This window comes from Eulemur rufifrons, chromosome 7 (genome assembly GCF_041146395.1).
Source record: "Eulemur rufifrons isolate Redbay chromosome 7, OSU_ERuf_1, whole genome shotgun sequence".
Taxonomy (NCBI): domain Eukaryota; kingdom Metazoa; phylum Chordata; class Mammalia; order Primates; family Lemuridae; genus Eulemur; species Eulemur rufifrons.
This window is the reverse complement of record NC_090989.1, coordinates 199122290-199194378: the sequence shown is the minus strand read 5'-3', so window position 1 is coordinate 199194378 and position 72089 is coordinate 199122290. Positions and strand designations below refer to the sequence as shown.

Here is a 72089-nt window from a genome sequence, read left to right as displayed (position 1 = left end):
GCCAGGGACTTCAGGCAGGAAAGGATTAGACTTCTTTTTGCTCCTCCTCTCCACCAAGTGTCCACCGTTGACAAAGGAAAGAGGCAGCACAAGGGAGTGTGAAGAGCCGGGCCTGCCTCTCGGGTGAGCCCCTGCGTTCTGGTGGCAGTGGACACACTATGGAGTGTGGCAGGCCACGCCGCTCACACGCCTGCCCATCTGTCTGCCCCCAACACATCTGGCCCTGTGCAGGACTTCAACAGGTGCATCAACCCTGGTGTTGGGCTGACTTGTCAGATTGCCTCCATAGCTAATATTGCTCAAAAAATACTTTCAAAAAACCCCACAGAGCCACAAATGTACGTGACTAACATTGTTTCTGGTCCCTCATGCTGTCACCTGTGTTCTGACATCTGCTCCAGCCAACAAAACATTTCAAAGCAACACTAACACGACACAAGCCAGATATGCACAGAGCACGCGTAAACAAGAGTTTGCATTCCATCTCCAAAGTGGATTCTGGAAGGTTCCTCAGTGAAATCGGTTCTTCGTGGCAGTAGACTGAATTTTGACGGAAGGACATCCTGGTGAAATCCCTCAAGAGTGACAAGAAGGGAGCTCTCAGCCCCAGCCTGGTGACCTGAGTCCACCTCCCTGCATGTCCCCACCCTCTGCGGGTGGTGCCGCTCCCCCAGCACAGCAGATTTAGTCCCCAGCGAAACTTGCCTTCAGCAGATTTCAGGTAAGGAACATTGGGAGTGAAAATAAACTGCACAAGCGTGTCATACTCCACTTAGCTGCTTTGCTTTTTGTATTCTTGGTTCTTGGTTTTGGCTTTTTGCACTTTCTGGTTTGCCGGCCACCTGTCTGGGTTCTGCCTTTCTCACTGGCCTAAACCCCCTCAAGATTGAGACCTTCCCATTCTCTGGGCAGAATCAGACCTTCAGCATCAAGATAGACCACGCCGGGCCAAAGTACATCCTGGGGTTTTTGGTCACCTGTAGGCCTTACAGTGCAGATCTGCCCACTTGGCCGTGCTGTCTCCTGCAGCACATCTCTGCCAGGCCACCCAGCTCTGCCAGCACTTGGAGCCTCTGTCCACACATTCCTGCCATTCCTCTCTGCTTTCGTGCCTGGGCTTTTCAACGAGAGCATCCATTCGTCATGACCTCCTCCTTAGAATCTTCTGGCTCCCACTAGTTATTTTCCTAAAAGAAAAGCCTTTAGTTTTTCATGACTGAAGCCCTGCTGCTGGTCACCAGCTTTTACCCAGAGCACCAGACACACCCACCCATGAGAGCAGAGGCCGGCTCTGGGGACTCACCCGCTTCTGACACATCGATGCCCTGCCATGCAGGGCTCTGGGCCAAGCTCCCGGCCACCGACTGGAAGCAGAACACGACCCGGGAACTTGTTAGAAACACAAAGTCTAAGGCACCAGCCCAAATCGACAGAATCACAAAACTCATCCCTCCCTTTCCTTTCCAGAATTCATGTCTTACGTCAAGATCCTTGAACAGGTTTATTGAGGTGCAATTTACATATGTGCCATAAAATCACCTATTCAACTCATTTTAGTAAATTCAGAGTTGCGCAACCACCACCACCATCCAATCTTAAGCATTTTGCCCGCATCCCAAAACGGTTCCTTGTGCCCACTGCCAGCCACCCCCACGTGGAGCCTGAGCCCCCTGCTAACCTCCTTCCTACCCAATCTCCTCGTCCAGGACATCTCACGCAAGTGGAAGCCTACCCTATGTGGTATTCCCACCTGGCTCATCTAATTTTGTGTGTCTGAAGCTCATCTGTGTTGTAGGATTAGTGCTTCATCCCTTTTCAGATCTGAGCAGTTTTCCACTGTGTGGATATACCATATTGTTTTAATCCATTCACTGGTTTAAGGAAATTTGGGTTAGTTCCTGTTTGGGACTATAAAGAGACATACAAAGATCTATATGAAGCTGTGTGATGTGGCTACAAATATTAGGTTACAAGTTTTCTGCATTTTGTTCAATTCTCATATGAATACTCCTAGGAAATCTCAGGTCACATGCTAAATTTATGTGCAACTTAACTTCTTTAAAGCAATGTCTATTCAAATCCTTTGCCCATTTTTTACTTGCGTTACATGTCTTCTTACTGAAGGTTTCTTTATATATTCTGGATATAAATCCTTTACCAAGTCTGTGACATTTTTCATTTCCTTAATGGTGGCTTATGATACACAAGTTTTAAATTTTGATGAAGTCCAATTTATCAATTTTAAAGATTGTGCTTTTAGGTGTCATATGTGAGAAATCTTTGCCTAGCTTAGAGTCATAAAGATTCTTGCCTATGTTTTCTTTGAAGTTTTAGCTCTTACCTCTCACGTTTAGGTCTACAGTTCAATTTTGAGTTAATTTTTGTGGAAGATGTGTTCTAAATTCATCTTTCTTCATGTGGATATCCAATTCTTCCAGCCTCATTTGTTGAAAGGGCAATCTTTTCCCCATTGAGATGCCTTGGCATCTCCAAGCAAAATGTATTGACCATGAATGTAACAGTTAATTTCAGAACCCTCAAATCTTCAGTTGATACACACACACACACACACACACACACACACTTATACCAAGTACCTCACTCTCTTGATTACTACAGCTTTATAGTAAAATTTGCAAGCAGGAAGTTCTCCGAATTTGTTTTAATTCTACAAGATACTTTTAGCTATCCTGAGTCCTTTGCATTTCCATAAAAATGTTAGGATCAACTTGCTCATTCCTGAAAAAAGCCTGTTGAGATTTTGATAGGGATTGCCATCTCACTAATGAGTCTTCCAACCCATGAGCATGGAATGTCACTCCATTTACTTGGATCTTTAATTTCTCTCAGCAATATTTTGTACTTTTCAATGTACAAATCTTACACTTCTGCTACATTTATTCCTAAGTATTTTGACCCTTTGATGCTATCGTGGACGGCATTGTTTCATTTTCACAGCTTACTGCTATATTACATACAGAAATACACAACTGATTTTTGTATATAGATCTTGTATCTTGCAACCTTGCTGAATTCATTAGCTCTGCTGTGTATGCACCCACTTAGGATTTTCTACATATGAAATTATGTCATCTGCAAATACAGACAATTTTATTTCTTCCTTTCTAATCTTGATGTTTTTTTCTTGCTTGATTGCCCTGGATGGAACCTGCAGTACAAGGTTGAATACAAGTGGTGAGTGCCCTGATTTATTCCCGATCTTAGGGGTAAAGACTGTTCTCTTATTAAGTTTAAGTCCAGGTGAGGTGGCTCATGCCTATAATCTTAGCACTCTGGGAGGCCGAGGCAGGAAGACTGCTTGAGGTAGGAGTTCAACACCAGCCTGAGTAAGAGTGAGACCCCGGTCTCTATAAAAAATAGAAAAAAAAAATTAGCTAGGCAACTAAAAATAGAAACAAATTAGCCAGGTGTGGTGGTGTGCACCTGTAGTTCCAGCTACTCGGGAGGCTAGGGCAGAAGGATTGCCTGAGCCCAGGAGTGTGAGGTTGCTGTGAGCTAGGCTGGTGACACGGCACTCTAGCCGGGCAACAGTGTGAGACTCTGAAAAAGTGTAATATTACCCATAAATTTTTTGTGGATATCTTTTATAAGGTTAAAAAAACTCTTTTCTATCACAGGTTTTTTCAGAGTTTTTACCATGAATGATTGTTAGATTTTGTCAATTTTCTTTCCCCATCTTTTGGGATGACTTGTGCCTTTCGTCCTCTCATCTATTAATATGGTTAAATACATTAATTGGTTTTCTCATATTAACTTGATCATGTACCTAAACCTTTCTGCATGCCACTAGATTTGTTCATGGCTTCTGTAACTGTATTCATGAGAGATACTCGTGTGTAGTCTTCTTGTGATATCTTTGTTTGGCTTCGATACCAGAGTAATACTGGCTTCATAGAACTCATTGCTCAGTGTTCCCTCCTCTCCTATTTCTGAGTCTGTGGAAGATCGGTATTATTTCCTCTTTCAATTTTTGGGAGCATTCATCAGTAAAGCTGTCTGGGCTTTACTTTGTGTGAAGTAAATAATAACTATTACTGGCTGTTATTAATAGTTCAAATTCTTTACTTGTTATAAGTCTCTTTAATGATAATTTATTACAGTTTTTGTAGACGTCAAACTCCTTTCCAAGAAGGTAATAAGGAATTTAATATAAAACATAAGTTGTTAATTAACCAAATCAAGCTTTGTATCTCAGATTCTGAAAAGTAATATTTGAGCATATTAAGCTCTATCTGTGCTGTAATTCAGAAACAAAGCCCAGTAATCAGACTAACGTGAGTGCTTGGGGAAGTATGCTCAGTATTAAACCACTGCACACACAGGCCCATGCCCCATTCAGATGGTTTGCAGACTGAGTGAGGTCCCACCTATTAACATGAACCCCATGAAACACAAAGCTGATGCAGCTGTTCAGAGAAACCCCAAGCACGTGACAAATGAATTGGGATTAAATACTATTAACACTACAGATGCTCCTCAACTTAAGATGGGGTTATGTCCCAGCAAACCCATCATAAATTGAAAACATCTTAAGTCAGAAATATATTTAATACATTCAACCTACTGAACATCATAGCTTAGCTAGCCTATCCTGCCTTAAGCGTGCTCAGAACACTTATAGCAGCTTATAGTTGGGCAAAGTCCTCTAACACAAAGCCTATTTTTATAGTACAGCATTGAACAGCTCATGTAATTTACTGAACACTATATTGAAAGTGAAAACCAGAATAATTCTATAGGAACTGGAAGTACATGCATGTCACTTTCACACCATCACAAAGTTGAAAAATCATAAGCGGAACCATCTACACTTTGTTCCTGTGACATGTGGAGGTTCAGAAAAACTCCAAGTGCACGTGACAAATGAATTGTGACAAGATACTACTATTCTGTTCCTATAACAGAGTGGTTGCTTCTTGTAATAAATAATAGGTATCTCTCAAAGTTATAAAATGACATCAATCCAGGTTCCAAAATTAAGTTAATGTAAGAGAGGATGACAGGTCATCCTGCAGGTAAGATTCCTTTTGTGTACAAAGTATTTTCTTGTCCTACAGGGTTTTCTTTTCATTTTGTTTTGTATCTTTTTAGGACTAGAATGGAGGTAATCTAAAAGTGACTGAGAGCTTCATTTCTGATGAAGCTACCAACATCATTTGGGTACTGAGGCCTGAAGAACAGTCCTGTCTAATGGCCACAGGCAGACAAGGGTCACCTGGCTGGGGTTAGAGGTAGAACTAACATAGCCTGGCTCAAGAATGGGCAAAACACAGTACATTTGGTCTTCCACACTCAAGGATTCAACAGAGGATTGAAAATATTCTAAATAAATAAATAACAACACAACAATAAAAAAATACAAAGTACAGTGTAACAAATATTTACATAGCATTTACATTGTATTGGGTATTATAAGTGATCTAGAGATTATTTAAAGTATACAGGAGGATGTGCATAGATTATATGCAAATACTACTCCCATTTTAAATCAGGGATTTAAGCATCCGTGGATTTCCATATCCGAGGGAGTCCTAGAACCCAAGGGACAACTGTAATACCACATGCTGATATTCTCAGCAACCTGGAAGACACATTCACAGAATTCCAAACTCAAAAACTTTAAATCATTTCCACAGTTCCAAAGTCTTTTAAAAATATTATTCTTATATTGACATAAAACTTGATCTGCAGGTTTAAAACAGGAAGATTCAGGCCAAGGTCATTAGAAACATAAAAGCAGTTTCTCCTCATTCCTGAGATACAGCCTTGCAAATATTAACAAATAAAAAACTTCGTAACTTTTAACTAAGCCTAAGAATTAAGATGGTAGTTCGTAATCTCCAAAATTATTTAAGGGTGGTGGGAAGTGCTTAAGTTGCAGTTTCAGTCTGTGAAGCCGAGGAATCAGCACTCCCAACAACCCTTACCCAGATGACACAGCTGACTCCCGCAGGCATGCAGAAGCACTGGCCTGAGATGGGTTAGCAGTGTAAAATCAAACTCGACCTGGGTTGAGGATGCCTCTGTACAAGAGTTCTTAGGTAATGAGCTGCAACCAGCTCAGTATGCAAACTAACTGAAAGCATAACTTAGGAGTACAGTCATATGCCACATAACAATGTTTTAGTCAACAGCAGGACGCATTTATGATGATAGTACCATAAGATTATAATAGCATATTTTTACTGCACCTTATCTGTTTAAATATGTTTAGCTACACAAATACTTATCATTGCGTTACAATTGCCTACAGTATTCAGTACAGTGACATGCCGCACAGGTTTGCAGCCTGGGAGCGACAGGCTATACCATATACCCTGGGTGTGCAGTAGGCTGTACAGTGTAAGTACATGCTATGATGTTCATGTGACGAAACTGCCTAACAATGAAGTCAGCTAACACCACCCTTCTCAGAACGTATCCCCATTGTCAAGCGAAGCATGACTGTGTACTTTTGTAACAAACAGAAGAGTCTCAGACAACCACAGCAGCCGCACTGCAGTCAATCACAGAAGGCCAACTGTTCAAACCATGTTCAAAGAGGCAAGCATCCAGCTGTCTCTGTACCTCACTTCCGTTTTCTGTGCCTCATTTTCGTTTTCTGTCCATAAATGCTGTCTGACCACGCAGCAGATGGAGTTCTTTGAACCTGGTTCGGAGGGCTGCCCAATTCTAGAATCATGAATAGAAACCAATTAAGATCTTCAAACCAAATATGTTTTAATTTTGTCTTTAAAAGCAGTAACAATTTCTCATTCTTACTAATCACTCAAAGACCAACCATCTCTGATGAGTTACAAGATTAATGCGCAATGAATTCCTATCTATTGGATCCTTAATTCCTTTCTGCCCAAGAGGAGCAAATAATTTAATGGCAAGTAAGAAGCACAATGTTAGACACTGACAGAAAAAAGCACAGAAAACACAACCTTCTAAGGATCTAAGGTAGCAAATGAATTTTCTGGAGGGGCTTATTTGGGCTAACGACCTTTAAAAAAACTGTTAACTGTTGATAGGACAAGGGAAATAAAGGTAGGAGAAGACTAGGGAATAATTTGCATAAGAGCAAATGGTCATGCCAGCCAATAATTTGTTAAGTTTCATAGTGCCTAATGAGTCGCTGACTCTGACAGGCAACCTGGGGTGGCCAACAACTCTTTGCCTTGCAATCCCCACCTGAGGGGTGGTGATAAAAAGCAGGCAATTAGACCTTGACTCGTCTTCCCTGCCATCATTCATTTTGTTAAAAAGAATTCCCATGCTAAACAATAAAAATGGGCCAACCCCCAAGGCTATAAATCCAGCCTGGTCATTTAGGATTTGGATTTGGCTCTTCTGTCTATAAACCTGTGATGCCCTTTTCTTCACGGTCCTCCTGACATCCATGACAGGAGCGAAACTGCAGACAGGAGCTCTCGTCTTCCCGTTTCCTACTGGCTGAGCACTGTTCCTCCTCCCAGAAAGCAGTCTGAGGAGTGGCCAGGCAGCAAGGGCCTCAGGGCAGGTGGATGTCCTGACTTCCTGAGGTGTCATCTCAGCATCCAGCTGGTCAAGAGCTGCACTTCTTCACCAGGGACTACAATCCTCATTGGTCAGCAGGCCTGGGCTGCTCCTAGGATTTTATGGAGGCCTCTAGAGGTGACGACACCAACATCCAGGCGGCCTGTAACACCAATCATGACATTATGGGAAATGCTGTGCTTAACAACTCTACAGTCGGCCAGAGAACCCCAGTGGAGGAGACCTGGGGGCCTCTCGACCAGCACAACTGCAAGTGCCTCCTAACTCCTACACAAGTTTCTGCTTTCAGCGCCTGACAGCCTGACAAGGAGACAGATACAAAGACTGACTCTGCTAAAGTTGAGATGATTTTGCTTAGGGTGTTTCTTCTAACGCTTCAAGGTACCTTACACACTATATGAATTAACTACTTTTTTAAATAATGTACTGTCATACATTTCCCTTTTGGGGGAATTTTCTTCTTAAGTTCACTCAAATCGAAAACACTTTCAAAATACTGCTCTAGGTAGTACCTCCTAAACAATGACCTAGAACTTAACAGTCTGAAAAAATACTTCATGACGCAGGATTCTTAAAACCTTGCCTTTAAAGATCATAAAAAATAAAGCACAAAATTATATTAAGATGAACCTTAACAAGGATCCTTAATAAAGGTATGGCAATTTTGCTTTAATATAGAGACATTATGATTTTCACAAAGTACAAAGGAATTTGATATTATGATTAGTTATAAAAGGAATTTTTTTCTTAGAAAAATTAACAATTAGCCTCAGAATAAATCAGGTGATTATTTAAGGCTTCTCAGATCAACTCTGGAAAAATTTCTAATTCACTCTCATTTAAGGCTAAATCAGCATATCAACTATTAGGGCAAACCTAGCACTCTTTCCAAAATGTAAAGAAAACATTAAAACACCCTGGTTCACAAAAGGCCTATTTAAGTTACAAAATATGTAAACTTTTTTGAAATCCATTCAATCTTACAATATCCCCATCAGAAAGATAAAGCTGGTATTTTTTCAAGGGAGGCAGAGAGTGGTTGATTCACCCGCTTCCCTTTGAGGCAGCGTCCAGCTAAAATCATGTCGGCATCTCATTCCCCTGCTCTAGTTTGACACCATAACTAGAGCTATTTTTAAAGGATAGGAAAACATCACATGTGAGATTTGATTTTAGGAAATGTTAAATTATAGAGACAAAGAAACTAGTAAAGTTTTTGGATTTTTCTGATGGTAATGGGAAGTAACGTGAAACTTCACCTTTCAATTCACGGTAAAACTATAGGAAGAGCGTGTGCGCATAAAACCTAAGTAGCATGCCGGACCAGCCAAGGTCTTGACCACAGTGAAATGCATCTGTGTTATTCCTGGGCAAAAGCCCCCTTTCTGTAGAAGATGGTGCACAAACAGCCTTGGTGGATTCCAAAGCATTAACATTCTGCCCGCTAATGGTCAGCTGGGAGGATTATGACTGTAAAGTGAGAATATGCTGCAATTTGTATTTTACTTTTCCTTTTCTCTTTCAAAAGCTATACACAATACTGCTCTTTAGTTTCACAAAGAATTAAAATGCCTATGTAGCATTTTAGACCTGAGCTCCTCAACAGAGCATCAGTGAAGAACACAGAATAAACGCCTTCTTCAGCTTGATGTTTCTAGTCCCAAGTCCCCATGTCACTGTTGGCTTTAAGACACCCACAAGGAAAGTACCTTAGCTGAACTAGTAAGCCATGGAAAGCTTGTGACATACTAACACTTAGAATAGACACTAATGATTTATACACAAGAGCTGGTTAGTAATCCAAATTAGCTTCCTAGTTTTATAGGCAATACGAATTGTCACTGATTCTGACAAACTCTGCGAAACCAAATTAATCTTTTTAAAGTGCTTTAAAAAATAGGAAATCATATTATTCTGGATAGTATGAAGAAATTAAAAGTTCAGGGATTTTAAGACGAAAATCATGCACAAGGAAAAACAATGAGGCACAAAGATGTTTTAAAATAGAGAACAAAACCCAGACTCTAAAATTCCTGCCCAAGACTAATGCTTACCAGACTTTGTTAATTTATCTGCAAAGTCCAACTGCAAGCCAACACAGCACCTCACCTCTCACATCCTCCAAATCAGAACATATAACTACATTTACTGGCAAATTTTAATAACGTAACAGTAGCTACAAATTTTAGGATCCATTTATGCTAACTCCCTCTCTGAAGATACCATATCAATATACACGTACCTGGGAAGAAAAAGGAATCTGCAACATGACAGTTTAAATGAGAAGAACTTTCAAGAAGGACAAAATAACCATTTATTATCCACTTTGCTCCACAGAAAATTTTAGGTGGCTTATGAAATTATTTGCATATACCTGCATTTTAAAAATATACTAGAAAAAAATGTACATTTTTGCTACTACCTAAATAGCATTAAAGCTGAATTAGGCTCCCACTGACCTGTTTATAAGTAATGATAAAGACTTGGAAGATATCATCACTTGAAACTCTGCTCTAAAGAAGTTTCATTAAACCTTCACCTCCAGTTACCTTTTCTAAACTGGAGATCTAGAACATCCCCTAAATTGCTAACTCTTCAGGAAGGCAGCCTACTAACTTCACTTTCTCAGAGGGACTAAAATATTCTTCATGCCATGCTCCTGCTGCCATCCATGCCCTGTCACATTACAAAGCTCCATGGGGAAGAACACGGGTCTTGTTACAATGACCCACCAGTCTTTAGAAATCACGCTCTCAAAATCTTCATAGTATAGATATTTGAGCATACGTTAAAATAGAATGAGATTCTGTAACAATCTGTAAAGCAGCTAGCTTTACTTACAAAGAATATGAAGACCAATGTTATAAATCCATACCGGAAATTTAATTAGTGGTGGGATGTCAAAAAATTCAAAGTGAATTTTAATACCTGCAAATTTTTCCTCTAGAAATATAATCAACTTTCAAAACTTCTCCAAAGACCATTTCAAATTATATTACAAACAAAAACTGTAATACATAGTGTATAATACATAGAGACAAGGACAATGATGGTTACATTCCTGTCATACTCAACAGATAAACTTCATTGGGCCTGTCTTTTTTTTGAGACAGAGTTTCACTCTCGCCCTGGGTAGAGTACAGTGGTGTCATCATAGCTTGCTGCAACCTCAAACTCCTGGGCTCAAGCAATCACCCTGCCTCAGTCTCCTGAGTAGCTGAGACTACAGGCATGTGCCACCATGCCCAGCTAATTTTTTCTGTTTTTTGTAGAGATGAGGTCTTGCTCTTGCTTAGGCTGGTTTCCAACTCCTGGCCTCAAACAATCCTCCCACCTCAGCCTCCCAGAGTACTGGGATTACAGGTGAGCCATCACGCCTGGCCCCGTAACAGTTCTTTTTAAAATGCTACTTCCCTCTTGCAGGAATACTTTTTGAAAGCGAACCTGCCATTTAAATCACTACTCATCTGGCCATGAGCTTACACTGCCAACTCAAACACCATGTTTTACAAAAGTACTAAGAAGGAATTTAGTGTTCATGAATACTATGACAATGTGAAAACAAACATAAAACACAGATGTGTGCCTATATTCATAGAAGTCGGATTTATAGTCTACTTCTCAGGCATAATAAAGTAGAAAGTGTGAAACATGCTACTGAACTTTCAAAACTTTTTATTACAATTTTTATGTATACTGCAAGATGGTAGAGTTAAAAAAAAAAAAACCATAAAAACTGAAATCTACCTGACATCTTATGACAAGTGAAATTGCCTATGCAGAACTGAGAGTGCGATCTCAAACATCAAAAATATCAAAGCAAAGCATGGTAAGGCCTTAAACTGCTATCTTTATAAGGACTTCCTGCCCCACGCAGGCCCATGCCCTGTGTCAGGTGTGGGTTTACATTATGCTCATGTGCTCCACCTCACTGGAAACTCATGAGAAGGGCAGAAAGCTCCCCATTTTACAGATGAGGAAAACAAGCTAAACAATTTTCTGAGACTGCACCACCAACAGTAATGGGTGACCTAGATCTAGAACTCGGCTGTTTGGCTCTCCTTTCAGTGTTCTTCTTACTACACTAAGTCGTACACATCCACATCCCACCCCTATTTTTTTTTTTTTTTAAAGAGACAGGGAGGGTCTCACTCTGTTGTCCAGGCTAGAGTGCAATGGTGCAATCAAACTCCTAGGCTCAAGTGATCCTCCTGCCTCAGCCTCCTGAGTAGCTGGGACTACAGGCTTGTGCCACCACACCTGGCCCTATCCTTCCCTTTTATGTCAACGTGGTGTATTAGTATTATTAATAAAAATAATTAGTTTCTGCCAAAAATAACACCCTGACACGATTTCTTGTCCTTTTTAAGGTTAGCAGTAAGAAAATCCGACTAAATTTTAAGACGGCTATTGGCTGAATTCATATATTGGGGTCCTAAGCCCCAGTATCTCAGAATGTGACTGTATTTGGACATAGGGCCATTAAAGATGAGATTAAGGTAGTACGTGTCTGTTAGGGCAGGCCCTAACCCAATCTGGCTGGCGTCCTTATAAGAAGAGCAGATTAGGACACAGATATACACAGAGAGATAAACATATGAAGTGAAGACACAGTGAGAAGACCTCTCTCACAGTGAGGAGAGAGAGGCCTCAGGAGAAACCAACAGTGCTGACACTTTGATCTTAAGGCTTCCAGTCTCTAGAACTGAGAAAATAAATGACTGTTCTTTAAGCCACTGAGTCTGTGGTGCTTTGTTATGACAGCATGAGCTGGCTAATATAGACAGTATGTAAGGTACCATCACAGAAACACTCTTGTCTATCACATGTATTTGTTTAATCAGACCATGACCTTTTCAAAAAATACAATTACTAATCTAAAAAGGCCAGTGATGATGGCTGAGACACTTCTGTATTTTTTACCAATGTGTTTTAATAAATTAATGGCTATCTGGGTAACAGGACATGATTTTTACCCACAGACAGCTATTAGTTTTGTGTGCATTGATCCCTACCCCCTGATCTCTCCCAATGATCTCTAACCCCTTGCAGGTTCCTCAGAGGCAAAGATTCCAGTTCTGGTATGATGCAGATTGTGGTTATCACCTCAAACACGTTTTTATTTTTTATTTATTTTTTGGTACAGAGTCTTGCTCTGTTGCCTGAGTTAGAGTGCCATTGCATCAGCCCAGCTCACAGCAACCTCAAAGTCCTGGGCTCAAGCGGTACTTCTGCCTCACTTCTGCCTCAGCCTCCTAAGTAGCTGGGACTACAGGCATATGCCACCACGCTCAGCTATTTTTTTTTTTCTATTTTTTAATAGAGATGGGGTCTCGCTCTTGCTCAGGCTGGTCTTGAACTCCTGACCTCAAGCAATCCTCCTGCTTCAGCCTCCCAGAGTGCTAGGATTACAGGCGTGAGCCACCACGCACGACCTCAAACATGTTTTTAAAGTCTTTAGCATAATGTTCTCTCCTACAGGACTGTTCTGAAAATGACCCTAATTTTATCCTTCCTCATATCCATCAGATTTAGATCAAGAAAGAATCTAGCGGTTAGAACTACTTTAATCGAGTGATTAAAACTACTTTACACAAGTATTACAGGAAAGCTTATTTTGTTAAAATCAAGTCCCTAGTAAATAACACACAGAATAAGCATAGTACATGATAAATTAACAACTTCAGGAAAAGCGCTTCTGTTGATGTTACCTAGCAGTTGGCAGGGATCACTTTCCTACTGAGAATGGCAGACTGACACATGCGTGCAGAGTGTACGGGCAAAAGGTAAGACAGTGGAAAGCAGCTATCCGATTGCCTACAAAGCCGTAGGGAGACAAGTCTGAAGCAAAAGGATTTAAAGCTATTTTCATAATCTATACTTGAAGACAATTCAGAATGCCACAATTCAACCCTGAGTTGCTGACAACTCTTACGTTAACATCAAGGCTTTTAAAAGGCCTTCTGTTCTTTCACATCATAATCTGCTTCAGCAATTCCAACATGAAAACAGAGAATTTTAAAATTATATATAATTTGCCTATCCTATAAAGGATTTCAGGTACTTCACACGGCACATAAAGCTTTTAATTTTCCCCCCAGAAAGCATAAATTGAAAGTAACAAGAAAGAAGGACGATGACAAAGTAGAGCCAGGAGTAAGCCTACTCACCTACTGTAACAGCCAACGTAAAAAAAGAAATGCACGGAAAGGCCCCACACTGCAGTGTCACCACGTCACAGCTGGCAGGGACCGACACATCACCTGGTCCAGTGCCCTCACTTAAAAATTAAGCAGAAAGAATGCCAATGTCATTTTTAGGCAAACTTGTGTGCCAAGGCAATATCCAAAACTGCCTGCTACTTGGTTTACCAAAACCAGTCACAGCCAATACAAGGGCAGACAGAGAATATCTAGAAACAGCAGGAGAAATACATTAAAGACTCACCTAATTCTCTGAAACTCTGCAGCCTAAAAACTTACGATTAATTATATGACACAGAACAAACCAATTACTATAAAAATTAGGTATAAGATTGTGGACTCTGAGCAAAAGAAATACAGGTTTTATAAAGAGAATGATTTCATGGCATACTTAAAGTGTCCTTAAAACATAAAGCATCTATATTCTTGTGATGAAAAATTATTAAAATTTCTTCAACATACTTTCTCTCCAAAATAAAAGATATCATCTATTTTTCAAGTAAAAAAATAGCTTTGAATTCTAATTCTCAATATACAAATACAGATACACAGCTGTATTCTAGTGACTAATGTAAAACCTTTTATTTGGCAATTTGGAAATAAGGAAACAGTTTTTAGGTATCAGCTTATGAAATAAGGTTACAAAAAATTATTCACAGAAAATATTACCCTATAGATTACTTAAATCACTCCACTGAAGTAATGTAATTCTGAGGCACTAGAAGAGCAGCTCAGAGCCTGGTCACAAAGTCGAGGTCTCAGTCCTCATGGCCTCTGTAATCCTGGGCGAGATACTCAACGCCTGCCCCTTCTTCATATGTGAAACAGGGCAAAGAGTGGTACCTTCCTCACAGGACTGTTAAGAGCAAAATGAAATTCCATGTAGAACATGCTTACTTGTTAAGCATTTACAAATGCTTTATTAGTGTCAAATGCTTTTTATCATCACAGAGCTTAAATGTACCAAGAGAAGAAAAAATGAAAAGGGCCATCTCTCTACTTCTTCAAGAGTGATGATTGCTTTCAACAGGGGGCTAATTCACTAGTATACCAAGACTAGTCATCAAAGTCCAACCTTTGAACTAAACTTGTTTTGTTATTTTTGGGGGGAAAATATTTACTGAGCTGTACCTTTGATAGATACCACAGACAGATAATGACCAATCTACCTTCAGCAAAGAAGGTTAGAAAATTTAGACTAACTTGAGCATTTGTGCTTCCCAATGGCTCATTTCCTCCCCAAATTGCACCTTTCTTCCACCAGAGCCAAAGGAGACCCTGCCCTCAAGTCCAACTCAGTCACTTACATGGTCTCCAGCACATCCGCCCCACCAACACAAGCCTTAGAAGCCAGGTGTCCCAAAGCCCAAGTTTGTGTTCATTCCTCACCAAATATCAACCACTCTCCTAAATGCAGAGAAAAGGTAATCTTTCCTATCCTACACTTAAACATGAGATCCTTTGGCCAAAGTGAATTGGGAAACATTTTTTTCAGAAGCATCTCAATAAAGCATGTCATAAACTCTACTTTTCGCCTCAATGATTTAAATTTACCAAGGAAGCTAAAACATAGAACACACATAGGTGTTAATATTACCTTCATTTCTTTATCCTTCACACTGAGAAATAGAGATTTTTCACTATAGAATCTCATTGATTGGAATTTAAGTATGAATAAAAAGCATTGTAAGAAATATTCAAAGCAAGAATAGATGTGAAAGTATAAAATACACATTATTTAATTCTATTTAAAACAATCCTTTTAAGTTTAAAATCTTATGATAAATTAAAATTTCTCATTAATATCAAATCACAAACTTTAACATTTAATATATGTGGGATATTGAACTGTCCCCTCTCCCTTCAGTTACTACTGAACGTTATCAAATAAAAATTCTATTCCTTTCTGTTTCTATGCGTATCTGACATTTACATGTGGTAAAAAAGGTTACTTGGCTTAAAAACTTTTCAGAAGCAAGTTTAACACATCACATTTTGCTCAGGAGCACAAAATCTACAGTCAGGAGTTGCACATAAAGGGTTTATTTTAAATGTTTTAAGGATAGGATAGAGTTACATCATAATTATAAAAATTACTTACAGAATTAACAGATTTATATTGTGTATACTTCTAAATGCAGAGAACAGGGAACTGTCTACACATTGTATAAAATAAAATTAAAATTAAAAATGAATTCAGGCTCAAAAGATGAGGTCATTTACCTAATTTTAAAATGTGAACACGAAGACCTCTGAACTATACACATTCATTCAAACTGCACTAATGATGGAAAACACAAAGAGCGCAGCATTTCCAAGGAACCACAGACATTTCGACCATAATTTTGTTGTAATAGTTGTTCCTGTTTTGTCTTTGGAGAACTTTCATTTTTTTAAGACAATCAGCTTAAGAGTGTTTTCAGGCACTACAATTTGTGACAATCGGAACAGTCTTCTAATGGGTCTACAGTGTTCAGATTCAAGCCCAATGCACTTCGCGGTTTGGCACATAAAACGATAATAGAAATGAAATCTGGTTTAGAACTGTGATTTTTTTAAAGAAAGCACAGTCCCTTCAAATGCTGCATGACATTTACAACTGGAAAATCACCTTCTGTTGGCACTACATTTGCTTCACCAGTGCATTTTTATCCTACAACCACTAAAACAGCACAGTAAGCAAATATACAGGAAACTGAAAGCAAATAAAAATAAAGAGAAAAAAAAAAAACCCAAAAAACCTAAATATCATTAACATGCAATTTTTGTTAGTTACATTGAACATTCTACTTAGAATACAGCATGCAAAAAGGATGGTCTGCTTTTAAGATTTTTCTCTGAAGTTTTACGTGGCAGCCTGACATCACACACACGCACGCACACACAATACAATACTAGAGCAGGTAAATGAGAAAGGCCGATAAATTTTATACACAGATTCATGTCTCATGTTGTCACAAGTCCCATGATAATTTTGGAAATTAATGTTGAATTCCTAGAACAAGGAACCAACATTCAGATACCAGAAAAATGCAAGCAATGCATGCAGATCTGAAACATGAGCCTAAAATGAAGCCCAAGATACATGGGCTTGGGAGCAGAATTAGTCACAGAGTCATTAAGTATGGCATAAGCCACCAAAAGAAAAAAAAAAAAGACAGAATGGGGAAAAAGATGGAAAAAAAAACCAACAAAAAAAACCTTCCCCTTCCCTCAGCCCTAAAGGCAATAAATGGAACAACGATTAACGTCATCATCATCGACATCACCATCATCATGATGTTGCATTCATCTAGAGACTGGGAGATTGTGTGGTATATTAATGTTGCTTGCAGAAAAACCACAATGCAAGTCATTAGGTAACGCTAGAAATGTTTCAATTGACTCAATCCTCAGAATAGATCAAAATGAACTTTATTTTTCAGCCCAAAGTCACTATGCCAAGTTCTGCACAGTCTGTGCATGCTGGACACACTCACAAACTCCTGTACTGTAAATGTCAGTCTGGGCTCCGGGAGCCAGGCTCAGCTTTGAGATTTACATGCAGGGACTCTTTAAGAGTCAACAGGAAAACACAGCAGATCTGCAGAACAACACCTGTTCACATACACAAGAAGCACCTATGTTTTGGGTATCACACTGCTTTCACAAGCTTGGCCCTGGCTGCCCACAGTGAAGCACTGGGCACAGGGCAACAGCAGCTACGGACAGAAAACTGAGGCACTGTGTTTACATGGTGAGTGGCCGTTACCATCCAACAGCACAAGGCACAAGCCCTCATGAGGGCTAAAATGGACATCAAGCAAATCATGCGCAGTGAGGCCTGGAAAGTACGTGATTTCTAGTGTCAAGAACAGCCACAACAGAGGTCACTTGGACCTCTGACCCAAACCTCCGGCATTTCATTGACAGCATGCACGTTTAGGCTCTACCCAAACCACAGGTAAGATTTCCAATCTTCCCAAGAGACTAGTTTCACATACGGCCTTTCTCCTGGCTGTCAAACCACCAGGCTTCCTCCAAAACAAAGTGAGAGCAGCTGCTTTGCTGATCAACCAATCACATTTGGAGTTCTAATTCAGTTTAAAACAACCTTGCAGGAATAAACCATGAAAGGACTCTGTGGATAAGGGCTGCTATTACTTACACCCACAAGTAAACACAAACGACTGGACCTTCTAGGGTAACGCACCACTGACATGCAAACCCCGAGGGGCCGCTGAGTGGAATGAATCCACATCAACAGCACACCTGGAGCAAGGACATACGTACACCACCACAAAAGATGTCAAGAGATCAAGCTGTTATTTTTCTAGACATTCTCTGTGGGGAAAAACGGGGGATAGGGGGTTGTTTCTGACTGTAATCATATATCAGTAATAAAAATTAAAACGTCCCAAAGAACTTGTTAGAAGGCAACAATGCCACTCTTAAAACTTACATTTCTGATATAAAAGCACTGTGTTCTTCCAGGAACTTACCACAAACACACACTGATGTACTGTTGCCTTTTTAAATCCATATACTAAAATCCAGATTACTGATTTGTACAAATAACGGACCAAATGTGCTGTCCAAAATACACACCTACATTACACTATGTGGACCAAGGACCTGGGCTTTACTAAAAAGTATTTATGATTTAAGAGTAAACAAAAAAAATCATATAAACACTTATTCTATTTTACGGAATAAAGTGTTGTCCTAAAAAAAACAAATTACAAAGCTTAGAATTAAAGGCAGCCTTTTACCCAGATTTCTTACCAGATTGCAAAATTCTAATGCGGATCATCAACTGTTCACAAATAATTCACATTTGGATTTATGGTTTAAAGCCTCCAGATAGAAAAGGTGCTCTAAACTTCTGACTTTCAAAACAAGCTGAACATTCTTATGTGCTTCCTGTGCCCAAATTTTAATTTTAAATAAAGAGCAATAATATCATAAATAGGACTGATTTGGGTCAAGCACTCCTGTTAAACTGGAGAAAATTATGTCACCCCCATTCCAATCCACAAAGAAAGGACTGCCAATGGCGTGTGTACGTGTGTATATAATATATATACATACACACACATATAGGTAGATATAGATACATATATCTCAAAAAAAGGCAGTAACAAAAATACCAAACTATGCTTGCATTGTGGCAGCAGAATAAGAGTGTTAGAGTGAAGGGGAACATGGTTAAGATCTATTACAGTTTTAAATGACTATGATACTAGCTTAACTTTTACCAAACTTGCCTGTAACTCCCCTCCAAACAGACAGACTTCTTTTAAGAGGAAGGAGTTCTCCTTACACAAAATGCTTTGTGTTCACATCAATCTGTACTATTCAGAACAAAACCAGTTCTGCTGGCAGAGATTGTGGGTTCGCAGGGACATTTAAGCTTTCATTAAACTGGAAAGCAATCAAGTCTTTATGTCTACAAATTATACATTTAATAGTTCCACAAATTTGGCAGAGTTCATGATGACATCTAGGATGTTTTCACCAAATCGTAGACATAAATATGGAAATCATCATCAAACTTGATGAAATAGACGGAGGGCTTGGCTTCTACTTGATGAATGACCATGCCAGTCCTTTTCGAGCCATCTTCTTTGGCATATTCCACTTGTTTGCCTACCAGGCTGTCCACAACTTCTCCTGGTTCCCTTTCTGCTGGAGGTGAATCATCTATATTTAAAGAGGGAAAAAAAGGAAGAAGAATTTATAATCAATTTTTAGATACACATCAACTTGCATGTTTATTTTCATGATAATTTTTTAAAAATTTTACTACTCTGAATTCATCATTATTATCTAGACCAGTGGTCAGCAAACTTTTCTTAAAGGGTCAGACAGTAAAAAGTTCAGGCTTGAGGGTCGTATGGTTGCTGTCCCAACTTCTCAATTCTACCACTGTAGGATTAAAGCAGCCACAGATGATAAATAAAAGAACGAATGTGGCTGTGATCCAATAAAATTTTATTCACAAAAATAATTTGCTGACTCAGACTAGATATATAAAAAATATTGAAAATCATAACCAAAAATTCCTTTAGATCATTTTTAATTTGTAGCTACAATTAGCTAAAAATAAGTTAGAGTGACACCTCAACAGAATTTCAAAGCAGACAATTCCTACAGGGATTACCGAGGACATGGTACATATTTAAATGCCTAAGTATTATTGGTTTTACTCTGTGAATCCTTAAAGCCTGTTCCCCTTCAACTGCACTGCATTCCACATCATCTTTCTAACCCAGTTCCAAAATAAAAGAAATTGCTGGGTGAGGTAGCTCACACCTGTAATCCTGGCAAGGTGGGAGGGATCACTTGAGGTCAGGAGTTCAAGACCAACCTGAGCAAGAGTGAGACCCCGTCTCTACAAAAAACCAGAAAAATTAGCGGGGCACAGTGGCGCACCTGTAGTCCCAGCTACTCAGAAGGCTGAGCCAGGACAATAGCTTAAGCCCAGGAATTCAGGGTTGCAGTGAGCCATGATGAGGCCACTGCACTCCAGACTGGGTGACAGAACAAGACCCCGTCTCAAAAAAAAAAAAAAAAAAAAAACCTATACATGAGCTAAAACTATGAAACTCTTAATATAGGGGTTTGTAAATCTTCATGACCTAGCATATAGCAAAACATTCTGAAATGTGACACAAAAAGCATTAAGCAACAAAAGAAAAACCATAAATTGAACTTCAAAGTTAAAAACTTTTGTACCTCAAAGAACATGGGAGAATGTATTTGCAACACGTATCTGATAAGTGACTTAATTAACTAAGTTAGTTAAGAAACTAACTCTCATAATCCAATAATAAAAGACAATTTAAAAATGGGCAGGAGATCTGAAAAGACATTTCACCAAAAAAAAAAAAAAAAAAAACATCAACAGCCAGTAAGTATAAGAAAAGATGCTTGACGTCATTACTCAACAGAGAAATGGAAATAGAAACCGCAACGACGTACCACTTCATATTCACTATGATGGCTAGAATCAAAACAGTTAACAGTAAGGACTGCTGAGGATACAGAGAAATAAGAACCCTCACACACTGCTGCTGGGAATGTAAAATGGTGCAGCCATTTTGAAAGTTAGTCCGGCAGTTCCCCCAAATGATTAAACAGAGTTACCATCATGACCCAGCAATTTCACTCCTAGGTATATACCGAAGAAAAATAAGAACACAGTTCACAAAGACACTTGTACACAAATGTTTACAGGAACACTACTCATAACCAAAAGGTGGAGACAACCCAAATGTCCATTAACGAATGAATAAACAAAATGTGGTATATACAACAATGGAATCATATTTGGCCATTAAAAGGAACAAAGTACTAACACATGATACAACACAGATAAAATATGAAAACATGCTAAGTGAAAAGAAGCTAGTCACAAGGGACCTCACACTATATAATCCATTTACAGGAAAGTCTACAAAAAGGAAATCTACACAGAAAGTAAGTAATTCCTTGCATAGTGATGGGAAGAAGGGGGCTTGGGAGATAATGGACTGATAGCTAAAAGATATGAGGTTTCCTTTTGAGGCAATTTAAATGCTCTAAAATTGACTGTGCTGAGGACTGCATGTATTTGTGTATATATCACAATGAAGCTGTCTTTTTCGAACAAACAAACAAAAAACACCCAGACTTGATGAAATTAGCTCCGGTCATACCCTTTTCTACCTTCCTCACATGAACAGACTACTTGTGGAAATAGTTAAATGGTCTCTATAAACATTGACCCTTTGATCTGTTTGGTACTGAAAGGTTCCCCAACTAACAGTTTTCTGAAATCAGTGGTTTAAAGTAAAGTTCAAATATTTACAGATAAAATAACTGATGCCCGAGATCAGTTTCAAAATAATTCAGCTGGGGGACAAGTAGATAAAAAAAAAGACTGATAATGAGATAATCACTGTTAAAAGCTGAGTGAAAGGTACACAGGGATTTATTTTACTAGTCCCCATATCTTCACCTATTTTTAAATAAAAAGCAATAAATAATACATAGTAGTATTAATAAAGTAATTATAAAATAACCTTTGTTTTGTTATAGAAGCCAAGCAGAACTGATTAACATTTTCTTATCTAAAATTTGTAAGAGGATGAAAAATTTCACAGCCTATATTTGTGCATGACTAAAATAATAATCACATGCCCCAAAATAAAAATGCATCTGGGCCGGGCATGGTGGCTCACGCCTGTAATCCTAGCACTCTGAGAGGCCAAGGCAGAGGATCGCTCTTGGTCAGGAGTTCAAGACCAGCCTGAGCAACAGCGAGACCCTGTCTCTACTAAAAGTAGAAAGAAATTAGCTAGACAACTAAAAATATATATAGAAAAAAATTAGCTGGGCATGGTGGCACATGCCTGTAGTCCCAGCTACTCGGGAGGCTGAGGCAGAAGGATTGCTTGAGCCCAGGAGTTTGAGGTTGCTGTGAGCCAGGCTAACACCACAGCACTCTAACCTGGGCAACAAAGTGAGACTCTGTCTCAAAAAGAAAAAAATAAATAAAATGCATCTGCAAACTAGTTAATCAAATATCTTGTTCTAAAATCCAAACTTCATTTGAATGATAAAAAATAAAAGTTGCCAATATATACTTACTAGAATCAGGCATAATGCGAAGGTCGCCTTCCTTGTAATCATCTAAGAGCTGGTACATGTACAAGACAGGGTCTTTCTCGTAGGTAATGTAAAACCACGTGTTCATGACAGGTGCACGTGCTAAGACCATTCCCCTCCACTCATCTTTAGAGCCATCCTCTGTCTCAAACATATGTTCCACCGCTTTACCAATCATTGTGTCTGCCAAGTGTGCATCACTGATTCGAGATGTGGCTGGGGATTTAAAAGGAAAAAAAGGTTGACAAAGTGTTTCATTGAATATCTGTTATGAAGACTGAACTCGCTAAAGGAGACTACCTGAAATTTTGTCCATGCAATATATTAGCAAGCATCAAAATCTGAGAGGGCTTTAAGAAGTACAAAAACCGAACACAAACTCCTAGGCTCCAGCCCACAGTTGGATTCAATAGGAAGTATTTTGTCCAAGTCAATTTAACTGAGAGAATCTGGTTTTTTTCTTTTCATTTTTCTACACTCATCTGTTCTTGGTACTGTACCCAAATCAGAACTTCTAATTTTTCATTCAAGGTAGGTATAAAGTGTTTTTTGTTATTGTTTATATAACAGTTATTTTAAACTTCTGAGATAATTTCAGACTTACAGAAGAGTAGTTGCAAAAATAGAATTGCCATAAACGGTTGACCTTGCCTCCGTTTATAGTAACATCTTACATAACCAAAGAACATTTATTAAACTTAGAAATTAACCTATTCAAGACATATTTGGTTTTTTAAAAATTGATGTTTATTTTGCATCAACCTCATTTCCACTTTCTGTTAAGGCACAGGTGTTCACTCTTGCCCCTACCACCTACTCTCCACTGCAGCCAGTCGTCAGTGTGATGCTTGTATTGGACTGTGTTATTTAAAATGTTCCCATGCTTTCCCTTCATAATCTGAAAACCAACCCAACTGCTCACACGGATCACAGGCCCTAAGCCATCCTGCCTCTGCCTTCAGGCTCTGCCATCTTCCTCCTCACTGCCTACGCCTCAGCTACTCTGCTCCTCTCCCATTCCGTGTATGCTCTCCTCCACCCGTAACGCTTTTCCCTCTCCCTTTAGGGGCCTGGCTCCTGCTACAGCATGTTTCCTTTTGGGGGCTCTCCATGACCACCCAGGCAAAAGTAGCTCCACCAATCCTGGTCACATTACCCAGTTTTATTTCTTAATAACATTTGCTATTATCTAAAGTTACCTTATTTTATGCATTTGTTTACTTGTTTCTTGCCTGTATTTCCCCATGGAAGCAGAGGCCTTTCCTCTCTTGTTTCTAATATCTAGATCATAGCAATTCAATATTTGTTGTATGATTTAATCAGATGGCTCAAGTGTTTGAGAGCGGAGGCCTCCCAAATGGTATATCAATAATCCTATCCCTACTCTATAATTCTGTTCAAAACTAGGTGGAAAAGTTTGCTTTTCAGCATTCAATGTTATGATCTGTTTTTTTGGTTAATGTATAAAATCCAGGCTCACAAAGACATGCTGTTGAAAGAATATTCTAATTGTCTTTCACATAATTCTAGATATTCCTCTATGAAATTACATAAAAACTCAACAAATGGTAGCTCCTTAAAGGTTAGTTGCAACACAGAATCTGAAACTATTAATAAACTTGTTTTTGTTACATTTAAACTCATTTGTCTCCAGACTATTTTATAAAGAGCTCCTACTATTCAACCAAAAAATCAAATAACCTGATTTAAAAATGGTCAAAGGACTTGAATACACATTTTTCCAAACATGATATATGAGTGGCCAACAAGCAAACGAAAAGATGTTCAACATCACTTATTATCACAGAACTGCAAATCAAAACCACAATAAGGTACAACATCACCTCACATCCATTAGGATGGCTACTATAAAATAAATTAAGTGCTGGCAGAGAGATGGAGAGTTGGAACCCTGTGCACAGTGGGTGGGATTAGAAAATGGTGCAAACGCTGAGGAAAACAGTATGGCAGTTCTGTTTAGAAAATATAAATTAGAAATACCATATTAAAATCAAAATTACCATATGATTCGGCAATCCTACTTACAAGTATATACCCAGAAGAATTGAAAAAAGGATCTCCAAGAGATATTTGTACATCAATGTTCACAGCAGCACTATTCACAATTTTACATTTTCCAATTTTACATTTTACCAAGAGGTGAAAACAACCCGAATGTCCATCGTTGGGTGAATGGATAAACAAAATTTGGTGTATACGCACAATGGAATATTATTTTCAACCTTAAAAAGGAAATCCTGTCACATGTTACAACATGGATGAACCTGGAGGACATTATGCTAAATGAAATAAGCCAGACACAAAACAACAAATACTGTGTGATTCTACCTCTATGAGCTGCCTACCATAGTCAAATGCACAGGGACAGAAAGTAGAATGGTGGTTGCCAGGGGCTGGCTAGGGAGAGGGAGAAAAGCGGTGTTGTTGTTTAATAGGTATAGAGTTTCAGATTTACAAAATGAAAAAAATTCTGTTTCATAACAATGTGAATGTACTTAACACTACTGAACTGTACACTTAAAAATCGTTAGAATAGTAAATTTTATGTTGTGTTTTTTCCTACAATTTTTAAAAAATTGTCTCTTGCACTCTGAATGACTTTCACCAACGCGTGATTTGGTTATATCATGCATTGCTCATATAGAAAATACTATGTTCGCTGAATTATGCAGACCTTCCAAATAGACAGTAGGGCAACCCTACTGTACAATTGTGAAAGAATGAGAATGAAAAGAGCCTATTACATCTTAATATGAAAATAATCTTGACCTCATAAACCTCCTAAATGGGCTCGAGGGAACCCCTGCTCTGTCATCACATACTTTTTGACTGACTGACTCCCCTCACCCCCGCCACCTTTAGCTTAAGAAAAAACACAATTAGACTATAGTCTAATGTACTGCATAAAGCAAATTAGGGAAGACTGTTTTCTTCCTACATAGAACATAAATGAAGGGCAAGTAAATTTTAGACTAAAGTAGCATAGTGAACACAAAAATTAGTAGTAACTGAATTAGGCACATGGTATGTTGCTGATTTGCACAGAATTTTTGGATTTTTTTTCTTTTTGTAACCTGCTTTACCATTTACAAAAGCAATCCAGGTCTATTGTTGAAAGCTGAGATAATCCAAAAGCACGAACAACAGTATGTAACCCTCAATCCCATCACCAGAGACACTTGTATGCTTTCTGTTCTGATGACGAAAGTACTGACAAACACAGGCTGCGCACCAACATTCAGGAAGTTTCAAGTGAGCTAGTCTTGCCCTAGAAGAGGTGGAGACTAAAATTATGGCTCAGAAAAAGAATGCATGATCACTATTGAGCACAAATAATTGCTATAAATGTTTGGATAATATATTTTAAGTCCTGCAGGAAAGATTCTTAATATGTTAAAGTTTCTTACGTGGGAAATTGATGTCAAGATCAAGAAGGAATACAGGATGTGCATCAAGAGGAAGAACAGGTGTTCTTGAATAAGAATAGATGAAACAAGAACAAGAATAGATGAAAATGTTGAAAACATTGAAGATTTAATATTACCTTCAGGAGTAATAATAAAGATTTAAATTTAAAGAAAGATTTCTGTGAAAACTGAACTTTGTTTATACAGGATGAGCAAAGATTTAGCATTTGATATCTGAAGAGAAGACAAACAATGTAACTGGCTGCTATGGGAGAGTTAATTTGCTGGGGAAACTCTTATGTCCCAAGAATACAATGGCATAGTCTGAAGAAAAACAGACGGAGGAGATCAGATTAATTCCTTTTCTTGACGATTTGATTCCAAAAATCCCTACTTTTCCAAGTCTAGATCTGCTGAAGCTTTATTTTTTAAAAGGCACAGACTATTCTAAAAGCATAAACCATATTTTAAGCAATAGCAGCATCAATGTAATAAGAAAACATTTCAAAGTACTTGGGAGAAAAGTAGTATTGAGTATATCTTACCCTACTTAAAAAAATAAAATCAGTGATTATTACTTAACTTAGACCTTATGCCATAAGGAATATTTACAAGGCAAAACTGACACTGTATGACATAAAGAAGAGCCATTCATTTCCACAAACATTATTCAAACCAATCATAAAGAATGCATAATAAAGCTCACGTGTTTTGGCTGCTTACATTTTGTCTCAAAGCATAGATAATTGTCCTTTATATAATACACAATAAAAGATACCCTTCACATAAAGATTCTAAAATAAATGCATAAGATTTCTCTTAGCAATTGTACCTGATGAAATCAACACGAGACATTTGAGCGAATGATAAATAATCTTACCCATCAGAGTGCAGATAACAGTGAGCAAAAATGTTAGAAAAATAACTATATTAGAAAATTAATAGATTGTAAACTTCTTAGGGGGAAATTTTATACATCTTTATATCTCTCACACAGTTCCTTAAACTGTGGCTTCAGAACATCTGCTTTGGATCAATTTTTATGGTGTTAGGTGACTTAATCAAATGTTTCTCCGGAGGAGTGCTTGTGTTCCAATAAAAGTACAAATATCAATAACCTAAAAAATAAAAAAGCATTCATTTCAATATCATTTTTAAAACATATAATACACAAATAGTAAAATGAACTTACCAACTCTATCAGGGAGGACTTCAAGCGCAGAAACTCTTTCATCTTTATTAAGTTCTAGTCCATAAACACAGTCAAATCCATCGTATTTTATAAGATACAAAGAAGGATTTACAGGCACCTGGTCCAGAACGGTTCCTTTCCACTGGGTAACAGGGCCATTCCCCTCTTTCCACCCATGCTGAATCCTGCAGCCTACGATGTTCCGCCGGGGCTGGGAAACAGGTTTGCTCGGCCCCACACTGCTCCGATGTTTTCTGTATTCACACATATACACACATAAGGTATTATCTCAAAAGTACGTACACACCTAGATCCAACCCAACTAATGGCTAGCATGCTCTCATTACAGGTGGTCCCAAGGTATGTGCAAACTCATGTTTGCCACAATTCTGCTTCAGGTGACTCAAGGTGGTTGTCTTCTATCCTCGTAGCAGTGGTGACTCAAAAGTGAGGCCCTTTTCCATCAACAAGTGTGTAACATGGTATGTGAGCAATAGGAGCTTGTTGTGCACCTGAACTGTGTCCAGGCAGGAAAAAAACTACTAGTCAGTAACAACTTAAGCATCAGCTTTTCCAGCTTTCTGAGTTTCCCTTTAATTCAATCAATTCACAGTTATCTAAGTTAATCAAAAAAAGGGGAAGGGCAGATCACATGAAATAGATTATACCATAATTACACATGCATACAGCTTTATATGATATGAATCCCTTTCAATTCAAAAAGAAATATGTAACTGAATGTAACTGAATAATTTCACCCATCTAATGCTCGAATAATGCTGCTCCTACTGGCTCAAATAGTAAAAATAAACTAGACATTTAACTTTTTCTTAAACTGGAGTCCATACTAATTTGTATCAATGCATTATACCCCATTACTTCTCTAGGAAACATATCTCTAGGAAACAAATTTTAAAGACTAAAATTTACAACAAATACTTAACGTAATATTAAAAGTTATTGGAACAACATCTAACTAATTTCTGCATTATTGGCAAGTGAAATATCTAAATATATGTTTACAAATAATACACCTTGTTCTTAGTATTAGGAAAAATCTTAAAACCCAAAGACAAGCAACATCTTGGCCTGGATGCAAGCTGAAAGCCAAAACCAACATGCAGATGTTGATATATGCCAAGAATGAAAAAGTTAAGAAGGCTGAAAAGAATTCCCTTTCCACTGTTCTATGGGTATAAAGCACTCATTTGGTACACCATGAATAAAAGTATTAACATCTGGCATATAACACCAATAAGTTTTTTAAAAAACCAATTTATTGTAGGTTTTAATAGTTAAAACTATAATTACATATATTCTAAGCAGGAATAATTTATTCTAGACCAAGTACATGAATTTAGCTAAGTCAGAGGGGGCAGGAGGGGTAGAGTCAACAATAAGTACTCACCCCAAAAGGAAAACAACTTCACTGGAATGAAAAACTCAAGAGGGGGACGTGAGCCTAACGAGGGTGACTAGGAAGGGCGGTTCACAGGGTTGAAGACTATGAGGCCAGAAATCCCAGGTCTGCCTAAGCCCTCAATGCTCTGCAAACACCCAGCTAACCTTCCTTCCAGGAAGGCAGAGCCCTGCTCTGAGCACATAATCCTGACTATGCAGGGTGGTACCGCAGGGTGAGGGAAAGGTAAGGTTCAGGCACAAATGAGGGAATGTTCAGAGGCAGCAGGTCTCACAAAGTATGACAGAGGTGGCTACACGGAGAGGCCTTATTTTTAAACATGCCACAGGGAAATAGAAGAGGCAGCCTTAGAACCCTGAAGCTAGGAAAGCCCTCCTGGAATCATCTCACCCAATCTCATTTACATGAGTCTCAGGAAAGGATCATGGCTGGACAACATTCAAAGATATTTTGAGACAGGAAGAGACTGATTATCTGAAAGGTGTCTGACCAGCAGCTGGGGCAGGTCAGAAAAATATGCCCATCAAGTTGAGGGAAATTGTTATCTAACATTGAGCAGATAACAGAAGCCATGAAACAGAACTGTGATGGTTAATTTTATGTGTTAACTTGACTGTGCCACGGGGTGCCCAGATTAAACATTGTTTCTGGCTAAGTCTGTATACTTGAATCAACAGACTGAATAAAGAAGATGCCTTCACTGAAGTAGGTGGACATTATCCAATCTATTGAGGACTGAACAGAACAAAAGGTGGAAGAAAACGGAATTTGCTCCTTTTTCTTCCTGCCTGCCTGCCTGACCCGGGGATTCTGTCTTTTCCTGCCCTTGGACTAGGACTTACACCACTGGCTCTCCTGGTTCTCAGGTTTTTGAGCTTGGACTGAATTATACTACCACCATTCCTGGGTCTTCAGCCTGCAGAAAGCAGCCCGTGGGACTTCCCAGTCTCCATAATCATGTGAGCCAATTCTTCATAACAAATCTCCTTTACATTTTATCTTTCTCCCAATGGTTCTGTTTCCCCGGAGAATCCCAATATAAGAGCATATATCAAAAATAAAAAAGCTCAGAAATAAGAAAGCTAGACAAGAGAAGATGTGAGAAAAATCAGACAAAGTAAGGAAACACCCAGCAATCTGAAAAATTTTTTAGAAACGAAGACAAAACCAGAAGAACTTGAGAGGAAATAGACACCACAGGAGCACATGAGGGAAATGGATGAGGAACAGGTGACAGATGGGGGCAAAAACATAATTAAGAAATTGTGACAGATACGACATTCCAACTTCTTCTATGTAACAGAAGTACCTAAAAACTAAAATCAGAGAGACAGAAAAGTGTACTAAAAACCATAATTCACAACAACTTTCCTGAAATAAAACACTTGAATATATAAATTTACCCGCTGGAAAACAAACCCAGAATGACTGACGGAGTAAAACAAATGGATTTGAAAGACAATAACATCCTTTGGGCATCCAGGCAAAAGGACCAAATAATGTGTCAGAAAAAGAAACTGAATTTGACAACACCACTTTATGCCAGAAGGCAATGAAGTAACAAACTTAAAGTTCTCAGGGGGAAAAAAAAAGTGAGCCACGGATTTTTTCATCAGCCAAAAATCATACACTTGACCTTCAAGTATGAAGGCCATAGATACAACTGTTATGAACATGTAAGAACACAGAGAATATTGTTCTCATAAATGTTTCCTAAGAAGTTACAGGAAAATGGCCTTTAGATAATATAGGAACTCCTAGAGAAGCTTCAGCATAGCACTGATAGTAAGCAATGAATATATTTACCTATAGGATAAATGGTGGGGATGAGAGAGCACAGTATAACTGTTATCTGTTCTGATATTACAGAATTAACACAACTCTCAAAAACGGGAAGAAAGAACTTGTAAAATATAATAAACATGTTGACTCCTTTAAAAAATTTGGAAGACAAGGATATTACCTCACATTAGATGGAGAGAAAGGAGAGGGCAAAACAATAAATTCAATATCGTCCACAGTAAGGAACCGATATATATTATCTAAAAAAGAAAGTTCATAGTTTGTAAACACTAACACTACCCAGATCCAAAAGAAAGTAGATTTCTATATATTTTCATAATCTCTAGGAATATGCAATGACATCCATGGCCTCTTCAGAAAAATGGCTGGTAAAGGAGAATACTGCTTTTGAATACAAGAAACCTTTTTAACAATACTTTCTTCTTCAAACAGACAACCAAGTACGTATCTTCTTTTGATCTTTAAGAAAAAGACCTAGTGAGTCATTCCTCTGTACAAGATCAGGCTTTCTTCACATTTACAACAAAGGTTGGTTCTCAAACTTCACTGAGGAAAGAATTCAATCATATATCCCATTTTGTAATTTACACAGACCTTCCATTATTACCACCAAAATTATAAGCAAATACACCATCTTCACCAGCATGGTGGTTAATTTTGTGTGTCAAATTTGCTATGCCACACTACTCAGGTATGTGGTCAAATATCAGTCTAAGATGCCATTATGAAGGTATTAAATATTTTTTAGCTGGAATTAACATTTGGATCGCAGACCACGAGTAAAGCAGATTACCCTCACAATGTAGACAGACCTCATCCAAGAGAAAGACCAACCTCTCTAGAGGAGATTCTGCTTCCAGGCTGCCTTCCCTCTCGTGCCACAGCATCAAGTCTTCTCTGGGTCTCTAGATGGCTGGCCCACCCTGTAGATTTGGGCCTTGTCAGCCCCCATAATCACGTGAGCCAATTCCTGAACATAAATCTTCCCTCCCCTTCACCCACCTGGTGTTTTCTCTCTCTTTCTCTTTCTCTCTCTCTCTCTCTCTCTCTCTTTCTATTGGTTCTGTTTCTCTGGGGAACTCTGACAACCAGAAAGGGTTATTTTCTAGATTCAGAATCAGGAAATTTTCTACCACCTTAATTTCCAACAAAACTAATATAAACTCAGCCAATAACAGCAGAATGCCTGGTTCAGTCGCTCCTCCCTTCTCTACTTGTTAGCAGCATTCCTCTGTAAATGGTGATTATTTGCAGTTGCTCCTAATAGCGCCAGACAGATGCCTAGAATCGTATTTAAGAATAAATACTTTTCATACCAGTCACCTCCAGGGGGAGTAAATGTTTCCTTCCTCTTCTGAGCATTACAAGGGACTCACATCTGGCCAGGAGGGGTCCTCCTCAAAGTGGCTCCATAGTCTTTAACTCCCAGGATGCACAATCCTCCCCCAAGTGAGTTTTATATCCTCACCTTTTTAAATATTTTTTATTTTTGTAAGAGATGAGGTATTGCTCTGTTGCCCAGATGGAGTGCACTGGGGCAATCATAGCTCACTGTAATCTCGAACTCCTGGTTTCAGGTGACGCAGCCTTTCAAGTATTTGGTCCTTAAATATGAAATGTCCAATTTCGAATTAAAAGTGTAGTTTATTATATCTCAAACAAGAAGCAGCACAATTAACCAAAGTATGTGCCTAAACTCTCAAAATGGTTTTAATGATAGCTATCTTAACAGTAGCTTGTTTATGCCAGCAGCAAAGAAGCTTAGAGTGAGTGGCGATGAAATTGCAAAAGGCATTTTCCACAGATTGTTGAGAATTGAGTATTTTTCCTTGCAAGAAGTGGTCCAAAACCTGGAAGAAGTGGTAGTCAGTTGGTGCAAGGTCTGGTGAATACAGTGGAGGACAGAGAGTTTCCAAGTCCAGCCTCTAGTTTGAGTAGCACTGTTTGTGCGACACATGGTTGAGTGTTGTCTTGCAAGGGGTTTGGCCTGTCTCTATTGACCAATCCCGGCTGCTTAATCACAAGCATCCTCATCATTTCATCCAACTGGCTGCAGTAGACATCCGCCGTAATCGATGGACCAGGTTTTATGAAGCTTTAGTGGATAAAACCATCGCTGGACCAAACAGATACCATTAGCTTTTTTTGATGAACATTCAGTTTTGGACTGCATGTCAGTACTTCATCTTTATCCAACCATTGTGCCAAATGCTTGTGATTGTCAAAAAGAATCCATTTTTCACCACACATAACAATACAATATAGAAATGGTTCGCCTTTATGGAGTGACAGCAAAGAAAGGCAAGCTTCCAGACGATTTCTCTTCTGACGCTCATTTAATTCATATGGCTATCTATTCAGCTTCTTTACCTTGCCCGTTTGTTTCAAATGGTCCAATATTGTTGGAATAATAACGTCAACCCTTGCAATTCACAAGTAGGTTCAGATGGATTCACTTCCACTACAGCTTTCAGCTTATCATTATACACCTTGGTCTCAGGTCAATTACATGGCTAAAATCACCAGAATGGAGCTTCTCGAACCATCAATGTACTATACTATGCTTCCATAAGCCACATCCTTTCCAAGCACTTGATATTTTGAGCTGTTTGCGCTGCACTGGCTCTAAGATGGAACTCATATTCAAAAATAACATGAATTTTTGACTTACCCATAGTTTCACTAAAATTGCTCTAAAAAATATTGAAAGATAATCACAAGCCAAAATGAGCATTTGAAAGAATGAGGATGTACCTTCACAATAAAAATAAAAATGTCCAAGTGAAATGTCAGAGATATCAACTGTCAAACTTAGTACTTAAGGAAATAAAACAGTCCATACTTGATAACCTAACAGCTGGGACTACAGGGTCCCAACACCACTTCCAGCTAATTTTCTTTTTATGTTTTGTAGAGATGGGGTCTTAGTACATTGCCCAGGTTGGTCTGGAACTCCTAGCCTCAAGCAATCCTCCTACCTCAGCCTCCCAAACTGCTGGGATTACACGCCTGAGCCACCGCACCTGACCTCACCTTCTTCTTTTCTTTTCTTTTTTTTTTTTTTTTTGACAGAGTCTCACTCTGTTGCCAGGGCTAGAATGCTGTGGCATCAGCCTTGCTCACAGCAACCTCAAACTCCTGGACTCAAGCAATCCTTCTGCCTCAGCCTCCCGAGTAGCTGGGACTACAGGAATGTGCCACCATGCCCAGCTAATTTTTTCTATATATTTTTAGTTGTCCATATAATTTCTTTCTATTTTTAGTAGAGATGGGGTCTCGCTCTTGCTCAGGCTGGTCTCAAACTCCTGACCTCAAGTGATCCACCCGCCTCGGCCTCCCAGAGTGCTAGGATTACATGCATGAGACACAACGCCCGGCCGTCACCTTCTTTTAATAAAAAAATTTTAATCATTAACTTTTGCCATAATAATATTCCTAGTCTTAATCTTAACATTTTGTTTTGTGTTTTCTATTTGCCTTCTGTTTTCATTTCCTTGCCTCTCATTATTCCTTTATCTGTAGGATCAGAATGACTAAGGTTTCTTTGCACCAAATGAAGCTTCTAATGCAAGCTATGTATCTTATATCTAGTCTTCCAGCAATTAACTTTCCAATATCGCACCTAAACTTGTTCTACTAAAATCTACAATTGATCAAAACTCATACTTCTCCTTCTAATACAAAGCAAGACTGAAAAACCAAACAAAAATCCTTAGTAAAAGACTGAAAAATTAAAACCTTACCTGGCTACTACTTCTGCATTCCTGAAATTTAGGCTTTGTTTCAAATTGTTATTTTTCGTTTTGCTGCTACACTAAGAATAATTTTTTTTAACATTGCCTTATTTAGAAATAAGGAAGGCTTTTGTTTGCTTTTGCTTAATATTTTCACATATTTTCTTCTCATGTATATTTTGTCTTTCTAGATATATCCTCTGGATAATTCTTTCAGAGTTCAGAAACACAGACTTTCTAGATTTTTGCAAGCCTGAAAATATTATTTTCTCTCATTCCTGAATTGCTTAGGTATTCAAGTTAGGTTCTTTTTCCCTTCAGTACTTTGAGGGGAAAAAATATTTTCATTTTCTTCTATCATCTAGAGTTACAGATACCAGATGCCAATCTGATCCTTGTTCCTTTAAGGGGAATCTATTTTTTTTTCTTCAAGTTGTTTTAGAATTTTGTTTCTAGATTCTGAAATATCACCAGGATTTGCGGCATGTGTTTTAAATTATCCTTCACTAGAAGCTGGTCAATGTAGAGAGCTGATCAAAATTATCTTCCGTGTTTATTCTAGATTGTTATTCTCTTCCATCCCCTTTTAGAAGCTCATTAGAAAAATGCTAGCTCTTCTGTATCATCCTCCATGACTCAACTGCCCTCTCATACTTTCTATATTGAAGAAATCCTCAGCTCAACTGTTCTTGAATGAAAACTCTACTTCCAACCTATCAAATATCTTATATAATATCCCTAATATCTAAGAAATGGTTTTTTCTTTATCATCTTGAAAAAGATGTTTTTCTCAATAAAGAACGGTTTTTCTTTTTAACGAACATGCTTTCCGATATCTGAGGATAATTTTCATTTTTTTTCCTGAATCTTCTATGAACTCTTCAGGGTTAGGTCTCCTTTGCGTAACGTGATTCCAGGTTTGCTCTTCTGTTACGATTAGTGACTTCCTATCATGCTGTTAGTGTTCCTGAGATGCCTGATGGCTCTTTTTCATATTCTTAGATGCAAGTCAACATGAAGTAGTGTTTGTAGCTGCAGTATATGTCTTCAGCCCATATGTGAGAATCTCTGGCCTCTGAGCAATAAAATGCAAGTTCTGGTAACAGAAGCCATGACTCAGGTAGGTATCCAGCAGCCAGGAAATAAGAGATGACTTGAAATCAAGAGCAAGCATCTTCAGCCAATGCCAACACTGTCTAATTTTCTTACCCTTTAATAACTTTGGTGATTGTACCCAGCCCATGCTATCTACGACGCTGGCAGTATTCTAGATCTGTTTTGAATATTCACTTTTTGGAGGTCTTATTTTTCCTGCACTAGTATTCCTAGCATTCCTCATCTTAGCTTTGATTTTTCAAAAAAAAAAAAAAAAAAAAGTGTTCTCATCTGCTTTAGAGCTTCTAGAAATTTCTCAGTGTTCCTGGTCTGCCGCTAGAATGACCTTTCTATGTTAACAGTAATAAAAACTTAAAATACTGGCCAGGCACGGTGGCTCACGCCTGTAATCCTAGCACTCTGGGAGGCCAAGGCGGGTGGATCGTTTGAGCTCAGAAGTTCGAGACCAGCCTGAGCAAGAGCGAGACCCCCATCTCTACTAAAAATACAAAGAAAATTAGCTGGACAACTGAAAAATATATAGAAAAAATTAGCCGAGCATGGTGGTGCATGCCTGTAGTCCCAGCTACTCGGTAGGCTGAGGCAGGAGGATCGCTTGAGCCCAGGAGTTTGAGGTTGCTGTGAGCTAAGCTTACGCCACGGCACTCTAGCCCAGGCAACAGAGTGAGACTCTGTCTCAGAAAAAATAATAAATAAATAAATAAAAACTTAAAACACTGATGATTTGTTTTAACATAAATTGTGGTGAAGTACTATTTTCTATCTGCTTATAAAATAGATACAACCTTTTTGATGATCAATTTGGCAATATATACCAACACCTTACCACATGGGTTATTCATCATCCCACTGAGTTCAAGTCGGCAAATTTATCAAAATAAAACACAACAGATGTACACAAAGATATAGCTAACAGGGTAAACTGAAAATTAAAAATGTTCAACTATTGTTGGTCCTATTGGTCCCATTGATTAAATCATTCATAGTGTATCTCTTTGATAAAATAACTATATAGCTATTAAAATTATGAATAATATGAAGACATTAAAAAAACCCAGAAATGTGGAATATATAATCACATCAAAATTTTTTACATATGCAATTCTCCAAACAGATATGAAAGAAACACATTTTAAAAATATACATCAAAGTATTAACAGTTATAATCTCTGGATGATGGTATTAGAAATAATTATCTTCCTCTGTGTTTACCTGTTTTCAAAATCTTCTACAATGATTTAAGTGTTTCACTTTTGCAGCAAGATAAAACACAATTTTTAATTATAATTACTGCTAAACTAACACAATGTGTATCCTAATTCTGCAAGGAATTATATATAAAAATAGATTTATATATTTTAATAACACAATTCCTACATTTTATTTCTATTGCCCCCCCCCCCTTTTTTGGTCAAGAGCAATTCTACTTTTAGAATGTCATTTCATTAGTTCCAAAAGAAGAACTAAAGAATATCTGTTACAGAGACCATTTCTGTCCAATTTATTTAATGAACAACTTGACTGAATAGGCAAAGGAAACAAAGATAGCTTTTCCAATAAATACTGAAGGTAAAAATGATTAATAATCATTTTTTTTTACTACTTTTTAAAATCAGGAGTCAAACTTTCTCATTACTGAGCCCGAAACACACAAGCTGCTCAGCACACAAAGCTTTGAAGGGAGTGTTTAAAAAAAAATTAGGCCCTGCTCAATATCAAGAGAATAGAAGTATGTAAGTTGTCAATAAATTTATTTATGTTCTTCCAACTAGCATCTACATCTTCAAGATAGGTTTAGAACTTCCCTAAATAACAAGTGATATACTAAGACTATCTGATATTTGAGAAAATGTCAATAGTTGTTGAAGCTAGGCGAGAGATGCAAGATTTTTTACATACTACTCTGTATTTCTGTACATATTTAAACTTTTCCACAGTAAAAAGTTAATTATATATTGAACAAGTTCTTTTTTTTTTTGAGACAGAGTCTCACTCTGTTGCCCAGGCTAGAGTGAGTGCCGTGGCGTCAGCCTAGCTCACAGCAACCTCAAACTCCTGAGCTCAAGGGATCCTCCTGTCTCAGCCTCCCGAGTAGCTGGGCCTACAGGCATGCACCACCATGCTCGGCTAATTTTTTCTATATATATTTTTAGCTGTCTATATAATTTCTTTCTATTTTTAGTAGAGATGGGGTCTCGCTCTTGCTCAGGCTAGTCTCGAACTCCTGAGCTCAAACGATCCGCCCACCTCGGCCTCCCAGAGTGCTAGGATTACAGGCGTGAGCCACCGCGCCCAGCCTGAACAAGTTCTTAAAAGAAATTTTAATTTCTAATTAAGATTTAAAATCAAGAAAAGGTTTAATAAAAACTAAAGCTTGATTATACAAGCTGAAACAGTATATATAAAAGCAAACTATTACAAATAAGTAAAATTACCAAAAGAGGTATCAATTAAAACCACCTTTGGTCATATCTGAATCATTCAATTTAAAAACATCAAAAATAGAAAAGTGTGATTAATAACTTAAAATAACTTTGATTTAAAATGAGAGTTCTTTGAATATAGTGATTTTTATTATGTTTTTATATGTATGTTTTATTTATTTATTGGATGAATGAATGAATGAATGAAAAGTATTTTATCTTTAATTTTCTAAGATTTGAAAACAAGATAGCCTAGGTTAAGTGATATAGTTTTCCAAAGGTGAATGTGCCCCATTTGGAGCTCAGTTTTTCTATCTGAAATACAAAAACAACTTTCTAAAACTCTAGGAGGTGGGAACACTACTGTTTTGATGACCTGCAATTAGATGAACTGATCAATCTCAGTTGGTAACATCCCTTTTTTCGCTTGGTAAGGGTTTAAAAAGTTCTAGAATCAATGCATTTTTCTGGTCTTACACTGACAATTTCATTCCAAACGTCTCCTGGGAGGCACATACCACGTATAGGAATAGGAACCCATCTTCATCCTCCTCACTCTCATGCCCCTCCAAGATGGGGTGGAGACGCTCACCTGCTGTGCCCATTCACCGCAAGAAGGCTGGATTAGAGCTGAGCTGTAATGAGCGCCTTCTAATCATGAGTTCACTCATGTTCACATGCTCAAGTCTGAGAAACTTGGTTTTATCCAGGACGGGAAGCTGCTTCTCATCACCGTATCGTTCTGTCATCACTGGGATTTTGGTAGGATGCTGCTCTCAGTAAGTCAGACATCTACTCTTTGTCAGAAGGTGTGGCGCTGCTGGAAGGTCTCCGTTGGCGAGGCGCAGGGACTGCCTGGCTGCATTGGAGGTCCCAGAGGTTCCAGGGGACGGTGGAGGCTCCGACTCTGGTGGCAGCGACTTCCCTTGTACATACGTATTTTCAAAAGCCCTTCAATCTCCTATATTTTCTTGGAGACGAGTCTAAAATATTTTTAACTATCATTAACCAGTTAGTAACATTCCCTCTAGTAAGGGAAATATTGTGAAATAAATACCAAGACACTTCATTCAACCTAAAGGATATCTTGAATTGCAGCCATATATTAATGAAAAGACACTGTGTCATGACTCACATAATTCAAGGAGTAAAGCAGCAGCCAAAATTAAACATCTATAATCTCTTTCCTTGTTTTTGCTTTTAAATCTCCAGAAGCTATTTCTTGAAACTAATGATTCAGGAAAAAGTAATAAAAAGGTGTGTAGCATCGCCAGGGATGAACAGGTATCTGTATACAAGCTAAGAAAAACTTTTCTTAGAAGTTTGAATGCTAGTAAATGTTGACCAATTACACAACATCACAACCGCCTTTTCATTGCTATAATTTTGTGTACTAATTTTGAAACACAATCTGATTTAGTTCTCCAAAGTGCTTAAGGTAACACTTCCAGTAATCATTTAGGCCAGGGCTTCTCAAACTTCAGCATGCACTCTCCTCACCTGGAGAGCATGTGGAGAGCTTCCCCAGCCCAGCTCCCAAAGGCTCTTAAATACAGAAGCCTGTAGAGGGACTTTCCTAACAAGCTCCCAAGTGACCAAGTGCTGCTGCTGCCTATCTATGGACCACATCGTGGGTGGCACTGATACAGAACAAACACTAATTTCTATGTGTTCATGCTCTCAAAAAGGTAAACTGAGATTATAGGAGACATTTATGTACTCTGCTCAACACTTTAAATAAGTTCTAAAAGTACCTACTATTCCTATCAGTATTTAAATATCTCATTTTGGTAGCCAATATTTAAAGATATCATACATGTAAAATTAAACTTTCAACTATCATGGTTCCTCTATGAGCCAGTAAATGCCTGCCACACACCTATGTACTTGTATAGATTAATTGCTGATACTCTTTCCAGTCTATTTGGTATTATTATAAAAGCAACTCTCTTACTCTGAGTTTCAGCAGATCTTAGAAGAAAAAAATTGGTTAAATCAAAATAATTGCCTTTTTGCAAGATTCAAACCAGCAAGTAGAGAGAAAAAAACTGGTTTGCTGGTAACTACTACTAAATACAAGTTCTCTACACCAAATACTGTCATTTTCCAGCTTAAAGTGACAACATAAAAACAAGATGGGGGGGGGTCAGTTTCCCATGCAAGTCACTATGGTTTCTTTCCTTACTTTCCTTATTTCCTCCCACTGTGCACTCAGAACACCAAAGACATCTATGGCAAACGTTCAGACAACTGAAGGACCTCCAAAATGCTATTCACTTCACTGGCATGAACGCTGAAGTTACTGCAAGGTGATTAAAAAGCATTCAATGTTCCGACCAACTAAAGATTGTCAACACCACGGTGCATGTACACACCTGCACAAGACTTATCAGTCTTCATGTTCACGACTGAAACGACCCGTTTTTGAGTTGAGACGATAAAACAGTAAGTAGGATGTGGTAGTTAATAACATGGGCTCTGGAATCAGACTGTCCTGTTTCCCAGTCATAGCTCACTCACATGTTAGCTGCAAGGCCTTGGACAAGTTACTTAATCTCTCTGCGCATCAGTTTCCACATCTGTAATAAGGGTTCACAGTTCCTACAGGACAAGGTTACCATGAAAACTACAAGAGACCACACCAGGGAGAAGGAGAAGGAGGAAGATGAGTACAATGACATTCTTTGTCAGCAATTAGTATCTGTGTTTTATAAAAAGGAAAAATGGCTGGAAATACCTCTATTTAGCGTTTAGTAGATCCTAGCCCACTTTCTGAACGTTCCTAGCCCACTTTCTGAACGTAAGTCAGTGAAGTACGTATCAAAGCCCAGTCACCCTTTCCAACAGTACCTTGAAAAGGAAATCTATCCCCTATTAAAATTGAGGGAGGGGGATTTATATTTGATAACTAAAACAAAGAACCACTTCAATTAAGTTCATCTTAGACCCCCTCCAGCTATATTTTCCCTTCAAGATATACTTTTAATCCAAAAGTATTTCCCACATAACTTCCTGGAAATCCCAGAAAGTTTTATCCACTAGTTTGTCCTCAAAACACAGCAAGATGCACAGCCCACAGGAAGCACAGTTTATAGCTATTTATTTAAAAAACAAAAACCCAGCTATATAATGTTTCCCGTATGGTCTCAGTACTTCAGACCACACTTCCTGAACCCTCCTGACACCTTACAGGGAGAGGTGCTACTGCACTGTGAGTGCAGTTCTGTGATTGTTCTCTCAAGTGACCAGAGGCAACTGCACATGAGAACCTTCCTCAGCCCTCCTATGCTGATGTGGGAAGTGGCGGAAGGGGTGACCGCCATCTCAGAATGCCAATGTTCACCACTGTAGAGCCCCATACAGCAAGTGCTGAGGGAACCCTTACTCCTTCCACGTGGAGGCAATGAAGGGGAAAGGGAGGCTATAGTTGCTTTTTTATATTTGTTTTCCATAAAAATTTCATTTGTAGAAAGGAATCTATGCTGAAAAGTTGAAAACCTCATTGTTGTAGCCCAATACCTTGATTTCAGGCAGGAACCAGCTGACCCCAGACACATCAAGGCCCCACAGCAGAGCTCGAGCTCCATCAGGCCCTTCTAGCCCCAAGACCAGCACCTAAGGGAGCCTGCCTCTCCACCAGGCAGCCTCTTCAAAGCTCCTTGCAGCCACTCCTTCTCATTCCATGTGAAAGACATTCACAACCATCATTTGTGAATGTGCAAACTTTTGTTTCAGTCTTTTTTTTATCTACCCATCTTCAGATTTGCATCAAGAATAGGAAAAAGCGTTGACAACTTTTCCATTTATTTCAACGTTTTCCTTTTGCTACACAGTAATATGCTCAAGGATTCTAGTCTTTGAGACAAGGAACACATACAGAATGAGAGATTCTTTCAGTTGGTATGCATAAGAACGTCAAAATATTTTAATAGGTAGATGTTTATTTCTTATGATTTAGGGAATCAAATCCATGAGTTAATGAACATTATTTGCTTAAGATGAGGCACATGGAATCTCCTCACACAAAATGCATTAATAACACACTCAAGGGTTCAACCCCGTGAATGTCTAAAATCCTAAGTAAATGAACTTTTAATCTTAGATGATTTGAAAATATGTAAAAATGATTAAAATAGAATGCCCATTAACATTCTCAAAGCCTTTTATTTTCACTTAATTGACAAAATCTATTTTGAGTGAACTGTTTTAGTCTTGCAAAGTTGGTATTTAATTTGCTTTTTTAACCTACTGTACTTAAGTTTTTACCATTACCTAATATTTATGACTTATATTTCTGTTTTTATTGTTATTGTTCTACTTGGGACAAGAGACGGTTTCCCATTTATGGTAATATCATAATGAGTGGAGACATATCACAAATTATCAGATCACTGGATATAGCAAAACCATGAAAGCCCTGAGCAAATGAATGAAACCTGAAAAACATTTTATTAAACCTCAGGAAAACAAGAGCATACTTACCTAACCTTTGTATTTATACTTTCCAGGTCTTTTCCTAGGCTGAATATTACAAATATTTACACTATGTATCAAGTATTCATTTGAATGGGAGACATGTTTGGTTCAACCACTAACAATTACTAAAGGACACTGCTATTCATCCAGATCCTTCTCGACAGCCAAGAGGCTTCTCATCCTCTTCAGCCACTACAGTGTGGTTACTATGGGCATAAGCTTTCAATATGAATAATTTGCTATAAAGAGTGCCTCATACAGTGTGAGAATCAAGGAGTGTCTTTGACATATTTAATAATCTATGACTAAGAGTCTTACAATTAAAATGGATTGTCAAAGCAACATTTCTGGGATGTAGTAGCACAGTCACCAGTACAGGGTGGACACTTGTGAAATCTATTAAATACAATAAAGTAAAAGCGGATATTATAATTTAAGATAGTATCTCAACTGTCTTTTTTGGATGTAACTATGTCACACACAAAAAAGGTTTCTGGAGAAAAAAGTGGCTTCTGTACTCTGGCACCCATAGAATTTAGGTTTGAGAACACATTTGTCACTTCAAACACATGGTTATTTAATTATCTTTTAAAATGGATATGCTTTCCCTAAAATCACAAGCTTTTCCTTCATTTAAAGCAAACCCAGGAAAGGAAAGCTGAAGACCCTGCAGCCCTTCCAAAGAGAGAAGTGGGAGAGGTTCACCTTGCATCTGCCACACTTGCCTCACGAATTTTTTCTTCCACTGAGTCAGCTCCCATTAAGCTGGAGGGGAAAATCACGACCCCAAGGCTTTTAAAGGCTAAAGGGTAGACCTGTCACACTTCAGCCAGGCCAAGGAGAAGGGAATGAACAGGTAGGATGACCAGAAACCATTTCTCAATGCACATCTAGCCTGGTGAGGCTATCTCCTTTGAGCTAAGAACCCCTCATTCACAGGGGAGGGGACCCCTCCTAAGTGATTTCAAATACTAGTTAACAAAAGGCCACAACATGCTATCTAAAAACAAGTTTCAGAATTGCTTACTTGTGGGACGTCCTCTTCTTCATCATGTTTGCAGATACGCCAGCATGGCCTATAAGAGAGGTGAGTACACAGTCAATGAACACTGGATATTAAAATACTTTAGAACTCAGGAAAAACTTAACTTCTGAAAAGCTGCTACAGAGAGTATGAAAAGAAAATAATTCATTAACAGCCAACATGTAAGAAAGCCATCTGTTTACTTAACTCTGAAGGAGGAGATATACAGAAAGGATTCTAGGAAGACAAACTGGCAGAGGCAACAGCTCTCCACCCCGCAAATCAGCCATAAAAAGCACAAAACCAGAATTGCATGGACAAAAACTACATCCCCAAAAAGCAACAATCCCAGCCATAAAGTACTAAATGGTACAGAACAGTCTTCCTGTCATAAACAACTAGAAAACAGGACAAAATATATGAAATACCTGGTTTCAGACAATGAGAGGAAAGGAAACACAGACCTATGGGACCTGGCAGCAGAACAGCAAATGAGGAGAGCCCTGCATGGACTCTGACTTCACTCCTGGAAGCAATTTAAGGACAATGGTATCTGAAGGGGGAATCAAGATGAACACTGTGCTTCTGTCAAATTGCAAGTCAGTCTGGAGTTGGAGACGGTGGGGTGGCTGGAATTTGTGAAACTGAGTGTGGGCAAGGAGGCATCTACTCAGGAGGGGAGCTTCCAAAAGGCTGCATTTGTGGGGAGGGGGTCTTAAGTCTTCAACTAAACACAAATCTGCACATATACAATTCTGAGAAGTCACAAAGGGATAAAGTTGTTCAGATTCCATCAGCCACCTCTTGAACACTTGAGGCAAGCAATAAAAATGGCAAAAGGTGGTCCTTACTAGAATTCTGAGAGAGACCTGGAACAAAGGCCACTGTAGATACACCGGCAGCACCTGCTTGCCACAACTGATTTCAACCCTCTTTAATGGACATCAACAAAGGCCCCATACTCAACAACACAACATTTCAAGTGTCTAACACCCCATCAAAAATTATAAGACAGGCCGGGCGCAATGGCTCACGCCTGTAATCCTAGCACTCTGGGAGGCTGAGGTGGGAGGATCCCTTGAGCTCAGGAGTTCGAGACCAGCCTAAGCAAGAGCGAGATCCCATCTCTACTGAAAATAGAAAAAATTAGCCAGGCGTGGTGGCATGCATCTGTAGTCCAAGTTACAGGACTATAGACTACAGGAGGCTGAGGCAGGAGGATCGCTTGATCCCAGGAGTTTAAGGTTGCTGTGAGCTAGGCTGACCCCATAGCACTCTAGCCTGGGCAACACAGCAAGACTCTGTATCCAAAAAAAGAAAAATTATTAGACATGAAGAAAAGTAGCAGATTGTAACCCCATAATCAAGTGAGCTACAGCTGAAATGAAGTATATATAGCAGGAAAGGACATTAAGAGACCTTTAATAAGTATGTTCATATATTCAAAGAAAAATTCAAATACTTAAAATAGAAAAATGGAAAGTATAAAGGAAACAAAACTAGGGGAAAATAAATGATCTAAAATTAAAAATTAACTGAAAGTAATTAATAACAGAACAGACTCTGCATCAGTGACCTCTGGGACAGTATCAACTGGCCAAACACAGAGGAAACCAGACTCCATTAAGAGTGGAGAAACAGTGAGGGGGAAAAAATAATGGCAGAAAGTTGTCTGGATGTGATAAAAAGCATGCAAACACAGAGCCAACAAGCTCAACAAAGCCAAAGAAAGATCAAAAACAAAGGAAACCACACCATAGCACTTTCTAATCAAATTCCTAAAAACCACTGATAATGAGAATATTTCAAAAACTGCTAAAGGCCAGGTGTAGTGGCTCATGCCTGTAATTCTAGCACTCTGGAAGGTTGAGGCGAGAAGATCACTTGAGGTCATGAGTTTGATACCAGCCTGAGCAAGAGTGAGGTCCCCGTCTTTACCAAGAATAGAAAAAATTAGCCAGGCGTCGTGGCGAGTGCCTGTAGTCCCAGCTACTCGGGATGCTGAGGCAGGAGAATTGCTTGAGCCCAGGAGTTTGAGGTTGCAAGTCAATTATGATGAAGCCACTGTATTTTACCCAGGGCAACAAAGTGAGACTCTGTCTCTCTCACACACACACAAAAGCTAAAGAATGGAAGACATTAAATATAGAGAAACAAAAATATTAAATAAATCTGGCTCCAGAACTGTTGTCAGAAACAACGTAAGCCAGAAGACAGAGGAATAAATCTTTAAGGAGCTACAAAATAAGCAAACCAACCCACCTATAGGCTTAGAATATCATATCCAGCAAAAATACTTTCCAGTGGCAACATGCTGGTAAGTACATTACGTGAAAATAGTCTAACTGTACCAATTAAGAGACTGTAGATAAAGGAAAGAACCAATTATTAATATCAGGCAAATGAACTTCATAACAAACAATATTACCACAGATCAAAAGAATATTTCAAAATAAAAGGGTCAATTAATCAAGGAGCCATAATAATCTTTAATACATATGAACCCAATTACAGACTACTGAAATACATGAAGCAAAAACTGACAGAATTGAAGACAAAGACACATCCATAATTATACTTAATTACACAACTCTCTTCTCTCAGCAACTGATATGACAAGTGGGAAGAAGATCTGAAAGGATGAAGACATGAACATCATGAACAGCCAGCCTGACTTCGCTGACATTTATAGAAAACTAAACCAATAATGCCTAAATACACATTTTTCCCAAGTTCGCATGGAAACATTCACTCAGATACACCATATTGCTGAGACGTAATACAAGCCTCAATACACTTATAACAAATTGAAATCATACAAAGTATATTCTCTAATATTCTCACATTAGAATTAAACTAGAGACAAATAATAAAAAGCCATGTGGAAAATTCCCAAGTATTTGAAAATTAAATTGAAAAACCTACGGTTCAAAGACAAAATCACAATGAAAATTTCAAATATTTTAAATAGAATAAAAATGAAAACACAATGTATCAAAATCTGTGGGATGTAGCAATAGCAGTACTTGCTATATTCATCAGGAATGCACACTTAAATGAAAAAGTATGAAGATATGAACTTCTTACCATAAAGTCAGAATAGTGGTTCCTCTGAGTAGAGGAGGAAGCTGAGATTGGGAAGAGATACAGGGAGGCTTCTGCAAAGTTCTCTCTCCTTGGCCTTATATTAAGTTGTGCATTTTTTAAAAATACAAATTCCTGTATTAATGTCACATTTACAATTTTTAAAAGCTAACTCAATAAAGGCGATACATGGCCAGCTGGTGTAAATGAAAGATTACCGTCCTAGTTCAGAGATAAAGATGGTGAGACAGGGGCCTGAGTGCTAAAAGAGCCACTCGGCCCATTTCACCCAGCACATGCACATGCACTGAGAGGCAGTCAGAAGCTTGATGATAGCTAATAGGTGAAGAATTAAGTATGTGATGGCCCCAAAGAGTGAAGACAAGACACAGACTGGCAGCAGCAGACAAGGATGAAGGAGATTAGAAATGAAAAAAGGAGAAGTAAAAGTAAAGAATTCATTCAAGGTCTACTGGAACTGCACCAGGTATCAAGATCCCCTTCCCACTCCCCAACACACATATACCCACACAGGATATACTGAGTACTGGCTTCCAGGACAGGGGCCTCAAATGCTAAACATCACCATTATGTCCTCAAGAGTTAACCTTTTCACATTTAGAGAAAAAAAAAAGAATCTTCTTTTATCAGCCAAGAAAAGGTAAGCCATTTATAATCAAATAATCCTTTAATAAGTTGTCTAGTCTGGTATATAAAGAGCTTTTGAAGTTAAATTTGTTCCAACAAATAAAAAGCTGAACAAACTAAAAAAAATCAACAACTGTTCTTAGATTGGTCAAAGAATTGAGGTCACAGATCAAACAATTGGCACCCAAATTGGAGAGAGAGATAGGTGGATAGAGAATCACAACTTACTGGACCAGAAATCTTCACAAGAACCAGTGCCATGGTAGGAAACCTCAACTGTATCTGACATTGCTGAAGGGTCAGTGTGGACAATTCTGACAGTTAAAAACTCCCCGGGGGAATGGGAGAGACACATGGACAAACACACCACACTACTCTTAGGAGGGCCCCCATACTGTCCTGAGTTTTACTTCTAGGAACTAGAGAACCTGGTCAAGCCATCCTGTCCCACAAGGGGTGAGGGTGAGGTAGACTGAGAAGCACATGTGAGGTCCCAGTCCAGGGGCACAGGTTCAACAAAAAACTGAGACCTAATCATAGGACTACAGAATGCTTCCCCTCCCACTACACCTTACCACCACACTACTAAAATCTACTTACAACAACAGCTCCTTTCGCCTGGACATCATAGGCATTTTTCAACAAAAAATGAAAAGGGCATGTTAAAATACAAAAAGCACAGTTTGAAGAGACAAAGCAAGCAATAGAATCAGACTCACATATAGCAGGGATGTTGGAATTAACAGACCACAGATTTATAATAACTATGATTAATATGCTAAGGTCTCTAATGGATAAAGTAAACAGTGTGCAAGAACAGATGAGTAGTATAAAGAGAGAGAAATTCTAAGAATAAAAATGCTACAGATAAAAAAACAATATAATAGACATAAAGAATGCCTTTCATATGTTCATCAGCAGACTGGACTGGGCTGACCAAAGAATCTCTGAGCTTAAGGACATGTCAATAGAAATATCCAAAACTGAAAAGCAAAGTGCAAGTGCAAAAGGCATAACTTACACATTATGGAAATACAAGGAGAAGAAAGAAACAAACAGAAGCAATACTTGAAGCAATGACTGAGAATTTCCCAGATTAATGTCAGACACCAAACCACAAATCCAAGAAGCTCAGAGAACACCAAGCAGGAGGAATGCCAGAAAATACCTCACCTGAGGCGTATCATACTCAAACAGCAGAAAATCAAAGATTAAAAAAGAATAAATTGAAAGAAGCCAGAGGGGGAAAAAACACCTCACCACAGAAGAACAAGACTTCTTCACACTAGACTTCTCCTCAGAAACCATGCAAGCAAAAAGAGTGGAGTGAAACAGTTAAAGTGTTGAGAGAAGAAAAGCCATGCACCTACAATTTTGTATCCTACAGAATTATTCTTCAAAGAGGAGAAAAAATGACTTTCTCAGACAAATATTGACAAAACTTGTCACCAACAGACCTGCCTTGCAAGAAATGTTAAAAGATGATCTTCACAAAGGAGGAAAATATACGTCAGAAGCTCAGATCTACATAAAGAAAGAACATTAAAGAAGGAATAAATGAAGGTAATATAAAAAACTTATTTTTCTTAATTGATCTAACTGGTAACAGTTTGCTTAAAATATTAGCAACAGTGTATTCAATTATGTATACTTGTGTGCATATTATTGCTATCATTCATTTCATTTATATGTACACACATACACAAAGTGAAATGAATGACACCAATGATACCACCAGTCTGGAGGGAGCAATAAGGAATATGATGATCCCTTAGTATCACCAGGGAACTGGGTCGAGGACCCCCTCAGATAAAAAAAAAAATCCATAAATGCTCAAGTCCCTTATATAAAATGGTGAAGTAGGCTGGGTGAGATGGCTCATGTCTGTAATCCCAATACTTTGGGAGGGCAGGGAAGGAGGGTCACTTGAGGCTAGGAGTTTGAGACCAGCCTGAGCAAGAACAAGAACCCCGTATCTACCAAAAATACAAAAATTAGCCAGGCGTAGTAGCATGAGCCTATAGTCCCAGCTACTTGGGAGGCTAAGGCAGGAGTATCACTTGAGCCCAGGAATTCGAGGCTACAGTGAGCTATGATTGCCACTGCATACCAGCCTAGGCAACAGAGGGAGATCTCGTCTCTAAAAAAAAAAAAAAAAACACCAATTAAAAGAGAGCGTCAGAACAGATAAAAACCGCCAATATGCAACCTCATGCTGTCTACAAAAAATCCACTTTAAATATAAAGATACATAGATTAAAAGTCAATAGATGGAGAGAAGATACAGCATGCTACCAATAATCAAAAGAAAGTGGGCAGCTATATTAATTTTAGACAAAGCAGAGTAAGGAGTTATCAGGGATAAAGGGAGGCATTACATAATCATTAAAGTGTCAACCCTCCAAGAAAACATAACAAACCCTTACTCTGTATGTGCCTAACAAACAGAGCATCAAAGTATGTGAGGGGAAAACTCATGGAATCTCACAGAGAAACAGATGAATCCACTACAGGGTATCCCTTATCCAAAATGCGAGGGACCAGAAGTGTTTTTTTGTTGGTTTTTTTTTTTGAGATACAGTCTCGCTCTGTTGCCTGGGCTAGAGTGCCGTGGCATCAGCCTAGCTCACAGCAACCTCAAATTCCTGGGTTCAAGCGATCCTCCTGCCTCAGCCTCCCGAGGAGCTGGGACTACAGGCATGCGTGACAATGCCCGGCTAATTTTTTCTATATATATATTTTAGCTGTCCAAATCATTTCTTTCTATTTTTAGTTGAGACAAGGTCTCGCTCTTGCTCAGGCTGATCTTGAGCAATCCTCCCGCCTCGGCCTCCCAGAGTGCTAGGATTACAGGCGTGAGCCACCACGCCCGGCCCAGAAGTGTTTTGAATTTCTGGGATATCCTGGGAATGAGACCCAAGTCTAAACATAAAAATTCATTTCTGTTTCATATATACCTTATACACATATCCTGAAAGTAATTTTATACAACAGTTTAAATAATTTTGTACATGAAACAAAGTTTGTATACACTGAACCATCAGAAAGCAAAGGGGTGACTATTTCAGCCACTTGCATGGGCAATCTGTGGTTGTTTCACATCACCATTGTTTCTGACTCTGAATTTACATGGTATTGACAACAAACATTTTCTTACATTTATTCACACATAAATTCCTAACAGTAAAAAATATGACACACCATCAATACAGAGAAAAAACAATGTGTTCAGGGTAACTAAACAGTATAGATAGTAGCATCACCAGAATATCTGCATCAGCTGCTAAACAACTGCAACAACAAAGATAGGCGCTTTCAGTCTTTACCTACAATGCTGTGTTTAAAAGGTACATGAGTGATTTTTAGGTGAGAAGAAACATCAGAAGCAGGTGAGGGACCCAGAAGGGGGTCCTCCAGGGATGAGGAGACATTGTGCTGAAAGGCTTTTTAAAAGTTTCCTCCAGAGTCATCTGACTCATTAACAATGGGTCTTCTCTCTGATTTTATAAACTGATATGATTTCTGGTTCTGTTATGAATGAATATCACTCAGTAAGCCCATGACACGTTTTCATTACATCATCTACAGGCATTTTTTCTGCAGTGTCAACGTCATCTTCATTGCCCACCTGTGGTATTATGATGGTTCTCAGAAAGTTTCAGATGTTGAAGTATTTTGGATTTCAGATTTTTGGATTAGGGATGGTCAACCTGTATTATAGTTTTAGACTTTAACATCCCTCTATCAGTAATGGACAGATCTAGAAGGCAGAAAATCAGTAAGGACATACTTGAACTCAACAGCACTCTCAATCAATTGGATATAATTGACAACTACAGACTTTCACCCAATAGCAGAACAAAAATTCTTCTCAGGCTCATGTGGAAAATCCACCAAGAATTATAAGCCATAAAACACACCCTAACAAATTTAAAAGAATAGAAATCATATAACGTATGCCCTATACCATGATGGAATTAAACCAGAAATCAGTAATAGAAAGATAGCTGGAAAAGCTCAAAATACGTGCAGATTAAAATCCTTCTAAACACATGGGTCAAAGAAGAAATTTTAAAATATTTTGAACTAAATAAAAATGAAAACACAATTTACCAAAATGTAGGATGCGGCAAAAGCAGTGCTTAGGAGGAAATTTATAGCAATGAATTCATGCATTAGAAAAGAAGAAAGACTAAGATCAATAATCTATACTTCCATCTTAGGAAACAAGAAAAAGAAGGGCAAATTAAATCCAAAGTAAGAGGAGGAAAAGAAAATTATAATAATTAGAGTAGAAATCAATAAAATTGACAATCAGAAATCAATACAGAAAAATTAACAAAACCAAAAGCTAGTTCCTTAAAGAGATTAATAAAACTAATAAATTCTCTAGACAGGCTAAGAATAGAAAGAAGACACAATTACTAATATGAAAACTCAAAGAGGTGACAACACTATAGATCCCATGTACAAGATCTACAAAAGGAAAGTTATGGTTGCTCCAAGTGCAGTGGTGTTTACAACTAATTCAACACAACTAGTTATAGACTCCTCTGTTCCTCCTCCACTCCCACTGTTTCACTTGACCACCACCACCAACAACAAAAAAGGAAAATTATAAAACCCACATGAAAGAAATCAAAGAACTGTATAAATGGAGGGACATTCCATATTCATGGATAGGAAGACTCAATTCTGTCAAGATGTCAATTCTTTCCAACTTGATCTATAGATTCAAGCAATCCCAATCAAAATCTCAATAAATTATTTTGTGGCTATCATGATAACTGGTTCTAAAGCTTATATGGAGAGGCAAAAGACCTTGTATAGCCAACACAATACTGAAGCTGAAGAACAAAGTCAAAGTGCTGACACTACCGAACTTCAAAACTTATATAAAGCTAAAGTGTAGTACTGGTGGAAGAAAAGACAAATAGAGCAATGGAATAGAATAGAAAACCCAGAAATAGTTGAATATAAATATATTCAACTGATCTCTTGATTACAAAGAAAAGGCAATATAATGGAGAAAAAAGACCCATTTTCAACAAATGGTGCTGGAACAACTGGACATCCATACGCAAAAAAAAAAAAAAGAAGAGGGGGAAGGAGAAAAGGAATGAATCTAGGCACAGACCTTATACCCTCCACAAAAATTAAGTCAAAATGGATCATAAAACCATGTGTAAAACACAAAACTATAAAACACCTAGCAGATAACAGGAGCAAATCTTATGGCAATGACATTTTACATACAACACCAATGGCACAATCCATGAAAGAAAAAATAGATAAGCTGGACTTCATTAAAATTAAAAACTTAACACTGCAAAAGATACTGTCAAGGGAATGAGAAGACAAGCCACAGATTAGGAGAAAATATTTGCAATGGCATATCTGATTCTAAAAAGTGTTACTGAAAATATACAAAGAACTCTAAAAACTCAATAATAAGAATATTAACAATATCATTAAAAAAACAGGCAAAAGACCTGAACAGGCACCTCACACCAAAGAATATTTACAGATGGCAAATAAGCTTTTGAAAAGAGATAGTGTTTCTGGTGATTTCAGACCAACAAAAGTTCAAGAACCATGCTCAACATCATATGTCATTAGGGAATTTCAAATTAGAACCAAATACCACTACACATCTATTAGAAAGGCCAAAATCCAAAACACTGACAACACCAAATGCGAGCAAGGCTATGGAACAAAAGGAACTCTTGTTCAGTGCTTATGGAAATACAGCTTGGCAGTTTCTTACTAAGTAAACATACTCTTACCATATAATCCAGCAACTGTGCTCCTTGGTATTTACCCAAATGAACTGAAAACGTATGCCTACACAAAAATCTGCACATAGATATTTACAGCAGTTTTATTCATAAATTGCCAAAACTTGGAGGCAACCAAGATGTTTCTTCAGTAAATGAATGGTTAAACTGGTACATCCAGACAATGGAATATGACTTACTGCTAAAAAGAAATGAGCTATCAAGCCATGAAAAGACATGAAGGAAACTTAAGTGCATATTACCAAGTAAAAGAAGCCAACCTGAAAAGGCTACATACTGTATAATTTCAACTATATGACATATGACATTCTGGAGAAGACAAAACTAGGGAGACAATAAAAGATCAGGGGAGAGAGGTATGAATAACAGGAGCCCAGGGGGGCAGTGAAACTATTCTGTACCATACTATAATGATGGATACATGTAATTACACACTTGTCAAAACCCACAGAAGGTATAACAACAAGAATGGACTTTGGGTGATGATGTGTCAATGGGGGTTCATCAATTGTAACTAATGGACCTCTTTCTGAGGGGATGCTGACAGTAGGGGAGGTGTAAATGTATGAGGGAAAGGGGTATATAGGAACTCTCTGTACTTTCCACTCCATTTTGCTGTGAACTTAAAACTGCTCTACAAAATAAAGTCTATTTTTAAAATCCTTTAAAAAAATGAATGAGGTACTATCTTTGAAACTCCTTTACATATCTAAAACTATTTTAAAATTAAACATTTAAAAAAATTAGTCTTATTCTTCTGTCATCAACACTGGACTAGAAGAGAGTGAATGACACCTTAAAGTTGAGGCAAAATTATTTTGAACCCTGAATTTCACACTCAGCTAAATTACCAACTGAGGGTACAGACATTTCCATACATAGATAGGCTAAAATTTATATTTCACATACATCTTCTTTGGAAGTTACTGGAGTATATATCATTCAGGAAATAAGAGAGAAAAGCAACATAAATACATAGGATCCAAAACACCATAGATGCAACCTAGGACTGCAAAAGTTCCAGCATGACTTCTGTGATGTAGGCTGAAAGGCCCACACAGATAGGAGTAAGAAACCAGGGACTCAAGGAAGGCTCTCTCCAAGAAACTGACTCCACATAACAGAAGGCTAAGAAGTAAGAAGGATAAATAACCCATTATCACTGAAATAAAGGTTAGTAACTCTGACATAAAAAGAGCTTGTAAAAGTAAAGATAAAAAAATGGATGTGCTAACAAAAAAGGCCAAATGGGCCATTACAGGACAAGGTATTCAGCCTTATACATAAAACTAAACAAAGACACCATTTCTTACCCATAAGACAGACAAAAATCCACATTTGACAACATATGCCACTGGCAAGACTGTGGCAAGAGAAAAACTCTTATATATTGCTAGTAAAAATGTAAAATGGTACAGAGTCCATGGCGGGGAATCTGGTGACATCTCACAAAATTACACAAGAATTTAAGATTTGATGTAATTCTACTTCCAGAAATTTACCCAGTGACACAACGGTAAGACATATGGACAAAGCTAGTCACTGCAGCTATTACCTCCTGCACCAGCAAAAGAAACACAACCAAAATGTTCAGTAATAATAGGAATTAACTAACATGGTATATTCACACAATTGAGTACAATTCATTTGTAAAAAATAATGGGAAAAATCCCTATGTACTGCTAAGGAGTGGTCACCAATAAACATTGTTTTTTGTTGTTATTATTATTATTATTATTTTTTTTAAGAGACAGAGTTTTTCTCTGTTGCCCAGGTTGGAGTGTAGCAGTACAGGGAAAGCTCACTGTAACCTCAAACAGATAGGGTCTCAAACAATCCTCCTGCCTCAGCCTCCCAAGTAGCTGGGACTACAGGTGCGAGCCACCACACATGGCTCATTTTTTTTTATTTTTGTAGAGATGAAGTCTATGTTGCCAGGCTGGTCTTGAACTCCCAGCCTCAAGCGATCCTTCCACCTCAGCCTCCCAAGGCACTAGGATTACAGGCATGAGCCACCACGACTGGCCCAATACATGTTAAATAAAAACATCAAGTAACGGAAGAGCAGGTAACTGCATATATACTAACTGGGCACTGATGTCAGTTTGTCACCGAAAGTAGGTTTATATCATCCATGTGGGAATCACTGGTTTTTCCAGTGGAAAACAGAGAAAGATCCTTTATGAGGTAACTTCATTACATCTATTTGTTGAAGTAAGAAAAGAAATAGAACCCTGATTTACAGAACTATGACTCTAGAACAGTTCAACTGTACTAAACCATGATATTCAGGAGAAATGAAATACAACAAAAACGGTCTAACAAAGGATCATTCAGATGCAGTTCCAAAATAAGACCAACTATTTTAACTGAATTTTGTGTAGACTCAGATGCTCCAATGATAAGGACCAATGTCCAATCCAGCAACTCATTTGGATTAGAAATTCTAACCAATCTTGATCCACATCACACTTCCTGACTTCCAACCCTATGACTTATTCCTCCCCTTTAAGTATAATTAAGTTTTCACTTAAGATCACCGTGGATAGGCCGGGCGTGGTGACTCACGCCTGTAATCCTAGCACTCTGGGAGGCAGAGGCGGGAGGATCATATGACCTCAGGAATTCGAGACCAGCCTGAGCAAGAGCGAGACCCTGTCTCTACTAAAAGTAGAAAGAAATTAGCTGGACAACTAAAAATATATTGAAAAAATTAGTTGGGCACGGTGGCACATGCCTGTAGTCCCAGGTACTTGGGAGGCTGAGGCAGGAGGATTGCCTGAGCCCTGGAGTTTGAGGTTGCTGTGAGCTAGGCAGACGCCACAGCACTCTAGCCCAGGCAACAGAGTGAGACTCTGTCTCAAAAAAAAAAAAAAAAGATCATGGATAGATTCCAGGAAACTCTGCCTTTGAGCAAGACAACATAAAGCAGGTCCTCGGGATAACATCATTTGTTGGATGTTGTTTCCTTACAACATTGATGAGGAAAAAAAGAAAATTAGTTTTGTTCCCTTACAGTCAAAGTTTCCAAGAGCCTACGACGACATTAAGTGAGGACTCACTGTACTGTCTCTTTTAAAATTTTACTGGGAGCTGTCAATGTGATAGTCTCCCTGTTACTCAGCGAATTTTATAAGCCCAGCTTTGTAGACACACAGTGGTCTCCAGTGGTGCAGCTTCAAAAGAAGGTAAAGTAGTAAAAACTATAAAACTATATAACTTTAAGGGAGAAATCAGAAAGTCTGAGAGATGAGCCCCTATCTGTGATATGAATACCAACTACCATCACCCAAGCAGGAAATGTGACAATCCATTTCTAGAAGAAACCTTCACAAATACAAACCCTTGGAGTCCAATAATGTAAGTGAAGTCTACCAGGCAACAAGGGCCACTTTCTCACACACAGTTTCTCATCAACTTCTTAAAGCCTTGCTAGAGTATCAGCCTAGAATCAAGAGGTTTAAGGAAAGCCCCCAAATGAAACAGCAACTAATAGCAAAGACACACAAATTCATAAGCAGCACAGCTAACACCAGAAAGGCTTTTATGAAAAGTCATGTATATGCCCCAAAATGGAAGCTACTTGGATGTATGAAGTAAACAAGTATGCGAATTAAAAAAAGGGCTCTTAGAAATTTAAAGTGCTGATTGAAATTAAAAAAAAAAAAAAAAAAAGAGGTTGGAAAATAGTCAATAAACTGCCCCAGAAAGAATGAGATGAAATAATTGGAAAAGAAAAAAAAAGGACCAACCTAAGAGGCCTAATACATCCAAAATAGCATATATTTCAGAGAGAAAAAATAAAATAGGAAATGATCAAAATTTCACATTGTTAAAGAATGACTCTAAAGATTGAAAGCCTGGAACAATAAACAAAAATGACACACACTGCCGTACATTCTCATAAAGTTTCAGAACACATAATTCTGTAAGTTTCAAAAAAGGAGGAAAAAACTACCAGACACACACAAAGAAAGACCAATAAAAATGGCACTCAATTTCCCTGAATAGCAACAATGAAACCCAAAGACAATGAAGAAAGAATGCCTTAAAAATTTTGACTGAATAGTATTTCCAACTCTGAATCTTAACCAACCAAAGGACTGAGCATGTCAGCAGAATAAAGACAAAGTCAATGCAAGGTCTCATAAAACTTTTATGTACGTTTTCAAAAAATGTACAATTATGTAATTATTATAGACAATTTCAGACATACACAAAAGTAGAGAATACAAATGAATTACCATGCACCCCACCTGCAGCTTTAACAACTCATTCACTGACTATTCTTACACTTCCTGATGATGTACATGTTTCACCTGACAAGAGTACGCACCAAAAAAGGGAAGCCCATGGCATCCAGGAAAACAGAGAATCAAACATAAAAAAGAGGAAAAAGGAATTTGTAGAAATATTGCATCAGGTCTAGAGAACAATCATTACAAATTAGAAAAAAGCAAAAGGTGCTAGAAAAACATGAAACAGATGGGTTACCTACCATATTTGTGCAGGAACTTATACTGACAAGGGTTTTATAAAGCTGTTGGAGAGTTTACAAGATCAAGTTTCTAAAAAATTTAAGCAAATAGGGAAAAAAGCAATCACTAAGCTCCAGGAAAACAAAATGTACCAAACAAAAAGGGTAATTATGCTGTATTACTTGACTCAACAGTGTTCAGTATTTGTGCATTAATTTTATTATAACAGAAATGGTACATATAATTTTAACCAAAAACATTACTATGAGGCCAGTAGGAGAGAAAGATGCTCTGTGAAAAGAACCAAAATCCTCAAGAGAAGTCAATACATAATAGCTAAGATAGGTGTATCAAGAAGAATTCAAATACTTTTACTATTTACAAACTTGAAAGCTAAAAATCAGAATGAGCTAAAAGTGCTACGCCTGGAGCATCTACAGTTTTTTGTTATAAGCCTTTTAACACCACTTAACTTCTTCAACCACAAATTTTTATTAATTAAATTTAATAAAACTTGATAAAAATTAAATCGAGTTTTAAAAGAAAAAATTTGAAATAATGACAAAAATATTTATTAAACATGAGTATTAGATATATGGATATCTATTTTACTATTCCCTGTACCATCACTATGATTAAAGTATGTCATAAAAGGGGAAATATTGCAACCTTTGGTAAACTAGTAAAATTACAGGCTAACACTAGGGGAAAACACGTGAAGAAACTTTACCACATACTGTAATTGTACTTACTACCCAATGTCCTTACGAATACATAAACTATTACTTTAGTGAGCAACTAAATTACAACATAACTATGTATATAAACTTAAGTTACTTTCAAAATAGATATTCCTAATATGTTGAACAAGATAAAGAGAATTTAATTTTTTTTTTTTTTTTTGAGACAGAGTCTTGTTCTGTTGCCTGGGCTAGAGTGCCGTGGCATCAGCCTAGCTCACAGCAACCTCAAACTCCTGGGCTTAAGCAATCCTCCTGCCTCAGCCTCCCGAGTAGCTGGGACTACAGACATGTGCCACCATGCCCGGCTAATTTTTTTTCTATATACATTTTTAGCTGTCCAAATCATTTCTTTCTATTTTTAGTAGAGACAGGGTCTCACTCGTGCTCAGGCTGGTCTTGAACTCCTGATCTTGAGCGATCCTCCCGCCTCGGCCTCCCAGAGTGCTAGGATTACAGGTGTGAGCCACCGCACCTGGCCTAAAATTTTAATTTTCGAATTTTTCTTGATCGCTCGTCCTCTATGTCAAAGACAGTGTCAGGCACTGGGTGTCATGGCAGGCACTGGAAGTTACCTAATCCAATCCATTTACTACTGTGGAAGTTTTAAAACATAGTCACAAATTCTGAGACACTCCTTCCATCAAGCATAGGGTCCATGCTCCCTCCCTTGAACCATGCATGGTGGGCCTCTGTGACTGCCTCAACAGAATGAAGCAGAAATGAACCTGTATGAGTTCCAAAGGTAGGACAGAAAAGGCCACACAAATGTGTCTTTCTCTTGGGATACTCTGGAAGCCTCCATGTAAAACTCCCATAAGAAAAGAGATGCCCTAGGAGGCCCAGCTATTTAAGTCCTACCAGCCCAGGACCCAGACAAGCCAGTGAAGAAGGCTTTCAGATGGCCTCTGCCTAAGGGCATACCTGAGCCACCATACCAACTCTAGAATGCATACCTGGGCTTCTTGCTGCGTAAGACAAATAAACCCCTTTTTAGGTGAATTTTCTTTTATTTGCAAATGGCCATATTCATAACAGATACAGGGCTTTAAATGCAACAGGGCATCTGTCTATGTTAACAGGAAGAGTAAGACTTAATTTTATAAACAATATTGATCAAGGGGTCAGCAATCTTTACAAAATTGGGTATACTATTGTGATACTGTGAAATGTATATTTGGTCTTCCTCCCCATTTCCTGACTTACAGCTTTTAAAACCCTTAGGATACTCTGTAATGGTGTGAGTCTTTTGTATGCTCACAAGATAACTGGTAGCTAGGGACCCCTAGATAGCTTCAGAATGGAGGATGGTTTCTAAAAGGATCAAGGCACCATTAAAGGGTAGGAGGGGCTGAAGGTTGAGTTGATCACCAATGGCCAATGACACAATCAATCATGCCTATGTAATGAAGCTTCAGTAAGAACCCAAAAGAGAAGGGTTTGGAAGAGCTTCCAGACAGGTGAACACTATCTGGAGGTTCCTAGAGAGTGGCGTGTCCATGCCTCTTCCCACATGCTTTGCCCATGCATCTTTTCCATCTAGATGCTCATGTGTATCCTTTATGATAAACCAGTAAAAGTATGTAAAGTGTTTCCCTGAGTTCTGTAAGCTGCTCTAGCAAATTAATCAAGCCCAGGAAGGATGGGAACCCCAATTTATAGCCAGTCAGTCAGAAGTTCCAGAAGCCCAGACTTGCATCTAAACTGGCATCTGAAGTAGAAGGCAGTCTTGTGGGACTGAGCCCTTACCCTGTGGGATTTGACGCTATCTCCACACAGATAGTATCAGAATTGAATTGAATTGGAACAGCACCTGCAGCAAAATTGCCTGGTTGCTGGTAAAGGGAGCAACCCATCTTTTGCTATCTCCTTAAGTATACAAAATTGAAAAAGAAGAAACAACCCCATGGTCTCTTATGCTAAAATATCTAACAAGAGGCCAACTAAAATTTACACAGAATCTGCTTTGTGTTTAGTCCTATGACATGTGCTATTAGAAATATCAGAAGAAGGAAAATGAAGACCAAAGTATTTGTCCAGATTAACAATCTCCCCCTTTTAAAAAATAACATATCTTCATTTAGTTCCTTCAGCTATACCACAGTGCACATCACTTCAATCAGCCAGCTTTCTTCCTAACAAGAAGAGGACTTCCAAATCAATAAAGAAAATAGGAGTGTTGGATTTGGAATGGTGGGCATAAAAAAAATACTTCAAATGACAGAGACCTGGAGGTTTCACCAGTCAATAAATACCACACAGCAATTCTTTCAATTAATAAGAAAAAACTTTTATCATGAACAGTATGATCAATAGTATGTTATTAAACGCACCAGGAACCTAGCTAAACACTTGACAGACATACATCTCGCAGACACATTAACAGTCCCATTTTTTACATGAGAAAAACCAAGCCTCAAGAAGACTAAGAAATGCACCAATGTTTATATAACTAATGAAAGAGAGATGGCATTCAATAAGCTCTGGGATGACTTACACTTCAGTCAGCACTACCCCAAATTAATCTTATTGATAAACAGTGGACATTTAAATCAATATTATCTTTATAAGAGAGGGGCTAAAACAAAGATATGGGGTACTTAGAAATCTCAATCCTTGTGGCTCTCCCACACAGAACTACAAATACCATAGTAAATAAATATAAGAAATAGTTCTAAGTCATACAGAAAACAATTTTATAATATTAATTTGCAACCATAATTCCCAAATTTATTTATCAAACAACCTTAAAATGTTATGACAGACATTTCAACAAATTTAGTCTAGAATGGAGAAGAATGTTAAGTCCCAAAGAAAATATCACTTACCTATTTCATAGTGTATCCTATAACATTTGTTTATCTTTGTTTTATGGGGGGTAAAAATCAGGCAAAGTCTAAACTTCTATTCGAGCTGTATTAGCTGTGTGCCACAAAAGTAAACAGTAATGTAATTTTTACTACATGTTCATTTCATTTCCATACCAGTAAAGTTCCTTCAAATAAATACACAAAAAATTCCAAGTTTATCTTTCTTCCTTAAAGCTGCTCAACATCCTAAATCTCACTAAATCCAACTCATCTGACATTTCACTTTCATTTCTTCTTTCAAAAAGAAGTAACTCTCTTATTTTAATATAATCCTATTAAACAGGCATTACAATTCACTTGCTAAATTTACCGGACATCCATAATTTGCTAGAGGGTTAAATAGAAAAAAAATTTAGTGTTACCCCTCCCTCTCAAGAAATTTAAATCTGTTTCTTCACGTTTGTATGTGTATAAAATACTAGAAATCACAAAGCTTCAAGAATGGCAAAAACCACCAAGTATGTGAAATACTCCTCAATTTTACACTTGTTTTAAATTTATTATACTAAAATATGCTCAGAACCACATCACCTACCTGCATCAGCTCTGGACCGCTGGCCAGGTGTCTTTCCGAATGGGGTCTTCATTCATCTGTATTTAAGTGAGCAGCAGAGCTGCTGGACTAGGGTGAAAATTCAATATTCTCCAATTTGAAACTTTTCACAGAATGTTAATGCTCTCGTTAATCCACCATCCAAGTGTCTCTTTTACAAGTTCAGCAAAAATACGTGAAATCACAAGCACTCTGTAAAATAGTGAAACAGTTTATTACTAGAGCATCAAGAGCGCAAAATTATGCCCAGTGAGCCATTAAACATTAACATAAAATTTTAAACACAAATATTAGCTAAAATGTACTTTGCCCCAAAGCAATTAACTTTATTTCCTAAGATCTGGGTTCCTAGAACAGGACAAAACAGAAGGGAGGAAAGGAGGCAACAGACCCTTTAGAAGAGAAAGCCTAGGACATTTGTAAGACCCAAAGTTAAGTTCCTCAGAGATCAACTGCAACACAGTATAGCTCTCTGGCTTCCCCACTCTATCCTAATGCATTTTGCTGCTAGAAATCAGAAAAGGGTGGATGCTGGGATTTCAGAGACGATTAAGACTGGCATGGCCCATCTCCCTGAAGGTACACAAAGAACCATAATGTGGGGTTGGATGACAAGCGTGTGGGCTCACCAAGGGAGGCAGAGTGGAAGGACAGAGTACGGGCAGCACAGGAAATCACACTCAAGACAGAGCACATGGCCAGGCTGAAGATCAGTAGGTCAGCAGTCTTGGGCAAGAGAAAGGATTAGTCAACAAGACTTTACTTTTCCCTCTGTGCTCACAAGCTGCCAGAAGAAAAGATCCAGTAACTTCAGAGGAGCCTCAAAGAAAGTTCCTCACCCATGCAAATGTTAAGTCATTTTATGGAAGCAGTTTATCATTTAAACTAAATTTCGTTTCAGGAGTTTACAGTCCATATAGTAAAACATATTTTCATACATGCTCTCATTAAACGTGAGAATTATCTACTACCAATTTCACTGAACCATATGACTATATTTGGTTCTTGCGTACATTAGTCTTTATGTCTACAACCTATTGCCATGTGTCCACAGGTTTAAGAATTAAAGGGAATGAATGCTTAATTAGTTGTCCAGAGACTCAAATAAAACAGCTAAAAGAATTTAAAAATCTAAAGAGGAAGGAAGAAATTAGTTTAGCTGGTAAAAATTCTCAACTATACAAAGGAAGATGGATTAAAAATCAATGATTTTATAATTCATTCATTCAACAAATATTCACTTAATGCCTACTGTTTGAAGCTTAGGGAGGCAGAGAAGACAGTGAACAAATAGATATGGAAAATATATAGTACATCAAATGGCAATAAATAACTGAGAAAAATACAGGAGCAACACCTTTTCTGAAGGTAACTCCTCCCAATGCAAGGTTGAAAGTGAGGTCTCCAGGGTTTCAAATGGCCTTCCTGAGAGCTACACCCAGTCTGTCTCACTCCGCAATGACCTGCGAAGACCAGGGCTGAGATGAAGGCCATCAGCACAACTAGTTGCTTACTCATCTTTCCCTAAGAGCCCATCCAACCGCCACACCAAGCCTCATGCCTCATATCCCTCTTTTCCCTCATTCAACTCTCTTCCTACACTGACCTATCTAAAGGGACCTTCACACCTTCTCCCAGCCTGCCCAAACCTCTCCAAAAGGCAAGTCTGTCTTCAGCAAAATGCTGTCTGCTACCACCATATGATGCTACCCACCAACAGCTCCCTCAAATGGTGGGTTGGTTGTATTTCTCACTACACATCCTTACACAATTTCTCCTACATCAAAACCTCCATTTGGAAGCATGTGCCATAACACTAGCAACAACAGCTATACCTTTCTGTTGGTCTTCTACCTATTAATCTTCCAGTTATCTGCACATACTTATTGAAGATTTTGGTGCCTGGTTTACTTCTCTTCCACCACAATTCCATCAACATTCTTGGCAACTCCAACACAGACACGTAAAATCCTTTCAACACCTGCACCCTCAGCTCTGAGATATCCTCACTTCAAACCACCCAACCCACATTTCAGCTATCTGTTTTCACAGTCAAAACCTAGAAGATTTTATCGCCAGTAACTGCAATACCCCCAAACTCTTTATTTCAAGTATCTCACACTCAATCCCAGCCCTGTCTTCTGCATACATTTCTCTCTTACCACTAGAATATTCCCATAAGCATATAGTAAACGACACAGTATTTCCCAACTTTGAAAAACATCCAATGACTCCACTCCCTTTCTCTGCTCCTCTTTACAAAACTACTTCAAAGATTAAGGAAAATTTTAATCCACACAAATATCCATTCATCCTAACTTAAAATTCATTCTACTGTGGTCTAAAGTGTGCATCCTTCTCACTAGCAGATTTAAGCTTATCTTAGCAATATTTTCTGTCGCTTTCCATTTCATTACAATTTCAAGCTGAACTTTTGTTAATCTTTAAAAATTATAAAAGAGTTGAAGGAAGAGTTGCAGTGGGGGAAGGATACAAGGAGGCTACTTGAAAAATGTAAGAACAAAAAATTTCAGATGAAAAGTCCTTCCTCATTTTTGAGTTGCAATTAATAAATACTTAACCTGCCTAATCTTACGGCAACTCCTGTTAAAACCAAAAAGAAATGTAGAGACAGATCAAAAGGAAAACATTAAAGAGCGCTAATGAAACCCTAGTTTTATTAATACTGACCATGTAATCATTTGAAAATTCAGATGAACTAGAGGTTTCCTAGAACAAATCCCACTCTCCTTTTGACTGGAAAAGGCTAAACTTAATTTCTTCAAGTTTTTTTTTTTCTTTTCAAGACATACCATCTTTAAGTTATTCTACTAAGTGGTTAATTTAGTAAATAAGAAAAACTGAAGGAATCTTTTGTTAAGAAATTTAAATGCTAAGATAGCAAAGTATCATTCTAAGACAGCAGAAGTTATAAAAAAAAAAATTTCAACTGTTATGGAAAATGCTGTCAAATGGAGCTTTATTACAAGGCCATTAAAAAAGTCCTATATTCAGAGACCCATCAACAGCTGCTAAACTATCAGGTGAAAGCTTGCTAGAGAACAGTATATGAATGGTATTGTTACTGGCCTCCCTCCGAGTGGAGGTTTTTCCAAGTTATCGGTGTTCCTTGAAGAAAAGAATTTCAGCACGCACCACCTAAGGCAGGCAAGCAAGCAAGCAAAAGCTTTATTGAAAGTGAAAGTACACTCTCAGGGACAAGAGTTGGCAGGCTCAAACAAGAACAGCTGCACTGAGAGGGGGTGGTCTTAGATCTTTTGTAGTAACTGTAGCCTTACTAATTGAAGGAAAGAATATTCAAGACTAAGGGGTTGGCTTTTACTAAGAATCTGTGTAGTAATCCCTAGAATTAGGTTCCCTACCACTTTCATATTTTATATGGCTATCTCTGGAACTGTCACTGCAATTTCAAGAGCAGAGAAATTTCAAAAGCACAATGTAAATGATATTGTTATTAGCCAAAGTTCATGTAAGGTAACAGAGACAGTTGACAAGCCAGTTCTTGCCTGTGGTTGTCAACCCTTTTGTTTAAGAGTTGTTTACTTCAACACCTGCACCTGGTCTTGAAGCACTTCCATTCCGGCTCAGACCTGTCTCCCAGTCTCCTACTCTAACAATATCATCAAAGGATCACCTCACAGATCACTTGCTAACTACACAGGAGAAAATGCTGCTTTATTATAATGGAGCATTCTTGGCCCTTCATTACCTCCCAATTGTGAGATCAAACAACTTGACACCATTAAAGTGAGTCAACCTCACTTTATTTGCTTTCTGATGTGACATGAAATGGTGATAACTATACTGTATCACTTATATTCTTGTAAAAAATGTGTTACTTAGCCTTCAAACCTAATTTCCAGTTTATAGGAATACAGGTGATATAGGAGCAAGTTAGTCAAGCCTTCAAACCTAATTTCCAGTTTATAGGAATACAGATGATACAGGAGCAAGTTAGAGAAAACTATGATGCAACAGACAAATTAGAAAAGTGAAATCTGTACATGAAAAATGGGCCATACTTTTCAAAAAGTCACTATCATAAAAAAGAAAATGTTAGCTACACTGCTCTAACCTAAAAGAGACTAAAGGGACTCAACAATTAGATGTAATTAGTAAACCCAGAACAGATGGTTTTAGGGGAGAAAAGCTACAAAAGACAACTAAGACAACTGGGGAAATTTAAACAGAGACTAAAATATTAGATATTATGAAATTACCATTAAACTTTAAAAGCACCACAAGGACATTGTGGTTATGCATGAAAACATATTCTTAGGAAAGATATGCTGAAATGTCTATAGAGGTAGACTCACGATGTCTACAAGTTAATGTCAAATGCTTCAGGGAAAGAAAACAATACATGCATAAGGGATAAAGTGAATGAAAAAGACAAAATTACCACAATTTAGTTTAATGTCTTAATTTGCTTTATTTGTGATTCTAGAACTGGACAATGCTTCATTCCATAAAATAGAATGAGCATTCCAATGAGCCAAGCAGAGGGGATAGGTTCTATACACAGAAGAGGGCTAATGAAAGCAGGAAAAAGGAACATAAAAAGCTATGAGTTATGCCAAAGTTACTTTCCTTGTAAGAAGGAAATAAGGAAACAGGACAACAGAGAAATAACGGAATGATTAACATCACGTTACTTCAGGTTACTTTTTTTTTTTGGTAAGGATTAAAGGAGAAGGAACTTGATTATCAAGCCAACTGAAACTGGCTAGCTTGGGAAATTAGCCAGTTATCTCTCCCTCCAGATTTCTGGAAAGGTCAGATAACTCAGTGTGGTGACAAGGAACATCAGCATAAGTGATTCATTCCATTTTGAATTTTAGTCTGGTCTCTTGGGGCCTAGTGCAGGAGATTGGTTCAAAACAATGGTCTCCTATAATTTTTATTTAACATGAATATGGCAAAATATTTATTTTTTAATCTAGGTGAAGAGTACATTAGTGTTCACTAATGTTATTCTTTGGACTTTTATTTCAGTTCAAAATTTTCATAATAAAAAGGGGAAAAAAGATCCTGGATCTTCCTTTGCTAAGTCAATCTTTATTAAATATAGCTAAGTGTCCAAGCTTGCAATTTTGCAAAGTAGTCTTAACAATATGCCATGAACGTAAGTTTTGAAACTCAAAATTCACCCTCTGTAGTAATCTCAAAGGAGATTATGAAATTCTCCAACTACTCACCAGAAAAATCTTTACAGAGCATTCATTATGTGTCAAACATTATTTTATGTGCTTCACATATATTAACTCTGTAAACTAAGAATAAAATCCTAAGCCTCCCTACCAAATGAACGGACCTCTTCTTGGCTAAGGGGATCCCAGAAAAACCCTAAAACTGAGTTCCTGGCCATGATGGAAATGTGTTATACTCCCTCCCTTTTGGAGTTCAGACACAGCAACTTACCAGCATTAATATTAAAATAGAGATAAGACTGACAAAACAAACTTTATAGCAATCATATACCAATTCAGAAACAAGACCTAAGAGTATGCCAAGCAAGGGTTAAGTCATGCCTTGTATGAACTAAAATAAAATCTTAAGCATCCCCTCCTTCCCCGCCACCGCCAGCCCCCCCCCCCCAACAACTAAGTAGACTCTCCTCTTGGCCAAGGGGACCCTGCCCCCACCAAAAAAACACTTAAAGCCTAAGGCCATGTAAGACAAAGATTAAACCACCCCTAAAGGTCATCAATTTACTTAACAAATCACTTGAGTCCGTGAATGTCCAGTGTATGTCTGGTGGCTTGTCTCTGATGGGCAGACTTCCTTAACTTAAAACATTCCAAGCCTTTAGACAAAGCTTCATTTCTTTAACCAATTACAAATCAAACAATCTTTAAACCTACCTATAACCTGCAATCCCCTGCTCCTAGATGTCCTGCCTTTTCAGGGCAGACCAATATACACCTTCCATGTACTGATTTATGACTTTATGTGTAATTCCTGTCTCCATAAAATGTATAAAACCAAACTGCAATCCAATCACCTCAGGACCACTTACTCAAGGCTTCTTGGGTTAGTGTATCCTGGGTCACAGTCACTCATAAGCTCAAAATAAACCCATTTAAATTGTTATTTTACAGAGTTTGGTTTTTCCATTAACAACTCATATATTCCTTGCAACAACGATGAGGAAGGTGCATACTACTACTATTCTTTTTTGGAAACTAAAAAACTGCAGCACAGAAATTAAAATAACTTAGTCAAGGTCATAAAGACTGCAAGTAGCATTACTGAGTTACATTTCTTATTTTAAAAATAAATACATAGATTGCTTCCATAAAAGAATAGAGTACCACAAAATCAATAACAATGTATTCTGTCTCCAAAAAGGCTAACACATGAATATTTCAACATTTCAAATATAAAAGCAGTAATAACCACAGAATAGAATCTATATAATCAAAATATTTGTCAGCTGCTATCACCAAACAGTGCTATTTATAAAAAGAAAACAGATTTCTAAAACCTTTTAAGCAAAAAATACTAAGTCCCAAAATCTTAACACCAGGATCAGTAATGGAAATGTATACAGACCCACTAACAGACAAACATGTCAAGTATAAACTGAAGCTTGGGCTGTCAACAAGCTATCTTAAAATTGCTGCCACAGAAAATTTAACATGTGATGCAAGAAATACATATTTTATTCTTCCATTTCCTGGCACACAGCTCCAAAAACCCTAGAAATATCAGAAGTAATAAGTGTCTTTTTGTATGCTAACAAGAGGACTGATGGCTCCAGGACAGCTTCCAGATGGGGCTTTATTGGCAGGGGAACCAACCAGTGTGGAAGATAGGAACTTTCAGCCCCACCCTCAGGGAGAAGAGAAGGCTGGAGGCGGAGCAAAGGCTCTTACCTTCCTAAGGTTCGCTGAAAAATCACTGACATGACAGATTTATTAACAGAAGGAAAAAGATACAAATTTATTTTATTTAACGTGTATACACAGGACCCCTCAGAATGAAGATTCAACTTCTCAAGGAGATACAGAGGTTTCTAAAGAATGGAGCTTGGAAGCAGTAAAACAGGTTTTGGGGAGGGAGACACGAAGAGGCTTGAGGTGGTCTTTTTATGTAAATGAAACCTTACAGGTAGCAGCCCTCAGAGAGAATAGATGGTAAATTTTTCTTTTCAGAAAAGGTGCAGAGGCTGGGCACGGTGGCTCACGCCTGTAATCATAGCACTCTGGGAGGCAGAGGCGGGATGATCGCTCAAGGCAGGAGTTTGAGACCAGCCTGACCAAAAACGAGACCCTGTCTCTACTAAAAAATAAAAAGAAATTATCTGGACAACTAAAGATATATATAGAAAAAAAATCAGCCGGGCATGGTGGCGCATGCCTGTAGTCCCAGCTACTCGGGAGGCTGAGGCAGAAGGATTGCTTGAACCCAGGAGTTTGAGGTTGCTGTGAGCTGGGCTGATGCCATGGTACTCTAGCCCGGGCAACAGAGTGAAACTCTGTCTCAAAAAAAAAAAAAAGACAGAAAAGGTGCAGAAACTTAATCTTTCCAAGGTCAGGTAAAGTTAGACCTGGTTGTATTAATGCAGATTCTCTACAGATGTAAATTTCTTCTCCACAAGACAGCTTTGCAGTGTTACTTCTATCTGTGAGACTCCTGGCAACCATCTCAAAACATGTCAAAGAAATATATTTTGGGGTAAAGTATTTCTAATTTCCTTCAAGGGTGAGTTGATCACCAATAGCCAATGACATAATCAATCATGCATACTTCCAGGGACACCCAAAGGGACAGGTTCAGAGAGATTCTGGGTTGGTGAAGACATGGAGGTGTTGGGACAGTGGTAATCCCAGAGGGACTATGGAAGCTCCACACCCTTCCTCCATACTTGGCCCTGCACATCTCCTCCATCTAGCTGTTCCTGAGTTGTCACCTTTATAATTAATCAGTAATCTGGTAAAAACACTGTTTTCCTGAGTTCTGTGAGCCATTCTAGCAAATGATGGAACTTGAGGAGGGGTCACAATAACCTCCAATTTACAGCTAGTCTGTCATAAGCGTAAATGGCAACCTGGACTTCTGACTGGCATCTGAAGCAGAGGGCAGTCATGTGGGAGCTGATGCTATTTCCAGGTGGATAGTCTCAGAGTTGAGTTAAATTGTAGGACAAACAATTGGTGTCTGCAGACACAGAGAGACATGGTTAGTGTGGGGAAAACCTCCAAAGAGTTGATCACAGAAGTGTTCTGTGTTGAGTGTGAGTACAGAGAAAAAGAATGTTTTTCCTTTATAACATAGTGGGAGTTATGTACATTTTCACAAATATTTAAGGGCATATAGCTAAAATCTGAATACAGGACCTAGATATTAGAAGAAAGTATTAATTTTAGCTTCATTTTAGTATCTTAAAAAACAAAATTTGAATTATCTATGTTAACCTTGTCACTTAAACTACTAATAAAGAGGCCACAGTACTACAATATACAATGTAGTAATATTTTTATAACTATTTAAATAGAATTGGTTTCCTTTGTGATCCTGTGTACCTTTTCTTGTGTTCAGAAACATTCCAAAATGGTATCCATAGGTTTCACTAAGTTGGCAAAAGGTCCATAGCACAACCACCTCTGCCTAAAACCATGGACAATAAGCAACGCTGTGGGTCCTGGATGGCTTTGTTAAGGCCACCAGCAAGCATCAAATTAAATGGCCAACTCGTGGTAATAATGGACAAATCAAACAATCCTCTCAACACCTACAAAATCAAAATAAAATTTACAAGAATATTGCTAGCAAACACTATCAGAAACCAGAGTTTCATGCAGAAACAGCCAACACCAGGTCAGGGGAAGGAAATATATGAGGAACTTGGAATGTTTTGTCATACCAGAAGCAAGGAAGTGTGAACTAAAATAAAGTCCCCCAGCCCAATGAATGGGGGACTGCTGGCCAAGGGAACCCCAGAAATACCCTAAAGCTGAGTTGCTGGCCATGAGAAGGGAAGTCAGACATGCCTCATTATGCCCTCCGCCCTTCTTGGAGATAGTTTTTGTAACTCATTAGCAGGCCTAAAGCTGTACAAGACAAAGCTTAAACCACACCTGCAGGTCATCAATTTACTCAACAGATCATTTGAGTCTGGGTATATGTCCAGTATATGCCTGGTGGCTTATCTCTGATTAACAGACTTCCTTATCTTAACTTAAAACATTCCATGCCTTTAGACAAAGTTTCATTTCTTTAACCAACTACAAATCAAACAATCTTTAAACCCACCTATAAACTGTAATGCCCCACTTTGTCCTGCACTCAGGCCAAACTAATGTATGTCTTCCATGTACTCACTCACGACTTTACGTGTAATTCCTGACTCCCTGAAATATATAAAACAAACTGTAACCCAACCATGGCAAGCCACTTGCTCTAAGTTTCTTGGGCATGGCTCTCTGGGCCATGGTCGCCCATATTCAGTGCAGATTAAATCTCTTTATTTTACAGAATTTAGGTTCTTCTCCATTGATGAAAGCTGTGAAAGATTACTGGAGTTGTGTTAGAGAGGCAAAACGAGGGGTTTTTTGTGGGGTTTTTTTGCAGTATTTTCTTGCCTTCTGTATGTAACAGAAAATTTCCATGATAAAAACTTGAAGGCACATACTAAACATATGCATGAAGGCATCAAAGAACCTGAAAGACAGAAAGGCATCACACAGGCAGGACGCAGGCAAAGAAACCTTGCATTTGGAACCACTTTTATCCCTGAGAGCAACCGCAACTGTTAAGCAGCCGAGAAGCTGACAGGTTGGCAAGATTAGGAGACAAGAACTGGCAAACCACTACCCTTTGAGCTGGAATCCGGTTCCACTTAGGAGCTGAGGAAAAAGGGAAGTAGCCAGGCCCTAATAAGTGCAGCTCAACTTCAGCTCATCTTTATCCCTCATATACCTGGCAGAAGCAAGCATAAATCCTATCTGGGGATATCATCCTAGACCCCAAATTATTCAAACAGTATTTAAAATATAATCTACTAGATATGCACTCATGTGCACGCGCACACACACACACACACACACCCCACAAAGAAATAATATGAATAAAAATCAGAAACCAAAAACAAACAAACAAAAAACAACCCTACAGAGCTGCCAAAATTGGAACTGCAAAATCATACTTTAAGAGCTGGGAGAATGGTACACACATAAAATTATTAAATAAAAAATAAAATAGCTATAATCGTTATGTTCAAAGACATAAAACATAAGATTGAAAACTTCAGTAGAAAGCTATCAAAGAACCAGATATTCCATAAGTAAAAAGAACAAACTTAATGAACAGGATTAACATTAGGTTAATCGTGTTTAAAATTAGTAAAGAGATCAGACAAAAATATTTAGAATGAAACATGGAGACGGTAAGAGACTGAAAAGGTCTAACATGCATTTACATGGACTCTCAAAAGGTGAGGGGAAAACAGCAGGAAATACTTGAAAAGGCTATACCTGCAAACTTTCAAAACTAATGAAAGACATACCCCCACAGATTCAGTAAGACCTAAAAATTCAATTAGGATAAATGAAAAGAAATATATACCTACACACATCATAGTACAACTGTTGAAAATCAAAGACAGAAAAAAAAACCATAAGGCTTGCAGAAAGATTCCAGTCACGGGAACAAATATTAAACTGATAATTTACTTTTTACAGAAAGAATGGAAGCTACAGATACTGAAAGGTGGCCTTCCTAGTAAGTAGCTAACAAAGGAAAATAAACTATGAAACAGAAAGAAATAAACTTACAGCACATAATTGCCCCTTTGAAGAGAAAACTCACAGCACAACTGCCCTTTGTTTTGTTTGATTAAACACCTGGGGCTCAACTTGTCTTCAAACCTACCTTGTTATCTCTAAGAATTTCCTTTCCCCA

At 38.1% G+C, this 72089-nt stretch overlaps 1 protein-coding gene and 1 pseudogene across 1 annotated transcript; both read right to left on the bottom strand.

Annotated features, from left to right (window-relative positions):
- Positions 1 to 18825: 18825 nt before the first annotated feature.
- SPIN1 (spindlin 1) lies at positions 18826 to 61344 on the bottom strand. The gene is made up of 5 exons (XM_069474007.1): positions 61146 to 61344; positions 42996 to 43044; positions 26997 to 27250; positions 22359 to 22592; positions 18826 to 19427 (listed from the first exon to the last, which is right to left on the bottom strand). The coding sequence occupies exons 1-5, from the start codon at positions 61195 to 61197 to the stop codon at positions 19228 to 19230; spliced, it is 789 nt and encodes a 262-aa protein (XP_069330108.1). The 5' UTR covers positions 61198 to 61344; the 3' UTR covers positions 18826 to 19227.
- On the bottom strand, positions 37966 to 38426 carry LOC138387867 (microtubule-associated proteins 1A/1B light chain 3 beta 2-like; annotated as a pseudogene).
- Positions 61345 to 72089: the final 10745 nt, after the last annotated feature.

Bases quoted from the DNA above. Each gene is read 5' to 3' on its own strand.
- SPIN1 (XM_069474007.1), bottom strand. From the start codon at position 61,197: ATGAAGACCCCATTCGGAAAGACACCTGGCCAGCGGTCCAGAGCTGAT. The intron at 27,251-42,995 runs GTAAGCAATTCT...GTGTGAATACAG, and splicing joins AAGAAGAGGACGTCCCACAA to AAAACATCGGAGCAGTGTGG. The intron at 22,593-26,996 runs GTAAGTTCATTT...TTAAATCCCCAG, and splicing joins AGTCCTCCCTGATAGAGTTG to CCACATCTCGAATCAGTGAT.